The sequence below is a fragment of the Pongo abelii genome, chromosome 4 (assembly GCF_028885655.2).
Source record: "Pongo abelii isolate AG06213 chromosome 4, NHGRI_mPonAbe1-v2.0_pri, whole genome shotgun sequence".
Lineage (NCBI taxonomy): Eukaryota > Metazoa > Chordata > Mammalia > Primates > Hominidae > Pongo > Pongo abelii.
In genome coordinates this window covers 186,893,090-186,962,903 of record NC_071989.2, presented here as the reverse complement: position 1 = coordinate 186,962,903, position 69,814 = coordinate 186,893,090, and the positions used below count along the sequence as shown (strand labels likewise).

The 69,814-nt window shown below is 48.2% G+C and overlaps 3 protein-coding genes and 1 pseudogene across 10 annotated transcripts; 2 read left to right on the top strand and 2 right to left on the bottom strand.

Moving 5' to 3' along the window:
- The first annotated feature begins 7,922 nt into the window (after nt 1-7,922).
- On the top strand, nt 7,923-10,621 carry GMCL2 (germ cell-less 2, spermatogenesis associated). The gene has a single exon (XM_002816296.5). It carries the CDS (start codon nt 8,018-8,020, stop codon nt 9,569-9,571), a length of 1,554 nt encoding a protein of 517 aa, XP_002816342.2. The 5' UTR covers nt 7,923-8,017; the 3' UTR covers nt 9,572-10,621.
- A 15,003-nt stretch (nt 10,622-25,624) lies between these two features.
- LOC129059647 (NAD(P)H-hydrate epimerase-like) lies at nt 25,625-30,643 on the bottom strand (annotated as a pseudogene).
- Nucleotides 30,644-33,263: 2,620 nt separating this feature from the next.
- NHP2 (NHP2 ribonucleoprotein) lies at nt 33,264-48,855 on the top strand. Of its 4 annotated transcripts, none has more exons than XM_054555046.2 (7): nt 33,264-33,403; nt 42,405-42,566; nt 42,665-42,737; nt 43,311-43,634; nt 43,714-43,783; nt 47,328-47,433; nt 48,480-48,855. In XM_054555046.2, exons 4-7 carry the CDS (start codon nt 43,475-43,477, stop codon nt 48,603-48,605), a joined length of 462 nt encoding a protein of 153 aa, XP_054411021.1. In that variant the 5' UTR covers nt 33,264-33,403; nt 42,405-42,566; nt 42,665-42,737; nt 43,311-43,474; the 3' UTR covers nt 48,606-48,855.
- RMND5B (required for meiotic nuclear division 5 homolog B) lies at nt 47,753-67,375 on the bottom strand. 5 transcript variants are annotated; one of them, XR_010140087.1, is made up of 11 exons: nt 66,890-67,360; nt 60,071-60,221; nt 55,572-55,717; nt 55,308-55,448; nt 54,569-54,669; nt 54,188-54,354; nt 52,024-52,189; nt 50,675-50,777; nt 50,427-50,581; nt 48,016-50,341; nt 47,753-47,916 (listed from the first exon to the last, which is right to left on the bottom strand). XR_010140087.1 is itself a non-coding variant. In XM_024247177.3 (11 exons), exons 3-11 carry the CDS (start codon nt 60,207-60,209, stop codon nt 50,278-50,280), a joined length of 1,182 nt encoding a protein of 393 aa, XP_024102945.1. In that variant the 5' UTR covers nt 60,210-60,221; nt 66,568-66,707; nt 66,890-67,375; the 3' UTR covers nt 47,753-50,277. The 5 variants fall into 5 exon arrangements, 4 of the variants coding, with proteins under 4 accessions (XP_024102945.1, XP_024102946.1, XP_054412310.1 ...); XM_024247177.3 differs by adding an exon at nt 66,568-66,707 and having other exon boundaries at nt 47,753-50,341; nt 66,890-67,375; XM_024247178.3 differs by having other exon boundaries at nt 47,753-50,341.
- Nucleotides 67,376-69,814: the final 2,439 nt, after the last annotated feature.

The following is a 69,814-nucleotide window of genomic DNA, read 5'->3' as shown; positions in this document are numbered from 1 at the left end:
GGTCCAGTGGAGGAGATGGGAAGGAGGGGATGAACAGAGACATCGAGGAGGGTGAGTTGGCAGAACGTTGTGTTTGTGTGTGGTGACAACACCCAACTCCATCCATGGAGCAGGATGGGCAATAAGGCTGGAACACTGGACCAGAGCCGCTTGGTGGAGGCCTTGGACTCAGAGGCTTGCTTCTCTCAAAGAGAAACCCTTCCACCCCCTGCTTCCTGGCTGTGCCTCCTGCTGGTGGCACCAATTGTCTTGACCATTTCTTCTAGTATATTTGTCCCTAAAGGCTAGAGAAGGATCAAGAGATGATGCATTTCCAAGATCAAGTCCAAACTCTTTAGTAACAAAGGCTGGCAGGGGGGAAAGTGAGCAGAGCGGCGCTGGGCTTCCAGCCTCCCCGTGCCAGGTCCTTTCACCTCCTCCACCGCACCAGCCTTTGGTCTGATCAGACCCAAGGGAAAGAGACAAGGGGCACTCCGAGGTTTTCACCTTCCTACCCAAGTGCTGAGTCTGAAAGACCACAGAAACATAGACACAGAAAGCCTGCCTTTCTCCTGCCAGCCAAGAAATAGGAAGCCACAGACAGGACCATCCCCTCTGCACCTCCCACCTCCCTTCTCCCTGCACAGCAGAGGGGAAGGCAAAGCTGGCTCCACGGGTGTGAACAGGAAGCGCAAGGAGCCCCCCAGCTCTGGCCGTTCCCAGCACAGGGCCAGACAACTCCCCAGGCAGGGCAGAGGAGGCAGCAGCGGGTGGGGTGTCGAGGACAGAGACTCAGCCTCCAGTCAACACAGGGAAACAGCCAGAGGCCTCTCCTGCTATGAAAAGAAAGGATTCTTGGCTTCTTAGGGCTTCATGCCGTGCATGTCTTAACATACAGTTTTCATATTCTGCCAGTGAACTGCTCAGAGCCCTTCTCCAACAGGGGCCAGGATGTAGGCTTGGAGTGGAAGACAAATGCATGCTGTGTGCTCATCCAGGTGGGTGAGAGACAGAAAGCCCTCAGGGCAGGGTCTCTCTCTTTCATACCACTCGGCCAATTGCTTGGCAACATCTTGCTTTTTAAATTTTATTTATTAATTTTTATAGAGATGTGGTCTCACTGTGTTGATCAGGCTGGTCTCAAACTCCCAGCCTCAAGCAATCCTCCTGCTTTGGCCTCCCAAAGAGCTGGGATTACAGGCATGCGCCACCGTGCCCAGCCAACATCTTGCTTCTTGCCACCTGCCTTGCTGCACAGCCTCTTACAGATACCCTCAAACAGCTCAGTCCCCTACCCGCAAATCCTAACCACTCCCTCAACTCACCGCTGCAGAAGCTTCCTCAGTGTGTGCCTCCCTGAACCCTGCCCCTCCACTTCACCTTAATGAGATCCGGCTGTCCCTCCGTGACCCCACACTTCACTGCTGAATACCAGGCCACGCCGTTCCACTTCCCCCGAGGCAAATCAGGGTCATCTCACTCGGGGTGCTCCACCTTCACTACTAGAGCAGCACTGTATACCAGATACAGATGCCAAAAAGCCACAAGTGCAAACACATGTGTCATTTAAATTTTTCTAATAGCCACGTTAAAAAGTGACTCAACGGTGAGAAGATGCTATGGTTTGGATGTGGTTTGCCCCTACCAAAACTCATGTTGAAATTTAATTGCCAATATAATGGCATTGAGACGTGGGGGGACCTTTCAGGGGTGTTTGGATCATGAGGGATCAGCCTTCATGACAGGATATTAATGCAAGTCCCACAGAAGTGAGTTCTCACTCTAATGGGTCTGGATCAGTTACCTTTAGAGTTGGGCTGTCATCAAGCAAGGTTACCCCTCATGTTTTCCCCCTTTCCGCCATGCACCTGGTCCGCCTTCCATTTCTCTGCCATGTTTTGATGCAGCACAAAGCCCTCACCAGAAGCTGCCAGATGCAGCCATCCAATCTTGAACCTCCCAGCCTGCAGAACCATGAGCTAAATAAACCTCTTTTCTTTAAAAATTATCCAGTCTCAGATATTCAAACAACAGAAAGTGGACTAAGACAAAATTTTTAAAAAGTAAAAAAAAAAAAAAGGGGGGGGTGAAGTTAATTTCAATAATATATTTTACTTATTCTGAGATATCCAAAATATAATAAACAAAAAGTTATTGGGATATTTTCTTTTTGTACTGTCTTCAAAATCTAGTGTGTATTTTACACCTAAGCATATTTTAATTCAGTACAGCCACGTTTCTTTTTCTCTTCCTCCCTCCCTTTCCTCCTTCCTCCCTTCCCTTTCTCCCTTTCTCCCTCCCTCTTTCTTTCTCTCTCTTTCTTTTTTCTTCCTTTCTTATTTCTTATTTTCTTTCCTTCTTTATTTTTCTTCTTTCTTTCTTTCTTTCTTTCTTTCTTTCTTTCTTTCTTTCTTTCTTTCTTTCTTTCTTTCTTTCTTTCTCTTTCTCTTTCTCTCTTTCTTTTCTCTCCTCCTCCTCCTCCTCCTCCTTCTTCTTCTTCTCTCTCTCTCTCTATCTCTCTCTCTTTTTCTTTCTTTCCCTGTCACCCAGGTTTGGGATGCAGTGTTGCAATCATAGTTTGCTGTAACTTGAAACTTCTGGATTCAAGCCATCCTCCCACGTTAACCTCCAAAAGTGCTGAGATTACAGGTGTGAGCCATTGTGACTGTCCCTGGCCACATTTCAAGTACTCAATAGCTGCATGTAGCCAGTGGCTACTATGATGAACAGGGCAGATCTAGACCAGGAGTTGGCAAACTATGGCCCATAGCCCAAATTTTGCTTACTGCTTGATTTTATATGATCCCTGAACAAAGAATGGTTTTTACATTTTTAAATCATTGAAAAAATCAGGCTGAGTGCAGTGGCTCACACCTGTAATCCCAGCACTTTGGGAGGCTGAGGCAGGCACATCACTTGAGGTCAGGAGTTCAAGACCAGCCTGGCCTTGAACATGGTGAAACACCATCTCTACTAAAAATACAAAAAAAATTAGCTGGGTATGGTGGCGCGTGCCTGTAATCCCAGCTACTTGGAAGGCAGAGGTTGCAGTGAGCTGAGATCACAGCCTGGGCGACAGAGCAAGACTCCATCTCAAAAATAAATAAATAAATAAATAATCAAAATAATAATATTTCATGACACATAAAAATTGTATGAAACTCAACTTTCAGCATCCATAAATTAACTTTTACATTCTGTCAATAACAATCCCCCCAAATTATGCAAGCTTGTTTTATTTCTTGTTATGTACTTACCTACTTAATACCCTCGATTTTGCCTGTTAGCCCAAAGCATAAAATATTTATTCTAGCCAGGCATGGTGGCTCATTCCTGTAATCCCAGCACTTTGGGAGGCCAAGGCAGGTGGATCACTTGAGGTCAGGAGTTCGAGACCAACCTGGCCAACATGATGAAACCCCATCTCTACAAAAAATTCAAAAAATTAGCCAGGCATGGTGGCACATGCCTGTAATCTCAGCTACTCAGGAAGCTGAGGCACAAGAATTGCTTGACCCTGGGAGGTAGAGGTTGCAGTGAGCTGAGATAGCATCATTACACTCCAGCCTGGGCAACAAGAGTGAAACTCTGTCTCAAAAATAAAATAAAATAAATTAAAAATAAATAAATAAAATAGAGATCATAAGACTGACAAAACAGACTTTTTTTTTTTTAGACAGAGTTTTGCTCTTGTTGCCCAGGCTGGAGTGCAATGGCATGATCTCGGCTCACTGCAACCTCTGGCTCCTGGGTTCAAGTGATTCTCCTGCCTCAGCCTCCCAAGTAGCTGGGACTATAGGCACCCACCACCACACCCAGCTAATTTTTTGTATTTTTAGTAGAGATGGGGTTTCACTATGTTGGCCAGGCTGGTCTCAAACTCTTGACATCTTGACCTCTTGACCTCAGGTGATCCACCCACCTCAGCCTCCCCAAGTGCTGGGATTACAGGCATGAGACACCATGCCTGGCTCAAAACAGACTTTTTATAGCAGTAAGATGCCAAATTTCTACCTGACTCTGGTACAACATCACATAACAGATAGCAGACCCTGAAGGGCATCAAAATATTTTACCCCAAAATATATTTATCTGACAATATTTTGAAGTGGCCCTGCAAAGCTGTCTCCTATGGGAGAAATTTGCATCTGTAGAGAATTTCCATTAATGTAGCCAGGACTTTCTCAGATTTAGGAGAGATTCAATGAGAGTCTGAGACTTTTGAAGGTCTGAAAAGAGACATTCACTATCTATTCTGAGGGCTGCTACCTGGAGGCTTCATCTACATAACAAGAACCTCAGCTTCCACAACCCCTTTTCTTCCCACTGACTTCAACACTTTTTTTTTTTTTTTTTTTTTTGAGATGGAATCTCGCTCTGTCGCCCAGGCTGGAGTGCAATGCAACCTCTGTCTCCCCAGGTTCAAGCAATTCTCCTGCTTCAGCCTCCAGAGTAGCTGAGACTACAGATGCGTGCTAGCACACCCAGTTAATTTTTGTTCTTTTAGTAGAGACAGGGTTTCACCATATTGGCCAGGCTGGTCTCGAACTCCTGACCTCGTGATCTGCCCTCCTTGGCCTCCCAAACTGCTGGGATTATAGGTGTGAGCCACCATGCCTGGCTTGACTTCAACTCTTTATTTTATCTTATTATTATTATATTTTTTTGGAGATGGAGTTTCACTCTTGTCACCCAGGCTGGAGTGCAATGGTGCGATCTCGGCTCACTGCAACATCCACCTCCCAGGTTCAGGCAATTAACCTGCCTCAGCCTCCAGAGTAGCTGGGACTACAGACGCATGCCACCACTCCCAGCTAATTTTTGTATTTTTAGTAGAGATGGGGTTTCACCATATTGGCCAGGCTGGTATTGAACTCCTGACCTCAAGTGATCCATCTGCCTTGGCCTCCCAAAGTGCTGGGATTACAGGTGTGAGCTACTGCAACTGGCCTGTTTTATTTTATTTTATTTTATTTTATTTTGAGACAGAGTCTCATTCTGTCCCCCGAGTTGGAATGCAGTGTCACAGTCACGGCTCACTGTAGGCTCGACCTCCTGGGCTTAAGTAACCCTCCCACCTTAGCCTCCCAAGTAGCTGGGACTACAGGTGCACATCACCATGCCCAATTAATTTTTTTTTTTTTTGGGACGGAGTCTTGCTCTGTCGCCCAGGCTGGAGTGCAGTGGTGCAATCTCGGCTCACTGCAAGCTCCGCCTCCCAGGTTCACGCCATTCTCCTGCCTCAGCCTCCCAAGTAGCTGGGACTGCAGGCGCCCGCCACTACGCCTGGCTAATTTTTTGTATTTTTAGTAGAGATGCAGTTTCACCGTGTTAGCCAGGATGGTCTCGATCTCCTGACCTCATGATCCACTCGCCTTGGCCTCCCAAAGTGCTGGGATTACAGGCGTGAGCCACCACGCCCGGCCCTGCCCAATTAATTTTAAAAATTTTTTTGTAGACACCGGATCTCACTATGATGCCCAGGCTTGTTGAAAACTCCTGGGATCAAGCCATCCTCTTCAGCTTCTCAAAGTGCTGGGATTACAGATGTCAGTCATTGTACCCAGCCACTTCAACTCTTTAAACAAAGCTTAACTTTTTCAACCAATTGCGAATCCGAAAACCTTTGAATCACCTATGACCTGTAAACCCCCCTGGAGTTGTCCTGCCCTTATAGGCCGAACCAATGTGTACTTTACATGTATTGATTGATGTATTTGCTTGTAACCTCTGTCTCCCTAAAATGTATAAAACCAAACTGTAACCCAACCATCTCAGGCACACTTCCTCAGGACCTCTTGAGACTGTACCCCAGGCCATGGTCACTCATATCAGCTGAGAATAAACTTCTTTTTTTTTTTTTTTTTTTGAGACGGAGCCTCACTCTGTCACCCAGGCTGGAGTGCAGTGGTGCGATCTCGGCTCATTGCAAGCTCTGCCTCCCGGGTTCACGCCAGAGAATAAACTTCTTTAAACATTTTACAGAGCTTTTTTTTTTTTTTTTTTTTTTTTTGGTCAACATAGACCATTCACCTGGCCCCTTAACTCCAACAGTAACTCCAGATTTGCCTTTGGAATCAGGAGGCTGAGCTCCCTGACTTCCCAACTCTGGGATTTAGAACAAGTCACTTTCCCTATTGAAACCTCTGTTTTCTTCATCTGGGAATGAGGCAGGCACTCACATAGGTTTGAGGAAGCCACCAGGGCTGGTCACTCTTCACTTGTGTCCAGCGTCCCATCCACCTCCCTGGCATGACACTGCCTCCCCCTGCAGCACTGGCCCATCTAGGGCTCCCTACACCTACATATCTGGCCCTGATGCCCCTCACCAATCTCTGCCCCCACTGTACCAAAGATGGAGCCCCGCATGGTGACTCCTACATTGCTCTGGCAGCACAGGCCTCCATCTGCCTGGAACAGCCTCCCACCTTCCTCATCAAGTCCTGTTTTCTTGCAGGAAGACACCCACATGCCCCAGCCATCCCATCCCCGAGGACTGGCCAAGCAGTTCCAGCACACCCCTCGGGTGGTCTCAGTGTGTGCCCTTCTCCAGTTCCCCCAGGTCTGGGCCTGGGTCAGCCCTTTACACACACAGGGTTCCCAACAAGTAGCTTCCAGATGGCCTGGTGAGGCTGCAGGCCAAATTTCCAGGACCATGCCCCGCTTCTCCACTCCATCCCCCAAGGACAAAAGCCTCCTCAATTCCGACATCCTAATCCTGCTGCCCCTGTCTCCACAGATCCTCCCCGCAGAGAATCCCTGCCTATCCTGCCCAGGCCCTCTGCTTGCTTCTGCCTTCCCAGACCGGCTGCAGTCATCACTTCACCCAGCCATGGTCCCTTTCACCATATTGGCCAGGCTGGTCTCGAACTCCTGACCTCGTGATCTGCCCACCTCGGCCTCCCAAAGTGCTGGGTATACAGGTGTGAGCAGCCACCGTACCTGTCTTGACTTCAACTCTTTATTTTATTTTATTTTATCTTTTTTTTTTTTTTTGGAGATGGAGTTTCGCTCTTGTCGCCCAGGCTGGAGCGTAATGGTGCGATCTTGGCTCACTGCAACCTCTGCCTCCTGGGTTCAAGCAATTCTCCGTTTCAGCCTCCCGAAAAGCTGGGATTACAGGCGTGCACCACCACATCCAGCTAAATTTTATATTATTAGTAGGGATGGGGTTTCACCATGTTGGCCAGGCTGGTCTCAAACTCCTGACCTCAAGTGATCCACCCACCTTGGCCTCCCAAAGTGCTGGGATTATAGGCGTGAGCCACCAAGCCTGGCCTATTTTATTTTATTATTTTATTTTATTTTTGTGCCTGGTCGCAAATTTACATTGGACTGGTTAGGCTCAAGCGTCTGGTACACACATTTTCCTTTGTCAGGTCCTACAAATAAACCTTTGCTCCTGGGGAAGTGGTCCTTCTAAAACGGACCTTGGTTTTGGCTGCCAGATGAGAATTGCTTCCAGCAATGAAGAATGCTGTCCAAGGAGTTCAAGACCACCCGGAGAAACGCAGTGAAACCTTGTCTCTAAAAGAAATTGTTTTAGGCCGGAGGCAGTGGCTTACGCCTGTAATCCCAGCACTTTGGGAGGCCAAGGTAAGAGGATCACCTGAAGTCAGGAGTTTGAGACCAGCCTGGCCAACATGGGGAAATCCCGCCTCTACTAAAAATACAAAAATTAGCCAGGTGTGGTGGTGGGCGCCTGTAGTCCCAGCTACTCAGGAGGCTGAGGCAGGAGAATCACTTGAACCTGGGAGGCGGAGGTTGCAGTGAGCCGAGATCGCGCCACCGCACTCCAGCCTGGGCGACAGAGCTAGACTCCGTCTCAAAAAAAAAAAAAAAAAAAAAAAAAAATTGTGGGGGAGGGGTGCGGAGGTTGGAGGCGGCAGTGTCCGCCGCAGCGGTTGGGGCTGCGCGTGAGAAGGTGGCGTTGCAGGCACCTGCGCACCTGCGCTCGGGGAAGGCTGGCGGCGGCGGCCGGGCCATGGCCAGAGACCCCCTCCTCTGGGCTCCCTGAAGTCCTGGAGAGCCGTGACCCATGGGATCGTCGAGCAGCCGGGTGCTGCGCCAGCCGAGGCGAGCCCTTGCCCAGCAGGAACAGGGTGCCAGGGCCGGGGGCTCGGCCCGGAGGCCGGACACTGGAGACGATGCGGCGGGTCACAAGCGCAAGCGGAGCAGTGGGGCCTGCCGCTACTGTCACCCGGACTCGGAGAGGAACGAGGATGAGGAGGAGGAGGACAAGCAGCAGCCGCTCCTCAACACCCCTGCAAGGAAAAAATTAAGGAGTACATCCAAATATATTTATCAAACGTTATTTTTGAATGGTGAAAACAGTGACATTAAGATTTGTGCTCTAGGAGAAGAATGGCGATTACACAAAATATATTTATGTCAATCTGGCTACTTTTCTAGTATGTTCAGTGGTTCTTGGAAAGAATCCAGCATGAATATTATTGAACTGGAGATTCCTGACCAGAACATTGATGTAGAAGCACTGCAGGTTGCGTTTGGTTCACTGTATCGAGATGATGTCTTGATAAAACCCAGTCGAGTTGTTGCCATTTTGGCAGCAGCACGTATGCTGCAGCTGGATGGTTTAATACAGCAGTGTGGTGAGACAATGAAGGAAACAATTAATGTGAAAACTGTATGTGGTTATTACACATCAGTAGAGACCTATGGATTAGATTCTGTAAAGAAAAAGTGCCTTGAATGGCTTCTAAACAATTTGATGATTCACCAGAATGTTAAACTTTTTAAAGAGCTCAGTATAAATGTCATGGAACAGCTCATTGGTTCCTCTAACTTATTTGTGATGCAAGTGGAGATGGATGTATACACCACTCTCAAAAAGTGGATGTTCCTTCAACTTGTGCCTTCTTGGAATGGATCTTTAAAACAGCTTTTGACAGAAACAGATGTCTGGTTTTCTAAACGGAGAAAAGATTTTGAAGGTATGGTCTTTCTTGAAACTGAACCAGGAAAACCATTTGTGTCAGTATTCAGACATTTAAGGTTACAATATATTATCAGTGACCTGGCTTCTGCAAGAATTATTGAACAAGATGCTATAGTACCTTCAGAATGGCTGTCTTCTGTGTATAAACAGCAGTGGTTTGCTATGCTGCGGGCAGAACAAGACAGTGAGGTAGGGCCTCAAGAAATCAATAAAGAAGACCTAGAGGGAAATAGCATGAGGTGTGGTAGAAAGCTTGCCAAAGATGGTGAATACCGCTGGTGTTGGACGGGTTTTAACTTCGGCTTTGACCTACTTGTAATTTACACCAATCGATATATCATTTTCAAACGCAATACACTGAATCAGCCATGCAGCGGGTCTGTCAGTTTACAGCCTCGAAGGAGCATAGCATTTAGATTACGCTTGGCTTCTTTTGATAGTAGTGGAAAACTAGTATGTAGTAGAACAACTGACTATCAAATACTTATACTTAAAAAGGATCAGGAACAAGTGGTGATGAACTTGGACAGCAGGTTTCTGACCTTCCCTTTATATATCTGCTGTAACTTCTTGTATATATCACCAGAAAAAGGAATTGAAAATAATCGTCACCCAGAAAATTCAGAAAACTGAAGATCTCATCAGTTGGAAACAGTAGCACTTTGAAAACTTTTAGGCCAGCTTGAATTTAATGGCTCTACTGAGCTCACATCTAAGGTGACTAACAATGACAAAGGCCTTAGGAACTGTATGGACAATACAGAAGACTATTCTTATCCTCATTGCATTTCTATGCATATACAAAAAAAAAAAATTTTTAAGCCAAGAAAATATCTGTCAAACCATTTCTGTCAGTACGATGTCAACTCATGCTTTTAATTTAGCATCAGCAGAAAATTACTATAGGTAAATCTCACAGTTATCTGCAACAAAATATAGATTTAATTTTTAGCTTAAACTTTATTTCTACCTTATGTTAGTGGACCTCAGTTATCCATCTGTAAATTTATTCTTATTTGGCTAAAATAATCTAAAAGAATAATTTGGATGGCCAATTAGAAATGCTCTTTTGAGCTGGTGCATTTAAAGCTTTCCTTTAATATTTTTATCTGCTCATTATGATTCCTCCTTTTAGTCTAATATCTTTCCAGTTCATACTTGTTTTAAATCATTAAATACTTTCTTCCTGGTTTGGAGACTAAGCTGAGAAACTTTTTTTAAACGTAAGCATTGTCATATGCTATTTTTTTAAATTTGGCTTTCCTAGGATTTTAAGAACAATGAAAGTTAGCTTCACACCTTCAAATGATCTTGAATGAATGAAAAATCAGTTTGATTCCAGGGATATTTCTTGTCTTACATGATCTTTTCTTTGACAGTCTGTACACCTTTATTATTAGTTTTTGAGTTATTTATGTACCTGATATTATACTTTTAAACATTCTAATATTCTCTGATCTTTACAATTATTTATGTTCAAATTTTAGTTGGGAGTTTTGTTTCCTACTTAAGCTCAGGACTTGATACCCTCTGAGTTGAGTGCCTTTGAGTGACACATGCTAACAGAAATTTCATAGTAAATGTAAATAAGGTCAGAGGATCTAATATAAAAGCTGATGAAGCATTAATGTAAAAATGGAATTTATTTTTGTCAAAAATAAGATGTATACTTGTCATGATTTATATATGTTGACCTTTTGTGTTTATTGCTGTTTTGAATATAGCCATGTTCATTTTCTTTCCAGTTAGAGTAAGTACTTCTGTGGTTAATGTATATTTTTATTGTGGCTTTTAAAATGGGAATAATTTTTATGTTCTGTGCAAATAATAAATGCACATTTGGAAAAAGATTAAGTAAGCTCTTATATGAAATGGACCAAACCCCCCCTCCTTAATTGAAACCAACATTTTTTTTCTTTCTAGTTAGATTTTTTCCAAATCCTTTTAACTTTTGGAATTTACTAATAATTTTTTTCTTTCTTAATGATATGTCCATAGGTTCATAAATTGCTTTTTCTTTTAAAATTCATCCACTTGGTTTAACTTAAGGAACCTTTTAAATGCCTCACCTTGATCCCCAGAGCTGGAATTTAAATGTTTCTGATACAGTGATTTGGCTGCTATCAAGAGGTTACATTTCAGCTGGGCGTCAGCTGGGTGTGGTGACTCACACATGTAAGCCCAGCACTTTGGGAGGCCGAGGCAGGTGGATCATTTGAGGAGTTTAAGACCAGCTATGAGCAACGTGGTGAAACCCCATCTCTACTAAAAATACAAAATAAAAATAAGCCAGGAGTGGTGGCACACGCCTGTAATCTCAGCTACTCGGGAGGCTGAGGCAGGAGAATCACTTGAACCCGGGAGGCAGAGGTTGCAGTGAGAGGAGATCACACCACTGCACTCCAATCTAGATGACAGAGCGAGACTCCATCTCAAAAAAAAAAAAAAAAAAAAGAGGTTATATTACTCATTTCTATATTTGACTATATTAGGCCTCTTTCATGGGAAGCTGTCGTTTTCTTTCCATCTCATTACCATATAAGAGGTTCCTGACCCTTTATGTATTGAAAAATATAGAAATACCAAACTTAAATTATTTGGATAATTAAATTTTTGCAAATCTTGGAAGGAAAGATAATGTTTGAGTATATTAATGAATAAAGTTAACTGTTTTATTACACTTATATAAGTTAACTGGCCAAATTGGAATGATATGTGGTTTCATCCACTGGTTCTGTCTTGGCCATGTTGCTTATGTCACCCATAGACAGGATAATTCTTTCTTCGATCACAAGTAGGTTAATGTTCTTATTTGAGAAGTTGATCATTGTCAGCCAGTAATTCACATTGGTAGTAAAGATGTGCTTTTGTTTTCTTACCAAATACTTTTATGTGTTTGCATAGTATGTTCTTTTCAATAGAAATATTTTCAATAGGCCGGGTGCGCTGGCTCACACCTGTAATCCCAGCACTTTGGGAGGCCAAGGCAGGCGGATCACAAAGTCAGGAGATCGAGACCATCCTAGCTAACACGGTGAAACCCCATCTCTACTAAAAATACAAAAAAATTAGCCAGGCGTGGTGGCAGGCGCCTGTAGTCCCAGCTACTGGGGAGGCTGAGGCAGGAGAATGGCATGAACCCAGGAGGTGGAGCTTGCCGTGAGCCAAGATCGCGCCACTGCACTCCAGCCTGGGCAACAGAGCAAGACTCCATCTCAAAAAAAATAAATAAATAAAAATAAAAAATAAAAATAAAAAAAATTTTTCAATAAAGTGTTAATAGTGTAAGCTAAGATATTGTATAAACTATGGTTTATGAAAAAAAAATTTTTTTTGTAAAATTACCTGGGCATGGTGGCACATACCTGTAGTCCCAGCTACTCAGGAGGAGAATCACTTGAGCCCAGGAGTTTGAAGCTGTAGCGATCTGTGATTGCACCACTGCACTCCAGCCTGGGTGACAGAGGGAGGCCCTGTCTTTAAAAAACAATTGTTTTTAAAAGAATGCTATTCAAGAAATGAGTTTCCAACAGGCACTCTTGGCCCCAATTAATGTTTCTCCATTTTGCCAAAAAAGTGAAAACTGGCCTGTCATGGGTGGGACCAGTGCTACCCTGAACTAGGCGTTGTGGGTGCAACTGGCTGGGGCTGGTGTCACAGGCAGTAAAGGAATTTACTGAGACAGTCATAGGTAAAGAATGGCAGATTTATTTGAGAAAGTTCAAAGATACATTGCAAAGTTACAACGGGCAGCACAGCAGAGAAGGGGCTGTCTGCAAAGAGGCAGGGCTGGAGGGAAGTTTTATAGGGTCATGCTGGAGGAAGCTACGTGCAGAAGGAAGTTGTACTTCTGGGGCTACATGAGGAGCAAGGTATTTGGGAACAGGATGTTGTGCCAGCAGGCTGTCTGTGATTAGCTGTCTCTTGGAACAGTTGTTCCCCCGCACCTGGGACCCCTTCCTCAGTGTGGCTTACCTATCAGGACTCCACACTAGGGTGGAAGCAGCTTTGGATGCCACAGTCACCAGATTATCTTTCTACATTCTAGCCATTTCTTCTGCTTTTGTCCCCCACATTTTTATTGAGACATAATTAACATACCACAAAATTCACTTAGTGTTCACGATTCAATCGTTTTAGCATATTTGGAGCTGGGCAGTCATCACCTCACAGGTTTAGAGTGCTTGCATCACATAAAAAATAAATCCTTTACCCATTATCAGTCATTCCCCACCTCTACCCTCCCACGAGCCCTAGGCAACCATTCATCTATTTTCTCTCTATAGATTTGCCTATTCTGGAAATTTTATATTAAAAAATGGTTTTTGTTTTTGAGATGGAGTCTTGTGCTATCATCCAAGCTGGAGTGCAGTGGCACCATCTCAGCTCACTGCAACCTCTGGCTCCGGGGTTCAATTGATTCTCCTGCCTTAGCTTCCCAAGTAGCTGGGATTATAGGCGCCTGCCACCATGTCTGGCTAATTTTTGTGTTTTTAGTAGAGACAGGGTTTCACCATGTTGGTCAGGCTGGTCTCAAACGCCTGACCTCAGGTGATCTGCTGCCTCGGCCTCCCAAAGTGCCGGGATTACAGGCATGAGCCACAGCACCCGGCCAAAAAATGTTTTTGAGACAGGATCTCGCTCTGTTGCCCAGGCTGGAGTGTAGTGGCAGAATCACAACTCACTGCAGCCTTGACCTCCCAGGCTCAAGCAATCCTCCCTCCTCAGCCTCTCAAGTAGCTAGGACTACAGATGTATGCCATCATGCCCAGCTATTTTTTTTTTTTTTTTTGTAGAGATGGTGGTGTTGCTGAGGCTGGTCTTGAACTCCTGGGCGCAAGTGATCCTCCCACCTTCACTTCCCAAAGTGCTGGGATAACAGGCATGTGCTACCACGCTCAGCCTAGAAATTTTACATAAATGGAATCATATAATATGTGGCTTTTTGTGTCTAGCTTCTTTCACTTGCCGTAATGTTTTCAAGGTCAGCTACACTGCAGCATGTATTAGTGTCTCTTTCCTCTTAATTACCAAGGAATTTTCTATATACGTATATTTTTTTGCTGGTTCCCCCTCAGAGGATGAATCTTTTTTTTTTTTTTTTTTTTTGAGTTTAAGTGTAGACGTTTAAGCCAGCACAGTGGCTCACACCTATAACCCCAGCACTTTGCACTTTGACAGACTGAGGTGGGTAGATCACCCAAGGTCGCGAGTTCAAGACCAGCCTGACCAACATGGTGAAACCCTGTCTCTACTAAAAATACAAAAAATTAGCTGGGCATGGTGGCAGGCACCTGTAATCCCAGCTACTTGGGAGGCTGAGGCTGGAGAACTGCTTGACCCCGGGAAGTGGAGGTTGCAGTGAGCCGTAATTGCTCCATTGCACTCCAGCCTGGGTGACAGAGTGAGATTCTGTCTCAAAACAAAAAACAAAAAACAAAAAAAAACAAAGAAAGAGCGTGGAGGTTTAATAGGCAAAAGAAAGAGAAAGGAGAATAGTTCTCTCCTGCAGAGAGACAGGGGCCCCCGAGTGGCTCTTCTGGTTAGTGGTGAAATGCACCGGGTTTCATAGACGAGCTTGAGGAGGTGGTGTCTGATTTACACAGGGCCCAAAGATTGGCTGGATCAGGTGTGACATTTAGTGTCCACCCCACTATAATCTTTTATTATGCAAATGAGCTTCCCACCTGGAGAGCACCATGTTGTCTGCTCCTTACTGTACACGTGGTTGATGAAGAAAAGGGAAGATGGAGCCTTCATGTTGAACATGCCTAACCCCCAGGTAGCCTTTTCCTGTTGGCACAGCTGCTGGCATGCCCCCAGAGGATGAACCTTGAAATAGTGCTGGGTCCTGGGTCTTCTGCCTTCTCTGTCTACATTCTGCCCCTAGGTGAGCTCATCTAGTTTCCTGGCATGAAATTCCACCTTTATGAAAATGATTCAAATCTCTTTCTCTAATCTGGCCTTTTCCCCTGAGCTCCACTAATGGTCTTCCTCTCCACTTCCTGATGCATTGTTCTTAAAACCCGAGGAATCTCCAGAGAGGTAAGAGTGTCTTTGGTATGCTAATGAGATGACTGCTGGCTGGGGGACCCCTAGATAGTTTCAGGAGGTGGGCAGGTCACTGGAAAGACCAAGCCACATTTAGAGGACTGGGATTTTCAGCTCCACGCCCCACCCTCTACCCCGCCCCTGCCCTGCCCCCAACCTCCCAGGAATGGAGAGGGGCTGAAGGTTAAGCTGATCACCAATGGCCAGTGATTTAATCAATCATGCCTCCATTAAAACCCCAAAAAACGGGATTCAGGGGGCTCCCAGCTGAAAACGCAGAGGTTCCTGCAGGGTGGCACACTCCTTTCTCCATACCTCGCTGTATGCATCTCTTCTGTCTGGCCTCTGTGATATCCTTTATGGTAAATGGGTAAATGTAAGTGTTTGCCTGAGTTCTGGGAGCTTCTCTAGCAAATTAATAAAACCTGAGGAGGGGTCATGGGCACCCCAATGTATAGCCAGCTGGTCAGAAGTTCCAAAGGTCTGGACTTGCAACTGACATCTGAAGTGGGGGACAGTCTTGTGGGACTGAGCCCTCAGTGTGTGGGATCTGACACTAACGTCAGGTAAATAGTGTTAGAGTTAAACTGAATTAGACGGCACACAGCAGGTGTCTGACAGAGAATTGCTTGCTTGCTGGGTAGAGGGAAAATACACACATCTGGGGTCACAGGTGTGTTGACTGTTGAGTGAGAGACTAGGAAAAACACTTTGGCTTTTCCTATATCTCAACAACAATCCAATAACACTTAAATATAATTTAAAATGATATTCAAATGGACTTATTCCAGAAAGGCAAGGATGGTTTAATATTAGAAACTCAATTAATATAATTCATTACATAAATAGATAAAATGAGAAAAGAAACCAGTCTTATCAATACCTATTAACAAGGCAGTTGATAAATTTCAACTTTTTTTTCCTCTTTGTTTCTTTTTTTTTTTTTTTTTTTGAGACAGAGTCTCACTCTGTCACCCAGGCTGGAATGCCGTGGCATGATCTTGGCTCACTGCAAGCTCCGCCTCCCAGGTTCACACCATTCACCTGCCTCAGCCTCCCAAGTAGCTGGGACTACAGGCGTCTGCCACCACACCTGGCTAATTTTTTTGTATTTTTGGTAGAGACGGGGTTTCACCATGTTAGCCAGAATGGTCTCGATCTCCTGACCTCTTGATCTGCCCGCCTCAGCCTCCCAAAGTGCTGGGATTACAGGCGTGAGCCACCACTCCCGGCCTTTTTTTTTTTTTTTTTTTTTTTTTTTGAGACAAAGTCTCGCTCTGTCACCCAGGCTGGAGTGCAGTGGTGCAATCTCAGCTCGCTGCAACCTCCACCTCCGGGGTTCAGGTGATTCTTGTGCCTCAGCCTCCCAAGTAGCTAGGATTACAGGCGCCTGCCACCATGCCCAGTTAATTTTTGTATTTTAGTAGAGATGGCGTTTCACCATGTTGGCTAGGCTGGTCTCAAACTCCTGACCTCAGGTGATCCACCCACCTCAGCCTCCCAAAGTGCTGGGATTACAGGCGTGAGCCATCGTCTTTTTTCTTTTCTCTTTCTTTCTGTTTTGTTTTGGAGACAGGGTTTCCATATGTTGCCCAGGCTGGATTCGAACTCCTGGGCACAAGCAATCCTCCCATCTTAGCCTCCCTGAGTAGCCAGGACTACAAGCACACATTGCCGTACTTCATTGAAAAAAATTTTAGAGACAGGGTCTCACTCTGTCACACAGGCTGGAGTGCAGTTGTAACTGAGTACCTCTATTTATCTAAGGAATGATTTAATTATTTTTTTCTCTCTTCTTTTCTTGTTCCCCCCATTCCCCATTTCCTACTTAGCCTTTTAGAAATACAAATATAGCCTTCTACCTCCCCGTCACCAGACTCCTCCCAGGGAAAGTTTATCTAACTATGGGCTCCAAGACAGAACAAACCAAGGGTTAACAGTTGATTTGCAAACTGAAGCATGCCGGCTAAGGAACTCTCACCCTATGGCAGGCTGCCTGAGAGACACCAGCTTGCCCACAAAGATGCCAGCAGTCACCAGCACAATGGCCCAGTAGGTAAGGCACCAAGTTAACACAGAGACCCCCCATCTTGCTCACTTTCTCCCTTGCTTTTTAAAAGTGCCTGCTTTTTGCTCCAAAGGCCAAGTGGCACATTTAAAGGCAGGATGCTTGTGGTGCCTTTTCCCCTAAACTAGCTTCATAATACATTACTTTCTATCAGACCTCACTTTTGCTAACTGAACTCTGCACGCAGCAAGCAACTCACCTGCTATTGGGTTACAGTTCTGGCGGCCCGGACTGGGAAGTGCTGCGTGCTCCCGGCAGGCCTGTGCTTGACCTCGTGCTTTCACTACTGGGTGAGGCCTAGGGTCACCTGTGAGCACCAGCTGCTCGTGGCTAGCAGACCCCATGATGGGGATGTTAAGGAACTTCTCAGAAGCGGCCAAAAATGCTTTTGTTTTTGGGAAACCTCCCTTTTGCCTCCTGGCACAATGTTGGCTGCCTTCAATGCTTCCCTGGTTCAAAGAAAGTGAACTTTCTTTGTTCACTTTTTTTGTGGGGTCGGGGGGAAGCCGCCATCATTAGGAGCTGGGTAAGTTGGTCGGAGTGCACCTGACTGGCCTCTGCCTTGTTTTAGGTGTCACTGCTCTACTTAAGATTTGGCTGGGTGGGGCGCGGTGGCTCACACCTGAAATCCCAGCACTTTGGGAGGCTGAGGCGGGTGGATCACCTAAGGCCAGGCAGTTCGAGACCGTTCTGGCCAACATGGCAAAACCCCGCCTCTACTAAAAATACAAAAATTAGCTGGACGTGGTGGTGGGCACCTGTGATTCCAGCTACTTGGGAGGCTGAGGCCAGAGAATCATTTGAACCTGGGAGGCGGAGGTTGCAGTGAGCCAAGATCATGCCACTGCACTCCAGCCTGGGCAACAAGAGCGGAACTCCATCTCAAAAAAAAAAAAAAAAAGATTTGGCTGTTAGTCATAACATTTGAGCATCTGCGTTCGTCTGCATGTGGGGCACCAAGAGAGCTCTACTCGGATGGGACTCAGCAGTCCGTGGAGTCATTTGGGACTGCGGAGGGAAATTCAAGACCCCACCCAGCCCCTCTGATTGGACTCCTTTGGCAGTACGCTGTTTGCAGGTATGAATGTATGACTTTGTGCATGGGCCGCGATCCCTTCTTCAACAAAGAAGAACAGTGTGGATAGGACCCCACATTCTATACTGGCTGGAGCGTTTCCTTTCGGTCACTTTATCTTTTTTCCTTCCCCTCCTTCCTTTCTCTCACCCCACTTGTAAAACCTGGCTCCTATGTGGAAGCCAGCCAGGCTCTATCTTCCTCTATTTTGTTTTCTGCCTGCTTTATGTGAGTGTGTATGTGTGTGTTTATGTGTATGTACAGGTATTTTGTTTCGTGTTGTGGCCACAAGGTGCCAAATTGGCTTAAAGTTAAGAAGTACTCATAAATTAACTAAAGTCTTTAATAAATAAGCTGGCTTTAAAATTATTGGCAAAACAGTATTAGAAATGTCTTAAGAATTGTCAACATACATTTTCGTTTGGATTCATTGATCAAGTGGTTTCAAGTTGATCTCTGCCAGATGTTATTAGGTGTAAAAATTTTGCATAAAGCCGGGCACGGTGGCTCACGCCTGTAATTCCAGCACTTTGGGAGGCTGAGGCGGGTGGATCACAAGGTCAGGAGATCAAGACCATCCTGGCTAACATGGTGAAACCCCATGTCTACTAAAAATACAAAAAATTAGCCGGGCGTGGTGGTGGGCGCCTGTAGTCCCAGCTACTCGGGAGCGTGAGGCAGGAGAATGGCGTGAACCTGGGAGGCAGAGCTTGCAGTGAGCCAAGATCACACCACTACACTCCAGCCTGGGCAACAGAGCGAGACTCCGTCTAAAAAAAAAAAAAGTTTGCATAAGAGTTATAAAACTATAATGCAAAATTTTGATCCAAACAGAATGATCTTTGTGAAATTTTTGATAAATAAGACATTTAATAAAAACAGGCTGGGCTCCTGCCTGTCATCTCAACAGTGGGAGGCCAAGGTGGGAGGCTCACTTGAGCCCAGGAGTTCAAGACCAGCCTGGGCAACATAGTGAGACCCCTTCTCTAAAAAAAAGGAAAATAAAAAGAATAAAACAGGCCGGCCATGGTGGCCCATGCCTGTAATTCCAGCACTTTGGGAGGTCGAGGCAGGTGGATCACCTGAGGTCAGGAGCTTGAGACCAGCCTGGCCAACATGGCGAAACCCCATCTCTACTAAAAATGCAACAATTAGCTGGGTGTGGTGGTGGGCACCTGTAATCCCAGCTACTTGGGAGGCTGAGAGAGGAGAATTGCTTGAATCCAGGAGGCGGAGGTTGCAGTGAGCCAAGATCGTGTCACTGCACTCCAGCCTGGGCGACACAGCCAAACTCCATTTCAAAAATAATAATAATAATAATAATAATAATCGCTTAAATCAAACATATGTTGTCAGAAAATAGAAACTTTAGGCTGGGCGTGGTGGCTCATGTCTGTAATCCCAGTACTTTGGGAGGCCAAGGCGGGTGGATCACTTGTGGTCAGGAGTTGGAGCCCAGCCTGGCCAACAGGGTGAAACCCCATCTCTACTAAAACTACAAAAATTAGCCAGGTGTGATGGCAGGCGCCTGTAATCCTAGTTAGTCGGGAGGCTGAGGCAGGAGAATCACTTGAACCTGGGAGGCAGAGCCTGTAGTGAGCCAAGATCGCACCATTGCACTCCACCCTGGGTGACAGAGACTCCGTCTCAAAAAAAACAATTGTAAGATAGAAACATTAATGCCCTTTAGGTCATGTGTTTAAAGATTCTTGATAAAATAAAATAAAAACATCTTCAAAATTTATACATTTGGGCCAGGCACGGTGGCTCATGCCTGTAATCCCAGCACTTTGGGAGGCCAAGGTGGGCGGATCACCTGAGGTCAGGAGTTCGAGACCAGCCTGGCCAACATAGTGAAACCCTGTCTCTACTAAAAATGCAAAAATTAGCCAGACGTGGTGGCACATGCCTGTAATCCCAGCTACTCAGCTACAGGAGGCTAAGCCAGAAGAATCGCTTGAACCTTCGAGGTGGAGGTTGCAGTGAGCCGAGATCGTGCCACTGCACTCCAGCCTGGGTGACACAGCAAAACTCTGTCTCAAAAAAAAAAAAAAAAAAAAAAAAAGCCAGGCACAGTGGCTCATGCCTGTAATCCCAGCACTTTGGGAGGCCGAGGTGGGGGATCACCTGAGGTCAGGAGTTTCAGACCAGCCTGACCAACATGGAGAAACCCGGTCTCTACTAAAAATACATAATTAGCCAGGTGTGGTGGCACATGCCTGTAATCCCAGCTACTCGGGAGGCTGAGGCAGGAGAATCGCTTGAATCTGGGAGGCCGAGGTTGTGGTGAGCCGAGATCACGCCATTGCACTCCAGCCTGGGCAACAAGAGTGAAACTTTGTCTCAAAAAAATAAAAATAAAAAATAAATGTATACATTTGGTCTAAATTAGGCAGACCAGGTACTATCTGCTAGATACTTTAAGGCCATAAACTGCTTCTATGACTTTTAATATACAATCTGATACATGGTTAACATTGCTTACCTACGAGGATTTTCATCAAAAAGTAAAAGCTGCTGAGAGTTCACATTGTAACACGTACTCGAGACTACCAGAGAAACAGGTTTTACACGCGAGGTCCATAAGGAAGGTAGAGTGTGTTTTTGGTAAAAGATTATAAGATATGAAAATATATTTTTTGTTCAAGGGAATATGATTTTGTCTAATTCAGAAGTTTTTAAGGATTGTCTAATCTAAAAGAGTAATGGGACAAAATTGAAGATTTAGACAAGTCATAAAGAATTTCTGAAGGATTGATCTTGTAAAGAAAATTCTGTGGGTTTGAGGAAGTTGGCTAAGATTTTGAGGAGATTATTTCGTTTTTCTGTAGGTTGACTATTGAAATAAAAGTACATTGGTCAGATATGGTGGCTCATGACTGTAATCCCAGCACTTTGGGAGGCCGAAGTGGGCGGATCACTTGAGGTCAGGGTTCGAAACCAGCCTGGCCAACAGAATGAAACCCTGTCTCTACTAAAAATGGTATGGTGGCGGGTGCCTGTAATCCCAGCTACTTGGGAGGCTGAGGCAGGAAAATCACTTGAACCCAGGAGGCAGAGGTTGCAGTGAACCAAGATGACACCATTGCACTCCAGCCTGGGTGACAGAGTGAGACTCCGTCTAAAAAAAAGAGTATATTGATGCGGGGCCAAAACTGGGCCCCTGTGTCTGAATAACAATGTTTTCTTGAATTGAGCTGCTATTTAACAGAAACTTGTAAAGGGCTATAAAAGATTTATGGAAATGTTACATTATGGTCAAACTAATTAGGATTGGATAGATTTGTCTATAAGGTTTTATTAAGAATCAGATTTACAGGGCTGGGCGTGGTGGCTCACACCTGTAATCCCAGCACTTTGGGAAGCCGAGGCCAGTGGATCATGAGGTCAGGAGATCGAGACCATCTTGGCTAACACAGTGAAACCCCGTCTCTACTAAAAATACAAAAAAAATTAGCCGGGCGTGGTGGCGGGCGCCTGTAGTCCCAGCTACTCAGGAGGCTGCGGCAGGGGCATGGCGTGAACCTGGGAGGCGGAGCTTGCAGTGAGCTGAGATCACGCCGCTGCACTCCAGCCTGGGCGACAGAGTGAGACTCTGTCTCAAAAAAAAAAAAAAAAAAAAAAAAAAAAATCAGGTTTAGCCAGGCGCGGTGGCTCACACCTGTAATCAGAACACTTTGGGAGGCTGAGGCAGGTGGACCACCTGAGGTCAGTAGTTCGAGACCGGCCTGGCCAACATGGTGAAACCCCTTCTCTACTAAAAATATAAAAATTAACCAGGCATGGTGGCAGGCGCCTATAATCCTAGCTACTTGGGAGGCTGAGGCAGGAGAATCACTTGAACCCAGGAGGCAGAGGTTGCAGCGAGCTGAGATGACACCATTGCACTCCAGCCTGGGGGACAAAAGTGAGATTTCATCTCAAAAAAAAAAAAAAAAAAAAGAATCAGGTTTAACATTAATAGTACGCTAATACAAAGGTGAAATTTGGGTTTCTCTTTTGAATAAGATTTTAGTGTAATATTAAAAGATAATAAAAGATTTTTGGCTGTATATGGTGGCTCACGCCTGTAACCCCAGCACTTTAGGGGGCCAAGGTGGGTGGATCACTTGAGGCCAGAAGTTCAAGACCAGCCTGGCCAACATGGCAAAACCTTGTCTCGAGTAAAAATACAAAAATTCGCCGGGTGTAATGGTGCATACTTGTAATCCCAGCTACTTGGGAAGCTGAGGCAGGAGAATCACTTGAACCCAGGAGATGGAAGTTGCAGGGAGCCAAGATTGTGTGACTGCATGCCAGCCTGGGTGACAGAGTGAGATTCTGTCTCAAAAAAAAAAAAAAAAAAAAAAGATAATGAAAGATTTTTGTTTGCCTTTTGAATAAATGACCAAAAAAAGGGGGGAAGAGAAAAGAGACAGATTCAGCTGGCCTCAGGCTGTCTTTACTGGGTCCCATTCAGAACTGAGTATTCCCTCTGTCCGTGATTAAAGATGTTTCCCTTTTACTTATAATGACCTGGGATTCTATTTTGTAATATCAAGTGCTTAAACCTAGGCTGGGTGTAGGGGCTTACGCCTATAATCCCAGCATTTGGGAGGCCGAGGTGGGCAGATCACTTGAGCTCACGAGTTCAAGACCAACATGGGGTTGGCTAGATGTTAGTATTTGTAAGTATACTTAATTTATGGCAGTATAGTTATTTGCATAAGGTCAATACAAATCTGTTTTTTCTCTTTTTTTGTTTTTTGAGATGGAGTCTTGCTCTGTTGCCCCAGCTGGAGTGCAGTGGCGCCATCTTGGCTCACTGCAACCTCTGCCTCCCAGGTTCAAGCAGTTCTCTTGCCTCAGCCTCCCAAGTAGCTGGGATTACAGGTGTGTGCCACCACGCCCGGCTAATTTTTATATTTTTAGTAGAGAAAGGGTTTCACCATATTGGACAGGCTGGTCTCAAACTCCTGACCTCAAGTGATCTGCCCTCAGCCTCCTAAAGTGCTGGGATTACAGGCGTGAGCCACTATGCCTGGTCCAAATCTGTTTTCTTTTGTAACACGACACCACTGGAGACACTTTACCAAGGCTTTGACTGGAATGGCTACTTTCAGGTATAAACAGACTGCTCTAAGGAATGAAAGTTGATTTACAGAGACTATAAAGCCCCTTGGAAAAGCTGGTCTCATACCTTGTCAACATAGTCTCTGTACAGCGTTTCCTGACCCCATGGTAAGTAAAGAGAATCACTTTTTTTTTTTTTTTTTTTTTGAGATAGAGTCTCGCTCTGTCACCAGGCTGGAGTGCAGTGACACAATCTTGGCCCACCACAACCTCTGCCTCCCGGGTTCAAGCAATTCTCCTGCCTCAGCCTCCCAAGTAGCTGGGACTACAGGTTCACACCACCATGCCTGACTAATTTTTGTATTTTTAGTAGATACGGGGTTTCACCATCTTGGCCAGGCTGGTGTCGAACTCCTGACGTCGTGATCCACCCGCCTTGGCTTCCCAAAGTTCTGTGATTACAGGTGTGAGCCACCGTGCCTGGCCAAGAGTGTCACTTTCTGACAGGCCCAGGAACCCCAAGTTATCTTGGGACCTTGAGGAGAGGAATTCACCCAGTTCCTATAGCATTTGCAGGCACAGATAAATTCATGGCTGGACTCAAGGCTTTAAAAAGTCTTAATCTGAGATTCCTTATAAAACAAAGTTCTAGTAAAGCCAATTTTTAAAAAAGCCGACGTGACAAATAATTATTCTTGCTATACTTTATGCAAATACTCAGGCCAAGTATTGTAAGACTAAAACTTCTTTTTCTTTTTCTTTTTTTTTGGAGACAGAGTCTTGCTCTGTCGCCCAGGCTGGAGTGCAGTGACACGATCTCTGCTCACTGCAAGCTCCGCCTCCCAGGTTCACACCATTCTCCTGCCTCAGCCTCCCGAGTAACTGGGACTACAGGTGCCTGCCACCACGCCTGGCTAATTTTTTGTATTTTTAGTAGAGACGGGTTTTCACCGTGTTAGCCAGGATGGTCTCGATCTCCTGACCTCGTGATCCACCCACCTCAGCCTTCCAAAGTGCTGGGATTACAGGCATGAGCCACCACGCCCAGCCCTAAAAGTTATTTTTCAAATAAATTTGTCCTACTATGATTTGTCTTTAGTAAAAATGGGAACTGGAGAGAGAAAAATTATGTTTCAGAAAAAACTATAGTATACCTGTTGTTAGATTCTAGTCTTGTCTACTGTTTTTGAGCTTTTATTATTTTCTGCAATTTGGACTAAATCCTGAATTCTTCCCAGGATACAATACCAAATTAATCCTTTTAAATTTTTCTTCCATTTTTCTGAGTTGGACTCAGTGAAATTACTACTATATTATTCCTTGTAATACAGGTGAGAAAAACGTGTCAGACTGCCACTGCCTTCCTCCTCTGTAATTAAGGAGATTTGAGACTAACATCTGGATAAACTGCCCAACATTAACCTTTGTTTTTCTTCTGTTTCCATGGAAACACCTCCTATTAAAAATCTGTTTGCCTTCATCACATGCAGAGGCCTAGCCCATCTCCAGTGCCACCTTCTGGATGAGACACAGCTATTTAAGTAAGCTGATCCTTTCTCAAAAACAAGACACTTTCATGAAGATTCATAGCTCTTTTTGTAGCCTGTCAAATATATATACCCAACCAACCTGTCATCATATCCAGTTACAGTTGGCAGTGGTGAACCTGCATGATAATTAAGAATTCAGGAAGTGCCTCAGATAGCCATGTGAAACATGCACCAACAAATCAAAGGTGTGTCTGACCCCACACTGTTGCTAGACCAGCGGTTAGCATCCTGGTCCAGGTCAGAACCATCCTGGTGGCAAAGCTGTTTGTAACATTGGCCCTGATTGCAGGGATAGGCATATCCCTCTGTTGTAGGGTCCACTGCTGTTGCACCCTCTGTATAGGAATGCAAGACAGGCATTCTCTCAGAGGCTCTCGAGACCTTGCACCATATTGCTCCAACAAACATCATCTGTAAGCCCAAGTACTCATGAATATTTACAATTCCAAATACATCAGTTCCATTCCGATGCCCAAAGGCTATGCTCCCTTTCAGCAGGAAGTAGCCAGAATGAATATGGTGCCCAGATCCCATAGAAATGGAATGGAATTTGTCAGTGGGGAAATGTAACTGAGTACCCCCATTTTTCTAGGGGGTAGTTTAATTTTTCCTCTCTCTTCTTTTCTCTTTCCCCCAGTTGCCCACTTTCTACTTAGCCTTTTAGAAATGGAAACATAGGCTGGGTGCAGTGACTCACGCCTGTAATCCCAGCACTTTGGGAGGCCAAAGCAGGCAGATCGCTTGAGGTCAGGAGTTCGAGACCAGCCTGGACAATATGGTGAAACCCCGTCTCTACTAAAAATACAAAAAGTAGCCGGGCGTGGTGGCTGGCGCCTGTAATCCTAGCTACTTAGGAGGCTGAGGCAGGAGAATCGCTTGAGCCTGGGAGGCAGAGTTTGCAGTGAGCCAAGATTGCGCCACTGCACTCCAGCCTGGGTGACAGAGGGAGACTCCATCTCAAAAACAAAACAAAACAAAGCAAAACAAAAAAACCCACAAATATAGCCTTCTACCTCCCTTTCACCAGACTCCCTACAGGCAAGTTTATCTAACTGGGCTCCAAGATGGAACTCTCAAGAGTTAACAGTTGATTTGCAAACTGAAGCATTCCTGCTAAGAAACTCTCACCCTAAAGAGGTTGCCTTGAGAGATACCAGCCTGCCCATGAAGATGCCAGCAGTCACCAGCTCTACTACTGGCAGATAAGGACCCCTTACCTTGCTCACTTCCTTCCCTGCCTTTTAAAAGTTCCTGCTTTCTGATCCAAAGGTGAAGTGGCACATTTAAAGGCAGGATGCCTGTGCCTCTTCCCCTAAGCTAGCTTTGGAATAAATCATCTTATTTCTACCAGATCTTGATTTCGTTAATAGGACTCTGCATATGGCAAGCAACTCACCTTCTGTTCAGTTACATAATGGTGTGATCATGGCTTACTGTAGCCTTGAACTGCTAGACTCACGCAATCCTTCCATCTCAGCCTCTCAAGTAGCTAGGATTTCAACACATATTTTCTGTATTAATCCGTTCTCACCCTGTACTATCTGAGACTGGGTAATTTATAAAGACAAGAGATTCAATAGGCTCACAGCTCTGCAGGCTGTACAGTAAGCATGGCTGAGGAGGCCTCAGGAAACTTATAATCATAGCAGAAGGTGAAGGGGAAGCACGCACATCTCTACAGGGAGAACTACAAAACACTGCTGAAAGAAATCATACAGGACACAAACAAATGAAAACATTCCATGCCCATGAATTAGAAGAATCAATACCATTAAAATGGTCACACTGACCAAAGCAATCTACAGATTCAGTGCTCTTCCTATCAAGCTACTAATGTCATTTTCCACGGAACTAGAAAAAAACTATTTAAAAATTCATCTGGAACCAAAAAAGATCCCAAATAGCCAAAGTGATCCTAAGCAAAAAGAATAAAGCTGGAGGCTTCCCATTACCCAGCTTCAAACTATACTATAAGGCTACAGTAACCAAAACAGCATGGTACTGGTACAAAAAAAGACACATAGACCAATGGAACAGGATAGAGAGCCTAGATATAAAGCCACACACCTACAGCCATCTGATCTTTGACAAAGTCAACAAAAACAAGCAATAGGGAAAGGACTCCCTATTCAATAAATGGTGCTGGGATAGCTGGCTAGCCATATGCCAAAGATTGAAACTGGACCAACTTTCTTTCACCATATACAAAAATTAACTCAAGGCTGGGTACGGTGGCTCATGCCTGTAATCCCAACACTTTGGGAGGCTGAGGTGGGCAGATCACTTGAGGTCAGGAGTTCGAGACCAGCCTGGCCAACATGGTGAAACCCTGTCTCTACGAAAAAATACACAAAATTAGCCAGGTGTGGTGATGTGTGCCTGTAATCCCAGCTACTTGGGAGGCTGAGGTAGGAGAATCACTTGAACCTGGGAGGCAGAGGTTGCAGTGAGCTGACATTGTGCCACTACACTCCAGCCTGGGCAACAGAGCAAGACTCTTTCTCTATAATAATAATAATAACAACAACTCAAGATGGGTTAAAGATTTAAATGTAAGACCTGAAACTATAAGAATCCAAGAAGAAAACCTAGGAAACACCATTTTGGACATCAGCCTTGGGAAAGAATTTATGACTAAGTCCTCAAAAGCAATGGCAACAAAAACAAAAATTTGACAAGTGGGGCCTAATTAAACTAAAGGGCTTCTGCACAGCAATAGTAACTATCCACAGAATAAATAGACAACCTACAGAATAGAAGAAAATATTTGCAAACTTTGCACCTGACAAAGGTCTAATATCCAAAATATATAAGGAACTTAAACAATTGAACAAGCAAAAACCAAATAATCCCATTTTAAAATGGGTAAAAGACATGAACAGACATTTCTCAAAAGAAGATGCCAACAAGCAACTAACCAGCATATGAAAAAATGTTCAGCATCACTAATCATTAGAGAAATGTAAATCAAAACCACAATGAGATACTACCTCACACCAGTCAGAAGAGCTATTATTAAAAAGTCAAAAACAGCAGCTGCTGGCAACGCTGTGGAGAAAAAGAGAATGCTAATACACTGCTGCTGGGACTGTCAATTCATCCCACCACTGTGTAAAGTAGTTAGGAGGTTTCTCAAAGAACTTGAAACAGAGCTACAGGCCGGGCGTGGTGGCTCACACCTGTAATCACAGCACTCTGGGAGGCCGAGGCAGGCAGATCACCTGAGGTCGGGATTTCGAGACCAGCCTGGCCAACATGGAGAAGCCCTATCTCTCCTAAAAATACAAAATTAGCTGGGCGTGGTGGTGCGTGCCTGTAATCCCAGCTACTCGGGAGGCTGAGGCAGGAGAATCACTTGAACCTGGGAGGTGGAGGTTGAGGGGAGCTGAGATTGCGCCATTGCACTCCAGCCTGGGCAACAAAAGCAAAACTCTGTCTCCAAAAACAAAAACAAACAAACAAACAAAAACCAGAGCTACCATTTGACCCAGCAATCCCATTAGTAGATATATATTCAAAATAAAACAGATGTTTCTACCAAAAAGACACATGCACATGTATGTTTATCACAGCAATGTTCACAACAGCAAAGACACAGAATCAACCTAGGTGCCCATCAGTGGTGGATTTTGGATAAAGGAAATGAAGTTCAACTTGAGGGGGAGAAAAAGAGAAAAGAAAACAAAGATATAAAACATTTAATAAATAAAAATAATTTTTAAATGTGGCACACATTCACCACAAAATACTGTGCAGCCCAAAAACCCGAAATAACGTCCTTTGCAGCAACATGGACGCAGCTGGAGGCCATCATCCTAGGCCAGTTAACACAGGAATGGAAAACCAAACACTGCATGTTCTCACTTAGAAGTAGGAGCTAGGCCGGGCACTGTGGCTCACGCCTGTAATCCCAGCATTTTGGGAGGCCAAGACAGGTGGATCACCTAAGGTCAGGAGTTCAAGACCAGCCTGGCCAACATGAGAGGAGACGAAGGGGATGAGTAGTGAAAAACTAACTGTTGGGTACTATACTGAGTACCTGGGCGATGGGAACAATTATACCCCAAACCTCAGCATCACGCAATATACCCCAGTAACAAACTGCACATGGCCTCTCTGAATCCAAAATAAAAACTGAAATTATTTTTAAAAAATATTAAAAAGCAAAATGCAGAATGCTGTGCGTAGTCTGCTACTATTTCTGTGAAGAGAGGATGGACATTTACTAAGAAAAAGGTGGGAAAAAAAGGGGAAGGATAGTATTGTGTATTGCGTATACATACAGAATATTTGCAGAATGCAGTGTTGGAAGTGGATCCCATCGGTTGCTTCTTAAAATTTTTTTTTTTTTGAGATGGAGTCTTGCTCTGTCAACCAGGCTGGGGTGCAATGGCGTGATGCTTTTCTTTTTTAATTTACATTTTTTCCTCTCTCTCTCTCTTTCTTTCTTTCTTTTTCTGAGGGGGCGATTCTAAGTCTTTATTGGGAAGAATACCCACCCGCCTTCCCTCACTGCAGACCATAGACACACTTGGTGTCAGGGTAGGGGCAGGTTCAGCTGCTACTTCTTTTCCAGAGCAGGTGGCACAAAACAACCCCCCAGGTAATGGTGGCGACCGGTAACCTGGGTTGCTGATTTTTTGGGTGCTGTGAGGGCGATGAGCAAGTCTGGCTGGATCCCTCCAGAGTTTCCCTTCTCCACATCCCATCCTGAGGGAATGTTGATGCCGGCAATGGGCACAGTGAGTCCCTTCAGGACACTCAGGATGCTGTGGAACGTTCCCGAACATCACCCTCGAAGCTGAAGCCGAAGATGGCATCCACCACCAGCTCATACAGCTCAATCATCACGGGCTCTGAGCGCATTTCCCCAAGGAAAGGGATGTCCGTTTTCTGACCCTGGGTCACCAACGCAATGAAGAGGGGCTTGTTAGGCCTTTTGGGGTAATAGATGGTTGGCTGGTTAGCCAAAGAGTTTGAGGTGTGGAGCACAGACCAGACCATCTCCTCCATTATTCCCCGGGCCACAGATGACCAGGACGGTTGGGGGGCTCCTGGACATGGACGTGGGGGTACACGCCTTGGCGATGGCTGTGGCACAGCTCAGCCCGGCCAGCTCCATAAGTCGGTCCACGCTGAACTGGTACTCGTTAAATAGCTCCTGGTCCACGGCCTGGGCTTCCTCCTGGCTCGGGTACTTCACCGCTATGCTCGCCATGCGCGCTGAGTCCCAGCGGCCACCCGAGTTCAGCCGCTGCGGTCCCCGCTAGGTGGGTCCCGAGCGGCAGGCGCTGGTCTGGCTTTTGATCCGCGCAGGCGCGAGCCGCAACCAGCAGCCTGAGCCCCAGCGGCGCCCGCAGGCCGGACATCCTGCTCGCAGAGCGCGCGCCCGGCCCAGCCCGACGCGACCCCGGCGCATCATTTTTTCTTTCTTTAATTTTGTTGTTGTTGTTGTTGAGACAAAAGTCTTGTTTGTTGCCCAGGCTGCTGATTAGCTTCTGGGCTCAAGTGATCCTCCCACCTCGGCCTTCCAAAACACTGGGATTACAGGCGTGAGCCACGGCCCCCAGCCTCAGCTGTTGCATCTGATTGGAAAAACCTGTAGGCACCACCACCGTCCAAATCAGAGGTCAGCGAACTACCACCCGCGGACCCATGCTTGTGTTTGTTTCTTTGTTTGTTTGTTTTGAGACAGAGTCTCGCACTGTCACCCAGGCTGATGTGCAGTGGCGCGATCGCAGCTCGCTGCAACCTCCGCCTCTCCGGTTCAAGCGATTCTCCTGCCTCAGCCTCCCGCAGGCGCCCGCCACCACGCTCTACTAAAATTTTTTTGTATTTTTAGTAGAGACGGGGCTCCACTATGTTGGCCAGGCTGGTCTCGATCTCCTGACCTCGTGATCCGCCCGCCTCAGCCTCCCAAAGTGCTGGGATTACAGGCGTGAGCCACGGCACCCGGCCCCCATGTTTTTATAAATAAAGTTTTATTGGTACATAGCCACCCTATTTGATTACATATTGTCTCTGGGTGCTTTCCTACTATAACAGCAGGGCTGAATAGTTACAATAGAGACTGTATAGTCCACGGAGCCTAAAATGTTTACTGTCTGGCCCTTAACAGAGAACATCTTCTGACCCCGATCTAAATCAATTGGACTGACAATCAAGCCCTTTGCCTAGCAAGCCCCAAACACCCTCAGCCCAGTTCTCCACGCGCCGCGCCCCCCCCCCCCCCCACCCCCATTCTGGCCTGGCTGCTCTCCTCTCTTTCACGAAGAAAGAGAAAAACAGATGCCTCCTTATCTCACGAGAAAAGGAAGGCCAGCAGCGCCAGGTGTCTGTTGCTGGAGAATGAGCACAGGTCAGAAGGGGGCAGGCGCACTGCTCCCTGCCTTTCCTCCTCTCCATGGCCAACTGGAAGCCAGAGGCTGAACAGGTGCCAAGGAAAGAATGAGGGGGGGCTGCCTGGGTTCTCCTCCCACCTCGGAACCTGATTTGCTCAGGGGTCTGGGCCCGGCCTCCGTCATTCCACTCTGTTGACGGGAGGGTGAATCAATGGGCTCTGAAGACCCTTCACTAGAAGTGGGCTCACTTTCTAGGGCAGGAGCATGGCCTCTCTGCCTCCTGCGAAGCGAGAGGCCAGATGTCAGTCGAGCATGGTCATAAGTACTGACTCCCAGAAGCAAAGCCCGCCCTGACTGACTGCTTGCGATTCCACGCTGCTCCACGAGGTGGCGGTACAGGCGAGGGAGAGGAGGCCACAGCGGGCTCCCGGGCGACGGGGCCACGCACCTGGCTCAGGCAGCACAATGCCACCTGCTTTCCCCGCCCGTCACACCTCAGTGGGAGGTGGAGGCCTTTCTGCCACAACTCACAGATCTCCATTCCCATTTCCACCGTAGGTCTCCCGGTTCCAGCTGCGGCCGCACTTACTGTACATGCACTTGGCTCTCCCAACAGCCTGATGAGGTAGGGACCCTTATTATCCATCCCGAGTCCCCTCGACCTCTTTCCTTTGCCAGCCTGCCCTGCCTCCCCTCTACATTGGTTTTCTTTTCTTTTCCCTCCCTCCCTCCTTCTTTCTTTCCTTTCTTTCTTTTCTTTCTGTTACTTTCTCTCTCTCTCTTCTTCCTTCCTTCCTTTCTCTTCTGTCCTCTCCTCTCTTTTCTTCTCTTCTCTTTTTTCTTTTACTTTCCCAGCCTGCCCTGCCTCACCCTCTACATTGGTCTTCCTTCCTTTCTTTTCTTTTTTCTCTTTTCCCTCCCTTCTTTCCTTCCTTTTTTTAAATTTTCTTTCCCAGCCTGCCCTGCCTCGCCCTCTACATTGGTTTTCTTTTTTCTTTTTCTTTCTCCTTCCTTCCTTTCTCTCTCTTTTTTTTTTTTCTTTGAGAGAGAGCGTCGCTCTGTCACCAGGCTGGAGTGCAGTGGCACAATCTCGGCTCACTGCAACCTCTGCCTCCCAGGTTCAAGTGATTCTCCTGCCTCAGCCTCCCGAGTAGCTGGGATTACAGGCGCCCACTACCACGCCCAGCTAATTTCTGTATTTTTGGTAGAGACAGGGTTTCACCATGTTGGCCAGGCTGGTCTTGAACTTCTGGCCTCAAGTGATCCACCTGCCTCGGCCTCCCAAAGTGCTGGGATTACAAGTGTGAGCCACCACGCCAGGTCCCTATGTTGGTTTTCACTGAAGTGAATGTGTCCAGAAATCTGGTGTATTCGCTCCCTATTGCTGCTATAACAACTGACCACTCAGTGGCTGAGAACAACACCCATGTATTATCTCACGGGTCTGTACGTAAGCAATTCTGGAGGTCAGGGCTTGGGCTGAAGGTTCACATCAAAGTCTCCACCTGCTGTGATCTCATCTGGTGCTTGGAATCCCCTTCCAGGCTCACTCCTCTTGCTGGAAGAGTTCAGTTCCTGGTGACTGTAGGACCTGGGTCCCGCCTCCTGTCATCTGGTCACTCTCAGCTCCTGCAGTTGCTTTTTGGCCTCACACATGGTCCCCCCATCCTCACAGCCAGGAGCAGCATTCAGATCCTGCTTGCTCCTGGGATCTCCATCATTGCCCGTCTGCCGCCAGTCAGAGAAAGCTCTCTGCTTTGAGGTCTCAAGGGATTACACTGGGCTAACCCGGATAATCCCGGATTGTCTCCCTGTCTGAGTCAACTGTGCCAAATAAGAAGACATGCAGGAGTGACAGCTCCTCATACTCACAGGTTCTGGGCAGGGCATCTCTGGGGGGCTATCTTAGAAATCCTGTCTGCCTGACGCACCCTCTTGTTCCACTGCCACACCCCATATCTCAAAGTCCTGTCGTGTCCTGTACATCGCTCTCACCAACTCCCTGAGCTCAGCCTCACGGCCACCATCCTGGGCCAGGCCACACTCGCAGCTCCCTCGCTGCTCTCATTCTTCTCCCTCTTCCCCAGGCATCCTGTCCACCCTCTGGTTCCCCTGCTGTAGCCTAGATGCTCTTCCAAAAACACAAAGCTAACCATGCTACTCCCCAATTTAAAATCCTGCAGTGGTACCCCAGGAGCTTCAGGGGACGAACAAAGGTCCGTAAAAGTCGTTTGTTCAAATGATTTCTGAGGACGGACTCTCCACCAGGCACCTCCTGTAGCTTCCTGCCTTGTAGGACGGGGAGATTCAACCACGAAGAAGGCTGCAGTAAGCACTAAGGGTGGCTGTTCCAGCCGGCCCTGCCCCCGTTCCCTCCTCACCCCTAGGTCTTCCCAGTACCCTCCTCCTCTACCCTGTCACGACCAACAAATCCTGTAGGGAGCACTTTTCCCAGATCCCTTCCTAGATTCCAGTTCGATATCGCTCCCATGGCTGGTACTTTCCCGTGCGGAACCCTTGGGAGACCAGGACTCTCTGTCTAGCTCACCAAGGCTCCCCCGATGCCCAGCGCAGTGTTGGGCACATAAAGACGCTCAGTAAGTTGTTCTGAATGAATGGAAAGTCCAATATGCACGGTGCAGACCCAAACCTCGTGAGATTGCCTTTACTCCCAATACTTGTCTGCCTTGTGCCAGTGATTTTTCAGTGAACCTTTAGGGGCCAATGGTCCTGGCCCCCACATCTCCATGGCACAGTCTGGAAGGAAGCTGGGTGCCGTGGCTCATACCTGTAGCCCAGCACTTTGGGAGGCCGAGGTGGCAGAACACTTGAGGCAGGTTTTGTGCACAAGTGGACATACACACGCCCCCAACAATGCCTGCCAGCCTTTAGCAAAACAGCAAAGAAAATGAGAGGGAAAGGCCCCAACAGAGGAAACATTTTCCTGACTTTTGAGACTATGGAAAGTGAATAGAAGAAGGTAATAGATGAAACAGCTGTCGAGGGCCACAGCCCAGGAAAGGCTGCAAGGGGACTGCAGGGGAGACCAAGCCACCAGGCACCCCAGGACCTGGAAGCGGGAAGTGAGAAACCCCAGGACCAGGAAGCGGGAAGTGACAGTCAGCACTAAAACAGCTGCTGCACTTGGCATCCACCACCACCTCCTGTTCCTCTAGAAACCCCCAGACAAAAAATTCATCTCTGGGTCCGGGGGTGGTGGCTCATGCCTATAATCCAAGCGCTTTGGGAGGCCAAGGCAGGAGGATTGCTTGAGGTCAGGAGTTTGAGGCCAGCGTGGGCAACATGGTGAGACTGTCTCTACAAAAAATATAAAAACATGGCAAGACTTTGTCTCTACAAAAAATATAAAAATTAGCCGGGCGTGGTGGTGCATGCCTGTGGTCCCAGCTACTCAGGAGGCTGAAATGGGAGGATCGCTTGAGCCTGGGAGGCAGAGTTTGCAGTGAGCTGTACTTGCGCCATTGTACTCCAGCCTGGGCGACAGTGCAAGACTCCATCTCAAAAACGACAAAAACAAAAACAAAACCAAATCTGTCTGGGAAAAGCTCAGGCTTTGGTTGGTGGCCCAGAGTAAAGCCTGTCTCCAACTGCAAATGGGGATCTGTGGCTGATAATAGATTCAATAGCCACCCCCTGCCCCTGGCCAGAGCCTACAGGGGCGCACCCTCATGTCAACAATAGACTTTGGGTGGTAATGATGTGACAATGTAAGTTGATCAATTGTAACAAATGTACCCTCTGGTGGAAGATGACAATGGGAGAAGAGGTGCATGCATGGGGCAGGGGGCAGATGGGAAATCTCTCTACCTCCCTCTCAATGTTGCTATGAGCCTAAGACTCCTCTGTTGAGGCTAAAGCAACTCCATCTTGGATGCTAATCTACTATGTTGGCTTCTGATTAACTCCTGGTCCAGGAAGGCCTCTAAGATTTCCAGTTTATCTATTGTTCCTTGTATATGAGACTGTACTTACCATCAATCCCACCATTAAGTCAAACAGCCTTGATGTTATCATATTTCGCTTGTCCACACGTTCCTTCTGAATAACCTGTTCCCTTGGTACAGAAGCTGTGGATCTGGGGATACTGCTGTGGGGATCTATGATTTTGTCTCCCCACCACTGGAGACACAGACGTGGCTTCTGTTCATAAGTCCCTTTGAAATGTTTCTTTCCAAGAAACTGGATTTGTCAGATAACAACGTGTTAAAAATATAAAGATATTGGAACGTTTATACACTGTTGGTAGGAATGGGGCAGCCACTTTGGAAAACAGCCTGGCCTTTCCCCAAAAAGTTAAACATAGAGTTACCATTTGACCCAGCCATTTTCATTCTGGGTATCTACCCAAGAGAACGGCAAAATATACCCACACAAACACGTGTCCATGAATGTTCATATCAGCATTATTCATAATAGTCAAAAGGTGGAAACAACCCAATCCATGAACTGATGAATGGATAAAATGTGGCATATCTATACAATGAAATATTATTTAATAATAAAGCACTAGGTTGGGCATGGTGGTTCACACCTGTAATCCCAGCACTTTGGGAGATAGAGGTGGGCAGATCATGATGTCAGGAGTTCGAGACCAGCCTGGCCAACATGGTGAAACCCCGTCTCTACTAAACATGCAAAAATTAGCCAGGCGTGGTGGCATGTGCCTGTAATCTCAGCTACTAGAGAGGCTGAGGCAGGAGAATTGCTGGAACCCAGGAGGCAGAGGTTGCAGTGAGCTGAGATCATGCCATTGCACTCCAGCCTGGCCAACAGAGCGAGACTCCATCTCAAAATAATAATAATAATAATAAAGCACTAATAAATGCTGTAACATGGACAAACCTTGAAAATGTTATTCTAAGTAAAAGAAGCTAGTCACAAAAACTGCATATTACATGATTCCATTTCTGTGAAATGTCCAGAACACAGAAATGGATAGAGACAGAACATAGATTAGTGGTAGCTTAGAGTTCAGGAAAGATAAGGAGGTCAGAGGGTGATAGCTAAATGGTACAGCATTTCTTTCTTCTTTTCTTTCTTTTTTTTTTTTTTTTTTTGAGGTGGGGGTCTCACTCTGTCACCCTGGCTGGAGTTCAGTGGCACAATCACAGCTCTCCACAGCCTTGATCTCCCAGACTCAGGTGGTCCTCCTGCAGGTTGGTCTCGATCTCCTGGGCTCAGGAGACTCTCTCCTGGTGGGGCGCGGTGGCTCACGCCTGTAATCCCAGCACTTTGGGAGGCCGAGGCGGGCGGATCACGAGGTCAGGAGATCGAGACCATCCTGGCTAACACAGTGAAACCCTGTCTCTACTAAAAATACAAAAAATTAGCCGGGCGTGGTGGCGGGCGCCTGTAGTCCCAGCTACTCGAGAGGCTGAGGCAGGAGAATGGCGTGAACCTGGGAGGCGGAGTTGCAGTGAGTTGAGATCGCGCCACTGCACTCCAGCCTGGGCGACAGAGCGAGACTCTGTCTCTAAATAAATAAATAAATAAATAAATAAATAAATAAATAAAGTCCTCTCCAATTTTTTAAAAGATGGACCTTAGTCCATCTAGATCTAACTTTCTCACTTTATGGTGAAGCACTGATGCCCTGAGTTGCCTAAAGTCATTTGTCATTTAGAGCCCTGGACTAGTGTCCATTAATCTTTATGTTATCAGTCACTGTACACTGCTCAAAGTAAGCTCAGCTGGGCACAGGAGCTCACGCCTGTAATCCTAGCACTTTGGGAGTTCGAGGTGGGCAGATCACATGAGGTCAGGAGTTTGAGACCAGCCTGGCCAACATGGTGAACCTCTGTCTCTACTAAAATACAAAAATTAGCCAGGTGTGGTGGTGCATGCCTGTAATCCCAGCTACTCGGGAGGCTGAGGCATGAGACTCACTTGAACCCGGGAGGCAGAGGTTGCAGTGAGCCGAGATTGCGCCACTGCACTCCAGCTGGGGCAACAGAGCGAGACTCCATCTCAAAAAAAAAAAAGAAAAAAGAATAAAAAAGTAAGCTCAAATAGTAGCCATTCCAACAAAATCAATAAAGTAATAAACTCACGCAAAACAACTTGGGTTCAGAACAGATTTCTGAGTCTGGCTTTAGAAATACACAGTGTGTTGGCTGGGCGCGGTGGCTCACACCTGTAATCCCAGCACTTTGGGAGGCCCAGGCAGGCAGATCACAAGGTCAGGAAATCGAGACCATCCTGGCTAACACAGTGAAACCCCGTCTCTACTCAAAATACAAAAAATTAGCTGGGCTTGGCTGGGCGCAGTGGCTCACGCCTGTAATCCCTGCACTTTGGGAGGCCGAGGCGGGTGGATCATGAGGTCATGAGTTCAAGACCAGCCTGGCCAAGATGGTGAAACCCCGTCTCTACCAAAACTACAAAAATTAGCTGGGTGCGGTGGCAGGCGTCTGTGATCCCAGTTACTTGGGAGGCTGAGGCAGGAGAATCGCTTGAACCTGGGTGGTGGAGGTTGCGGTGAGCCAAGATCGTGCCACTGCACTCCAGCCTGGGCAACAGAGTGAGACTCTGTCTCAAAAAAAAAAAAACAAAAAACAAAAAACAAACAAAAATTAGCTGGGCGTAGTGGCAGGCACCTGTAGTCCCAGCTACTCGAGAGGCTGAGGCAGGAGAATGGCGTGATTCCAGGAGGCAGAGTTTGCAGTGAGCCAAGATCGGGCCACTATACTCCAGCCTGGGTGACAGAGCAAGACTCCGTCTCAAAAAAATAAATAAATAAATAAATAAGAAATACACAGTGTGTTAACAACAAAAAAAGAAAACAGGCCAGGTGCAGTGGCTTACATCTGTAATTCCAACACTTTGGGAAGCCAAGGCGAGTGGATCACTTGATGTCAGGAGTTCAAGGCCAGCCTGACCAACATGATAAAACCCTATCTCTCCTAAAAATACAAAAATTAGCTGGGCATGGTGGCGGGTGCCTGTAATCCCAGCTATTTGGGAGGCAGATGTTGCAGTGAGCTGAGATCATGCCACAGCCTGGGTGACAAAGGGAGACTCTGTCTTAAAAAAAAAAGGGGGGGTCGGGCACAGTGGCTCATGTCTGTAATCCCAGCACTTTGGGAGGCTGAGGTGGGTGGATCACGAGGTCAGGAGATCAAGACCATCCTGGCTAACATGGTGAAACCCTGGTGAAACCCCGTCTCTACTAAAAATACAAAAAATTAGCCGGGCATGGTGGTGGGCGCCTGTAGTCCCAGCTACTAGGGAGGCTGAGGCAGGAGAATGGCATGAACCTGGGAGGCGGAGCTTGCAGTGAGCCGAGATCGCGCCACTGCACTCCAGCCTGGGCCAAAGTGCGAGACTCCATCTCAAAAAAAAAAAAAAAAAGAAAGAAAACAGTGTGGTTTTCTGAAGTCATATTTGTTCTCAGCACTTCATTGTCTTATGGCTCAAAATGCAGACACGTGTAACCTGGGCCAAGGTGAGGTTCCTACAGTTTCACTATTTACATATCCTTTTGAGCTAAAGTCAAATGTCAAATCACAGGTATGGGTAAAGCCTGGGCTTGGAGACAAGTGGACCTGGGTTCAAATCCAGCTTTGAGTGAGCTACACCAAACTATTCACCTTTATGTGTTTCAGTAAATTGTGAATATAAAAGTATATATTCCTGGTAAAAGGAAGGTAAAGTCTTTACCTTTACCATAGAGGTATTTTTTGGTGAGCACCGAATGAGATATTGTATATAATATGCTCGCCACATAAATGTTAACTTTCTTTTTCCTTCCATGTAAGAGCTGAAGGGACTTCACAACCAAGGCTCTGAGTGAGGTCAGTCAAGCGAGCCCATTTGTTTGAATTTGTTTGAACTGGGTTTCTCAGGAATGAAATTCTCCATCACTCTGCTGGACAGAGTTCACCGTGCCCCATGCACAGAACTGGTGGTACTTCTCCCCTTGGTGAACCTGGCACGTTTTCATCTGTCCTAAAAGGCAGAAACACCACTCAGAAACAAGAACAGAAAGCCACCCTGCAGAGTCCTGCCAGCTGTGTGCTCAGAGGAGGTCACAAGAGCTGCTCTCACAGACCCCACATGACACTCAAGAAAGGATTCCCAGGAAGGGGCAGAACCGCTGTTACAAGACAGAAGAGGAGGAAGAAGAGTGGGGAGAGCATGGGGGTGGGGAATAGTACAGCAAAGTTGTCAGCAGGAAGGCAAAAGCTGACAGTAACCTAAAGCTCAGGAAGGAGCTATCTTTTCTCAAGAAATAGCAAAACAAAAACCTTTAAAGGTTCAATTTTTTTTTACATTGTATATACACACCTCATTTGCTTTCGAATTGTTTTCTATTGTTTATATAGCATGTTGATTGATGACTGATATATTTTTCTATTTGTGAAGAGTTTTGGGAAGCTCTAAAGTTAGGATGGATTACATCATAATTTCTCTTATCAAAATACTAAATTTTAGGTCTGGTGCAGTGGCTCACACCTGTAATCCCAGCACTTTGGGAGGGTGAGGCTGGCAGATCACTTGAGGTCAGAGTTCAAGACCAGCCTGGCCAATATGGTGAAACTCCGTCTCTACTAATAAAATAAAATAAAAATATTAAATTTTAAGCTAGGTGTTGTGGGAAGTCAGGGACCCCGAACAGAGGGACCTGCTGAAGCAGTGACAGAAGAACATAAATTGTGGAGATTTCATGGACATTTATTAGTTCCCTAAATTAATACTTTTATAATTTCTTACGCCTGTCTTTACTGCAGTCTCTGAACATAAACTGTGAAGATTTCGTGGACATTTATCACTTCCCCAATCAATACTCTTATAATTTCCTATGCGTGTCTTTACTTTAATCTCTTAATCCCATCATCTTCGTAAGCTGAGGATGTATGTTGCCTCAGGACCCTGTGATGATTGCGTTAACTGCACAAATTATTCGTAAAGCATGTGTGTTTGAACAATATGAAATCTGGGCACCTTGAAAAAAGAACAGGATAACAGCGATATTCAGGCAACAAGGGAGATAACCATTAGGTCTGACTGCCCGGGAGCCGGGCAGGACAGAGCCATATTTCTCTTATTGCCAAAAACGGGTAAGAGAAATATCGCTGAATTATTTCCCCAGTAAGGAATATTAATAATTAACAGCCCCGGGAAAAGAATGCATTCCCAGGGGGAGGCCTCTAAAATGGCAGCTCTGGGAGTGTCTGCCTTATGCAGTTATAGATAGGGATGAAACACGCCCTGGTCTCCTGCAGCACCCCCAGGCTTGCTAGGATTAGGAAATTCCAGCCTGGCGAATTCTAGTCAGACTGGTTTTCTGCTCTTGAACCCTGTTAAGATGTTTATCAAAGACAATGCATGCACAGTGGGCCATGAAACTTCATCATCAATTCCAGTTTTGCCCTGGCCTTGTGACCTTGCCCTGCCCATTTGCCTTGTGATATTTTATTGCCTTTGAAGCACGTGATCCCTGTGACCCACACCCTATTCGTACACTCCCTCCCCTTTGAAAATCGCTCAGAAAAACTTGCTCGTTTTGTGGCTCGGGGGGCATCACGGAACCAGCCGACATGTGATGTTTCCCCTGGACACCCAGCTTTAAAATTTCTCTCTTTTGTACTCTTTCCCTTTATTTCTCAGACCGGCTGACACTTAGGGAAAATAGAAAAGAACCTACGTTGAAGTATTGGGGACTGGTTCCCCCAATAGCTAGGTGCAGGTGCACCTGTAGTCCCAGCTACTTAGGAAGCTGAGGCAGAGATTGCTTGAGACCAGGAGTTCAAGGCAAGCCTGAGCAACAAATATACTGAGATCCCATCTCTAAAATAAGCAAATAAATAAACAAGATAAAATACTATTTTTTTTTTTTTTTTTTTTTTGAGACGGGGTTTTGCTCTTGTTGCTCAGGCTGGAGTGCAATGGTGCAATCTCAGCTCACTGCAACCTCCACCCCCTGGGTTCAAGCAATTCTCCTGCCTCAGCCTCCCGAGTAGCTGGGATTAGAGGTGCCCACCAACACTCCCGGCTAATTTTTTGTATTTTTAGTAGAGATAGGGTTTCACCATGTTGGCCAGGCTGGTCTCAAGCTCCCGACCTCAGGTGATCTACCGGCCTTGGCCTCCCGAAGTGCTGGGATTACAGGCATGAGCCACCACACCTGGGCAAAATACTGAATTTTTAAAAATATTTTTTGTTTTGTTTTGTTTTTGAGATGGAGCCTCTCTCTGTCACCCAGGCTGGAGGGCAGTGGTGTGATCTTGGCTCACTGCAACCTCCACCTTCCGGGTTCAAGTGATTCTCCTGCTTCAGCCTTCCGAGTAGGTGGGACTACAGGCCCATGCCACCATGCTGGGCTAATTTTTGTATTTTTAGTAAAGAGGGGTTTCACCATGTTGGCCAGGCTGTTTTCAAACTCCTGACATCAAGTGATCTGCTCTCCTTGGCCTCCCGAAGTGCTGGGATTACAGGCGTGAGCCACCATGCCCAGCCATAGAAAGCTATTTGTTTTGTTTTGAGACAGTCTCGCTCTGTCGCCCAGGCTGGAGTGCAGTGATGCAATCTCAGCTCACTGCAAGCTCTGCCTTCTGGGTTCACGCCATTCTCCTGCCTCAGCCTCCCAAGTAGCTGGGACTACAGGCGCCCACCACCATGCCCGGCTAATTTTTTGTATTTTTAGTAGAGACGGGGGTTTCACCATGTTAGCCAGGATGGTCTTGATCTCCTGACCTCATGATCTGCCCGCCTCGGCCTCCCAAAGTGCTGGGATTACAGGCGTAAGGCACCGTGCCCGGCCTATTTGTTTTTATTTAATGCAAAACAAATAAAATTGATTGCACTTTAGTTCCAGAGTTACAAGGTTTTTGTTGTTGTTGTTTTGTTTTGTTTTAGAGACAAGATTTTCCTGGGTGGCCCAGACTGGAGTGCAGTGGCTATTCACAGGTGCAGTCATGGATCACTGAAGCCTCTAACTTCTGGGCTCAAGTGATCCCCCTCTCAGCCTCCTGGGTAGCTGGAACCACAGGCACGAGTCACCACACCGGGGAAAGGCCAATTTTTAAGTTGGTTTAACTGACCTGTGCTCCCACCCACAACCACCAGAACACTTCTAAGTTTCTACTTACTGGCCTGTTCCAGCAACACAAAAATGGCAGGCCTGCCACATCAGGATCAAAGGTAATTAGTATTACAAATTAGTAATTTGCAGCCATTATCTAATTAATATCCATCCAGAGTTCCAAAATATAGTGGAAGAGGCTAATCAGAGATACCAAGATCCACTGGATCTCGGCCTGCCACCGCCTCCCACATCCTGGCAGCTCTGTCCCTTTACCTTCTACAGACCCATCCAAAGGGCAGCTCCTCATAGCTCTCACCCTGCACGGCAGGGAGCTCAGTCCCCAAAGCCTTCCCTTCGCTGTTCCCGGCTTCGCTGGAGCCGTCCTTCCCTCAGCCCCGGCTGGCTTCTCGGCTAGGCCCTCTGCATGTGTAGCGTCAGGCAATGGTAAGAACTGCGGGAAAATAGCGGGTGAGGGGATGCTGGTTTGGAGAGAGAGGGGACTGCAATTTTAGATAAAATCACCAGGGAAACCTCTCCCATAGGAAACACTGAAACGGAACCCTGCGGGATGAGAGTGAGCCACACGCTATCTGGGGAAAAGCGGTGCAGACGCAGGTCAGTGGGGTCATTCCTTGCTCTATATCTTTCACACCTGCGCAGCGGGGTCCAGGGGTCAGAAAACAAAGAAAAATTATGCAAGAAAGGAGGCAGCCTTAGGCCGGGCGCGGTGGCTCACGCCTGTAATCCCAGCACTTTGGGAGGCCGAGGCGGGCGGATCGCCTGAGGTCAGGAGTTCAAGACCAGCCTGACCAACATGGAGAAACCCTGTCTCTACTAAAAATACAAAATTAGCCGGGCGTGGTGGCGCATGCCTGCAATCCCAGCTACTCGGGAGGCTGAAGTAGAAGAATCGCTTGAACCCGGGAGGCGGAGGTTGCAGTGAGTCGAGATTGCGCCACTGTACTCCAGCCTGGGTAATAAGAGCGAAACTCCGTCTCAAAAAAAAGAAAAGAAAGGAGGCAGCCTTTCCAGCACCCAGGGCCCCGCCCCCTCCGGCCCCGATTCCCAGGGCTCCGCCCCTTGCCTCACATTCCCTCCGCTCCGCCCTAATCCGTTCCACCCAGTCCCTTGGTCCGGGGATGGCCCCGCCTTTAGGACCATGACTCCGCCCCTCTCCGCTCTCCGTAGTTACGGAGCTGAGCGTCAACGATTGGGCTGAGTCGGAGACTTCCTTTCCTGATTGGCCGTGTTGTACCGCGGCTTCTCGCACGGCTGATGACCTGGAAGTGATGCCTAAAGCAGTGGACCGCGTGCGCTCGCCTCCCTGGGACTAGGTTTCAGCGGCTGCTGCGATGACCAAAATAAAGGCAGATCCCGACGGGCCCGAGGCTCAGGCGGAGGCGTGCTCCGGGGAGCGCACCTACCAGGAGCTGCTGGTCAACCAGAACCCCATCGCGCAGCCCCTGGCTTCTCGCCGCCTCACGCGGAAGCTCTACAAATGCATCAAGAAAGGTGAGGCGGACCCCGGCGTGGCCGGGATGGGGGCGCGGGTGGCTGAGCGAGGCCCCGACCGACTCTTCTGTCGTTGCAGCGGTGAAGCAGAAGCAGATTCGGCGCGGGGTGAAAGAGGTTCAGAAATTTGTCAACAAAGGAGAAAAAGGGTAAGAACCTTCCTTCCTCCGAATTTTGCATTTCTAAACGTTAACAGAGAAATCTCTACTTAGTAGGTGCGCAGTAAAAAGGCTGACTCTGACCTAGCCCCATATACAGAAGCCAATCAAGCAGTCGGTAAAGTCCCTTTGGTACAATACCGGTACAACAATACCGGTACATCACGTATACCAGCTCAAAGTGAATTCCAAAGTGAAGCGAATTGTGTAAGCTAAGTCCCTTAGGGTAGACCCACCTTCATTAATTCAGGAACCCTCCTCCCCGGGCTCCGCTCCTTGCCTCAGATTACCTCCGGCTCCCGCCCTAATCCTCTCAGCCCTGAATCTCAGTCCTAGGGATGAGCCCTCTCCAGCTCTGTATTTAAGGAACTGAGCGTTAACGTTTTTGTTTGTTTTTGAGATGGGTCTAGCTCTCACCCAGGTTGGAGTGCAGTGGTGCGATCACTGCAGCCTCGTCCCCCTGGGCTCAAGCGATCCTCCCACCTCAGCCTCCCGAGTAGCTGAGACCACAGGCTTGCGCCACTACGCCTGGCTAAGTGTTGTTATTGTTGTTTTGCCGAGACAGAGGAGTCTCGCCATGTTGCCCGGGCTGGTCTTGAACTCCCGGGCTCAAGGAATCCTCCTGCCTCGGCCTCCCGAAGCGTTGGGATTACAGGCATGAGCCACCGCGCCTGGCAGCCTTAACAATTGAATGTATTCTTTTTCAGGCACTGTGCTATAGGGGAAACAGTGACATTCATTGATCACATAATGACACACACACAAATAATTACACGTTGTGATAGCCATGAAGGAAAATAACAGAGTGCAATGATAATTACTTCATCACCCCACTTTTCTTAATGGCATTTATCAAAGTTTGAACCTTGTTTACACTTTTCTTCCCTTTATCACCCTCTCAGGCCAGATGGTAAGCTCCTTCAGAACAGGGCCTCCTTGCTTTATCCCCATAAGTGAAACTGTAGGTGTTCAAGAGATCAATAGTGTTGGGCAGACTTGATGCTCAACGGCGTCTAACCTAGCTGGGGAGGGCACATCAGGGGAAGTTTTCCTCAGCAGTCACATTTGAGCTGAGCTCTTAAGACACAGGGATTAATTTGGGGGGGTGGGAGGATCCTGGAGTGGGCCTCGGGGCAGGAGAGGGTCTGGTGGGCAGAGGTGCTACCTTCTTAGGGGGTCTGGTGGGCAGAGGTGCTACCTTCTTAGGGGGTCTGGGGGGCAGAGGTGCTACCTTCTTAGGGGGTCTGGGGGGCAGAGGTGCTACCTTCTTAGGGGGTCTGGGGGGCAGAGGTGCTACCTTCTTAGGGGGTCTGGGGGGCAGAGATGCTACCTTAGGGGGTCTGGTGGGCAGAGGTGCTACCTTCTTAGGGGGTCTGGTGGGCAGAGGTCCTACCTTCTTAGGGGGTCTGGTGGGCAGAGGTGCTACCTTCTTAGGGGGTCTGGTGGGCAGAGGTGCTACCTTCTTAGGGGGTCTGGTGGGCAGAGGTGCTACCTTCTTAGGGGGTCTGGTGGGCAGAGGTGCTACCTTCTTAGGGGGTCCGGTGGGCAGAGGTGCTACCTTCTTAGGGGGTCCGGTGGGCAGAGGTGCTACCTTCTTAGGGGGTCTGGGGGGCAGAGGTGCTACCTTCTTAGGGGGTCTGGGGGGCAGAGGTGCTACCTTCTTAGGGGGTCTGGGGGGGGCAGAGGTGCTACCTTCTTAGGGGGTCTGGGGGGGCAGAGGTGCTACCTTCTTAGGGGGTCTGAGGGGGCAGAGGTGCTACCTTAGGGGGTCTGAGGGGGCAGAGGTGCTACCTTCTTAGGGGGTCTGGGGGGGCAGAGGTGCTACCTTCTTAGGGGGTCTGGGGGGGCAGAGGTGCTACCTTCTTAGGGGGTGTGGGGGGGGCAGAGGTGCTACCTTCTTAGGGGGTGTGGGGGGGCAGAGGTGCTACCTTCTTAGGGGGTGTGGGGGGCAGAGGTGCTACCTTCTTAGGGGGTGTGGGGGGCAGAGGTGCTACCTTCTTAGGGGGTGTGGGGGGCAGAGGTGCTACCTTCTTAGGGGGTGTGGGGGGCAGAGGTGCTACCTTCTTGGGGGTCTGGTGGGCAGAGGTGCTACCTTCTTAGGGGGTCTGGGGGGCAGAGGTGCTACCTTCTTAGGGGGTCTGGTGGGCAGAGGTGCTACCTTCTTAGGGGGTCTGGGGGGCAGAGGTGCTACCTTCTTAGGGGGTCGGGGGGCAGAGGTGCTACCTTCTTAGGGGGTCTTGTAGACCACAGGAAATTTAGTTTTTACACTCAGTGCTTTGCAGGCTATTGGGGGTTAAAGCCAGGAAGTGACATAATTTTTATTATTTTCTACACCCCAAGATTTTTCTGACAATTGAAGAAAGGATTAGAGAGGTACGAGTAGGTTTGGGAAAGTTCAGGTAGTAGACTACTGCAGTCCTGGAGAGGTGATGGTGGAGACAGAATTAAAGGGGACAGATTTGAAAGGACTTTTAGATGTGGAGAATGGGGAGGCATTGACGACTTGTAGGTTCTGACACGCCCAGCTGGAGGGACAGAGGGCCCAATCTGAGATATGAACAGTGGAGGGGGACCAGATTTGTGTAGAAAGATCACAAGTTTGGTTTTGGGTAAGTTTTTGAGGTGCTGTAGAGACACATGACTTCCACCCCTCCCCACACCAGGAGAACCGTCAAATAGGCAGATAGCTATAGGGGTGTGGAGCATGGAAGAGAAAGGGCCAGGCTGGAGATAGTAGATCTGGGAGTTTTCAGCACATAGATGGCACCTGACCCCATGGCAGTGGCTCCGGACAGCCAGGAAGAAGGTACTGAGAGGAGGGGTCAGCCGAGGACAAGGCTGTGAGGAACACTCACAGTTAAAGGCGCTTAACAGAAGGGGAGCCAGCAGAGAGCCCAGAGGAGCAGTAGGAGTGTGGAGGAGTTCTTTCAGCCGAGGGCTCTGTCCTCGTGTGTCTGCCTGTTATCCAGCATGGGAGAGCAGACTTTTCCTTCTGTGTCTTCAGGCTCCTGAGGCCCTTGCCCCCCAGCCTTGACACCTGGTCAGCTAGGAACCCTGGCTGAGGAGTCTCTGGCAAGCTTTCATTGCCTCACTGTCACTCTTGGGACACAGCCCATGCTTCTTAGCCTGGTACTCAAGGCCTTCGGGCTGTCCCCTGCCAGTCTCTCTGGCTGTGTCTGGTGCCGTTCTGATTCTCGCACCACATGCTCTCCCCCGCCCCAGCCCCTCCATGGGCTGCGTGACACACAGTCATCCATCAGCATACTGTTCAAGTGTCACCTCCTGGTTGAACCCTTTTTTGACTCTCCAAAGAGAGCTGAGCTCATACACCTTGGCACCCATCCTGTACTTCACCTGTCCGAGCACTACATCACTTTGGTGGCACCTGTATGTTGCCAAGAGGTAGAGATCACCCCCAAAGAGTGTGCTCACCAAACACAATTTTGTCTCTATCCCTAAGACCCAGCCCAGGGTGGCATTTACAACTGAAAGAAGGAAGGAGCAAGCCAGAAATGACAGTGTTTTCTCATTTCAGCATCATGGTTTTGGCAGGAGACACCCTGCCCATTGAGGTATACTGCCATCTCCCAGTCATGTGTGAGGACCGAAATCTGCCCTATGTCTATATCCCCTCTAAGACGGTAAGGAGCACATGGCCCCCTGACCTTGCTCAGCACTGGGGTGTCTGGGATAGTCTACCATAGCAGGAGAGTGTGGGAAAGAGCCGGGAGTGCTGGAGCTAAGACAGGCCTGGATGGATTCTCGGCTCCACATCTTCTTAGTTTTGGGACTACAGATACGTTACTTCTTGCATTTCAGTTCCCATCTTGTAAGATGGGAATGCCAGCCCAGGGGCTGTGGCTCACACCTGTAATCCTAGTGCTTTGGGAGGCCAAGACAGGAGGATTAGTTGAGGACAGGAGTTCAGGAATAACCTGCGCAACAAAGTGAGACTCCATCTCTACAAAAAAATTTTTTTAATTAGCTGGGTGTGGTGGCACATGCCTGTAGTCCCAGCCACTTGGGAGGCTAAAGCAGGAGATCACTTGAGCCCAGGAGTTCGAGGCTGCAGTGAGCCATGATCATACACCACCACACTCCAGACTGCATGACCGAGTGAGGCCCTGTCTCAAAAAAAAAAAAGGCTAGGGGTGGATCATGGGTACCTACAGTATCACTTCTTGGGATAAAGCAGGGAGAGGCCCTGTTCTGAAGGAACTTACCGTTTGGCCTGATGGTAAGAACCGAATAGTCAGTTATCTGTGGACTATGAGAATAGAGAGATAAATGTATGTGCAAGCTTTGTAAGCTAAGATGCTTCACCCATGTTAGTCTGGTTAGGTGGGTTTAGACTCAGAGGGACCTGTAGCTGTCCTTATCTTATGTAGCAGGGGCCAGATCTGAGGCACAGGAAGTGGGGGTGGCAGGGACCGGGACAGCCCCTGCTGGGCTGGAGCCCTTTCATAGTTGCCATGCGGGAATGTAGGCCCTGTGTGGCTGGACCATGCCTTCAAAGTCTGATTGAGTTTAAATGATGGCAACCAATTCAAGATGCTTTTAAATAGAACATGGACCGAATAGAACATGGTTGTAGGCCAGATTAGGCTGGTGGGTCATCAGTTGGTGACTTCCTGGCATACAGGTTGTACAGCCTTTTTTCCAAACAGCACTTCTTTCCCCTCTATAGGACCTGGGTGCAGCCGCAGGCTCCAAGCGCCCCACCTGTGTGATAATGGTCAAGCCCCACGAGGAGTACCAGGAGGCTTACGACGAGTGCCTGGAGGAGGTGCAGTCCCTGCCCCTACCCCTATGAGGGGCTCTGGTAGCACCTGGGCACCTGCCGCTGGAAGCTACTGGGTTGGCGGCAGGAAGACTGGCTGTCCTCCTGCCCACCCACAGTGACAGCATCTTTCCTGTTCCCCAAGGCACGCCTTCTTCCCAGGCAGCTCTAACAGCCCTTTCATGAAAGTAATGCCAGTCTTCTGTCCATCAGTGCCATTTCCTGTAGAACTAAAGGCTGTTCCAAGAATGTGGGGTGGGGAAAGTAAATGCTAAGACTAAAATGTGGTGAGTCTGTGGGTGTTTTCTTAAGCAGTAGCTGCTGGTTGGGCCAAGGAGTTGGTGTGCGGGAAGAGTGAAGCAGTCTTCCTCACCAGAGAGCCCGAAGGACTCAGAGGGTTCTGTGCTAATGCTCAGCTGCCCAGGGCCGGGTGCTTTGGCTCAAGCTGAGAACTGATCTTGCTGTTATCCCAGCATTTTCAACTCCCTCTTCCAGGGTAGACTGAGGCTGTGAGGTAAGGTAGGGGGCCCAGACCCACTTCACGGAAGCCTAAAGCCCCCACATCAGGAACACCCCCATTCCTAACTTACCCCAGGAGCCTTAAATACCACTGTGAAGCTTATGGAAGCAATTTACCCACCCACACAGCAAATTTTAAATAGGAATATGAAGCTAAAATGCATCCCCCCGAGCTCTCTCTTGCTTAACATAATGGCCCTAGTAACCCAATCCCTTCAAATATTTTAGACTTGGGGCCCCTTCGTGCTGTCAGAGGCCCTGCACGGGACTCAGTATACATAACAGCCAAGTTCAGGCACCCTGGAATAAACTGGAAATAGCTTGGGCTTGAGGGTCAGATCTGGTTAAAACCCCAAGCTCTCTCCTTTCTAAGCTGTGAGCCCTGTTGTGCAAGTTACTTCATTTTCCTGAATCCCATTACACGGATTTCTCCTATGGAGGTAGTAAGATCTGGTATGGGTATATGTAAAAGCACCTTGCCCGGGGTCTGCCATCTAAGCTCCCCGCAGTCAAGTTGGGTTCTTCCTGCCTGGACACTGGATACCTGCTGGCCGTGTTTTTGTCTGCAGCAGCCCCCAGGCCGTGCCAGCCCCTGTGTGTGGTAGACACGTGGTCATAATTTGTCAGGGAGGCTAAAGGTTGGCCAGGAGAAGTGAGAAGGGCAGCAAATACATTTGTTCAAAGTTATAAAACAATGTCATTCCGTTCTAACTGGGACTATTTACAGTGGGAGATGGTACGTACTGTTGAGGCTGTAGTGGGAGGAAGAGGTGGGCCACCACTGGACACCCTTGGGCCGAGGGGCAAGGGTGGACATAGCATTGGCATGGCAGCAAGAGACTTGGCTGAGGGCAGGGGTGGAAGGATGTCTACTGCTGAAGACCAAATCCCTTGCCACTCTGTCGGTTGCTACTAAGTCAAAGGCAAACAGAACAGGAAGAGACAGCAGGAGCACAGAGGCCAGTATCTCCCTTTCCTTATGCCATGGAGCCAGCTGACAGGTGTGGGCTGGTCCATCTCCCTCCTCAGCCTCTGCCAAAGGGCTGCTCCAGCCCTCCCCTCAGCGGAACTCCTCAGCCAGGCGCTCTGAAACCAACCACAGTCCACTGAAGCTGACCACCCTACTGAGACAGACCAAGGCTCACAGGTGAAAACCCCTTTCAACAAAATTCCTTCCAGGTAGGAATCAGAATATGATGCGTTTCCCATCTGCTGGGTTCTGCTCCATGGGACAGTAGGGACACTTCAGCCTGCAAAGGGAGGAGAACCGAGAACGTCTCAGGGGTGGCCAGTAGGAGAGCCAAGCCAAGGTGGAGTAGAGCACGGGGAACTTACTTTCCTCCATTAATGAGCTTATTGAGTGCATCTCGGGAGATAACATGGCCGCAGATGAGCTTGATGGGAGGGTTGGAATCTGACGTCTGCTGGCGGAGGATGGGGCAAGCGAACACGGAGTGGTACCAGCACTTCATGCCTAGTTCAATCTCAATCTGGGAAGGGCAGCAAAGGGGGTGAGTTCCACTTCCTGTCATGGCTGTCCTCTCCAGTGCCTCTTGCCCACGATTCCCCGGGCCAGGCCTCACCGGTAACTCGTCCTTGTGACTCCAGACCCCAGTGCACTGCCTCTGCTCAATCACAGCCTTGATGTTCATCAACACGGGCAGCGCCACACAGCCAGAGGCAAAGCTGCAGACAAGGAACAGGGGCTAGAGTGGCTCAGATCACAGCAGACAGGCAAAAAGGGCCAGCGTGCCATACTTCAGCATGGACCTTGAGACAGGGCTCTAAAATGGTGCACAGTCAAATCGGTCCTCAGAGATCCCTCACATTCTTCATAAGGTGCCACATATGTACTTATGTATGTCTGACTCTAGAGACTCATTCTAATGCACCCCAAAATTTGAGAACCTACAGGGGAGACTTCCTATAGCTCTAGGGGCAGATATCTGCTCATCCTAATGACTGAAAAGTCCTTGGTGTGACTAGGGGACAGTGAGCAGTTCCAAAGGGCCCCAGCCTGCCTGTAGGATGTACCCTGCTGTGTAGTCATAACACATCTTTATAATGGTGGCTATCAACTAGGCTGCCTAACAAATGGAGGTTGGGGTTCCGTTCTCGTGACAATTGCATGGGGAAGGGAGCCTACTGGCTGGAAGCTCAGATGCTGAATACCCCACAGTGCACAAAGTAGCCCTGCACAACAGAATCATCCTCAGGTGCTGATGTTGTTCTTGCTGGGAAATAACATTCTATAAACTGAGTCCATGGTAACAGATGAGCGTAGAATCAGTCCACTATATGGAGGTGCTGTACTCAGACACCATAAACAGTCTAAATACACAGTGACAACTGTCCACTGTGGTGGAGTGTGTGGCTCTGGGGTCAGGTTCAAGTGCCTATTCCCTGTGAGGCCTTGGGCAAGTGAGTGCACATCTTGACCCTCCATTTCCTCATCTGTAGAAGGAGGATAACAGTGGCTCTCCCTCCCAGGGTTGCTGTGAGCTCTGAGGGAGGTGTCAGCAGCAGTGCTGAATACATATTACTCAACCACTCACATCTCCCCTGAAGGCAAGTGGTGTTTAAGACATGAGGTCATGAGGAAGGCGGGCTGCAGAGGGGCATGGGTTAGCTGGGAAGGTCTTGCAATGATTCAGGGTGAGATGCAAGAGAGGCAGGGACCTCATTCAGGAGACCTTACAAAACGGGAACCTTGACCACGCCACTGACCTCATGGTGACCTCGGGCCATAACTCTTCCTAGTCTCAGTTTAACTGTAAAAACAGGTAATTCCTCTCCTGAAGAATGACTAAGAAAGCCAGTTTCGGTCTCTGAAAGCACCGAGCACTGTTCCTGGCACATGGCAGGGCCTTGGCAAATGATGATTCCCTCTCTACCCTCCCACCTGTGCTGCCCTCACAGGGCTGGGTTGTACCTGACGCTAAGCGGGGACTCCACAGAAAGCCCCAGCAGGGAACAGGCGTCCCGGGTAAAGGTCTCACAGATCTCCGCCCAGTGGCTGTTGTCCAGCAGGTGGCAGTAGGGTGACTTCTCCAAGCCTAGCCGCAGGTACACCAGGCTGCCCATCATCACCTGGATCTCTACAAGGCAACCAGGGGGTGCAGCTCAGTGGGTGCAGGGCTCTGGGTCCACCCCCAAGCGGGCGGCAGGACTGTGCTGCACAGTATGCTGAGCCCAGCAGCTCCCAAGCCCCTGAGCAGACTGAGCAGGGATGAAAATGCCCTCAGGCAAATTTGACTGTAAAATCCATTGGGGAGGTGGAGGTCCAGGCTGCTTCTGCAGGACAAGAACAGGCATTACTAACACAGAATCAGGAATGGGGACAGTTCTTTTCCAGTTCTCTTTCCTCCCCAACTGCATCAACGATCAAATAAGTCCTCAGGTTGGCACTGGTGTCTCCACACTAATCTCCATTTAGAGCAACCCCAGGTTAAGAGCTTTCAGGAGGCAGCAGTATCTAGCTAAAACTTCAATCATGGTTTGGGGCCGGGCGTGGTGGCTCATGCCTATAATCCCAGCACTTTGGGAGGCCAAGGTGGGTAGATCACATGAGGCCAGGAGTTTGAGACCAGCCTGGCCAACATGGTGAAACCCCATCTCTACTAAAAAATATAAAAAGTTAGCCAGGCGTGGTGTCAGGCACTTGTTTTTTTGGTGTGGTTTTTTTTTTTTTTTTGAGACAGAGTCTCGCTCTGTCGCCAGGCTGGAGTGCTGGAGGGCAGTGGCGCAATCTCGGCTCACTGCAACCTCTGCCTCCTGAGTTCAAGTGATTCTCCTACCTCAGCCTCTCGGGTAGCTGGGACTACAGGTGTCCGCCACCACGCCCGGCTAATTTTTCATATTTTTAGTAGAGATGGGGTTTCACCATGTTGGCCAGGATGGTCTTGATCTCTTGACCTCATGATCCACCTGCCTCGGCCTCCTAAAGTGCTGGGATTACAGGCGTGAGCCATCACGCCCGGCCAGTGTCAGGCATTTGTAATCCCAGCTACTCGGGAGGCTGAGGCAGGAGAATCGCTTGAACCTGGGAGGTGGAGGTTGCAGTGAGCCGGGATCACACCACTTACTGCACTCCAGCCTGGGCAACAGAGTGAGACTTTGTCTCAAAAATAAATAAATAACTAATAAATCATGGCTTGGTTTTCATATTTATTTTGAGATAAAATTTAAAATAATAAATATGAGGTGGAACTGAAAAAACAAGTTAGTACAGGTTACTACTTGTAAGCATAGGTGAGACTCAGATTCCAGGTTTGGAAATTCTAGCATGAAAGGAAGAGTGCTCAATTGAGTCTTTTTTATTTTATTTTTTGTAGAGATGGGAGCAGGGGCAGGGGTTCGCCATGTTGCCAAGGCTGGTCTCCAGCTCAAGTGATCTGCCCCTTGCTTTGGCCTCCCAAAGTGCTGCAATTACAGGCATGAGCCATTGCACCCAGACAAGTCTTTTTTTTTTTTTTTGAGACGGAGTCTCGCTCTGTCGCCCAGGCTGGAGTGCAGCGGCGCGATCAAGCTCCGCCTCCCGGGTTCATGCCATTCTCCTGCTTCAGCCTAGTAGCTGGGATTACAGGCGCCCGCCACAATGCCCAGCTAATTTTTTTTGTATTTTTAGTAGAGATGGGGTTTCACCATGTTAGCCAAGATGGTCTCGATCTCCTGACCTTATGATCTGCCCACCTCGGCCTCCCAAAGTACTGGGATTACAGGCGTGAGCCACGGCGCCTGGCCTTTTTTTTTCTTAAAGGACTTTTCCATAGGCCAACCAGGTCAGGGAGGCACATGAGGCAGAACAGGCGGGACGGGCATGGCATGCTCTGAGTGTGGTGTGGCGCATAGCAGGCACGAGGACCCTGGGTGGTCTGCGCTGAAGCTATAAACTAAAGGTATGGCAGATGTGAGAGAGGAGGAGCCTAGAGTTCATTCTGGACACAATGAGGGGTCAGAGAAGTTTCTAGTTGGGGAGAGGCATCTGCGTAACAGACAGCCCCACATGGGTGCAGGGACTGGCAGCCTGATGTAACCCACCACATCCAGACATGTGTCAGGCCAGGCAGCACAACCCCAGCCGCCTGGGCACTCACCCCGCTGGTGCAGCCGAGCAAAGGGCTGGAAGTGCCGAGCATAGCTGAGGGCCTCCAGCTGCTTCTCGGGGCCTCCTGCCAGGAGGCGGATGAAGTGCAGTCGGTGCAGCTTGAACTCCAGGGAGCTGTTGAGTTCCAGCAGGCGCTGCCTGTGGGAGACGGCCCATCTGGGAAGAAAGGGGCCAGTTTAGTGTAGAGCTGGTGGGGGCTAGGACCTGAGAGCCAGGACCTGAGAGGAGGGCCCCAAAAGCCTGTGTGAGGCTCTTGAGACAGGGCTGGAGGCAAGTCAAGTACATCTGGGTGAACTGAAGACCACAGTCAAGCCCTGTGCCCTGAGAGGTCGGAGCAGAGTGCTGCTGGCCCACCCAAGGGCCTCCTTACTCCAACGCAGGACCCAGGTCTTGTTCGTGCAGGGCTTCCAGGATTCGATTCAACTCTAGGAAAGGCTGCTTGAAATCCAAGTCCACATTCAGCGTTGATTCCTACAAGGAGAGAGAGAAGAGATCCCACCACTGGAAGATGGTGTTTCCAAAGTTCTCTGCTATGCACATAATAAAAGCTCACCCGCCAAAGACAGGCCAGAGAGAGCTGGGCTTTGCTTGAGGAGCTTGGTCTCCTGCCAGCCACTTGGGCCTCTCTTGTTCCCATCTCAGTCCTGGGGAGGCTGAGTATGACATGCTGACCTCCAGAGTGCAGACTGCAAACCCCACCCCACAACCGTAGCAATGGAGACAGTCCCCAGGCTACGCACTGAGTTGCATGGCGAGAACATTACTCCTCTTCAGTCCTCCTAGTACAGTAGAGAAAATCTTTACTTTTACCACCAGTGTGTCTTTAACACCTAACAAGTACTACTTTGTCATTTCACTCATCTCCCTTTTCATTTAAGGGATATGAGGCCTCAGCTCAGAACCCTGGCTGGCAACCAACTCTAACTAGAAATGAGTAACTTCTCTTTTCATCATATACGTTTTTAAAGCTACCTTCTACTTCTGGCAGAGGTGCTGATTTCCTTTAGGAAATAAATGGATTTGAAGAATGGCAGGGACTTCATATAGTGAAAACTAGCAGGTGAAAGGCAGAGCAGGCAGGTTGTCATGCCCGCCCGGCCCAGCTGTACCTGGCACAGCTCCTCGGCCACGCTGAGCATGCCCTGCTGGTACAGGTGTTCCACGATGGCCATCTGCAGGATCTGCTGCTGCTGTTCCCGCGCATCCCACACCGCATCTGACACAACACCACAGATCTCAGAGTCGAAGTTCTGACGGAGGAGGAGAGACAGGGCCTGGTGATGCGGGCACTCTTGCTGGCTGTCCTTCGAGTCCTTGTACATCCCAGCTTCAGGGTACTCCCACCCCAGGCCTGGAGCTGGCCACATGCTCACCCTGTCAATGGCTTTGCCCACTCGGGATACACTGCTGTGAATGTCCTTATGGTCCGAAGCCAGTTTCTGCACCGTATCTTTGATCTTCCGGCAGCACTGTGACATCACCAGAGAGAGGGTGGCTGACAGAGGGGTCCCCTGGAGGGCTGCAGAGAAAGTGGAATAAGGACACAGAGGAGGAAGACTGGGGCACCTGCCTTGGCAGCAGACCTTAGCTCTGCTTCCTCTATTCTAAATGCCAGCCCCGTAGCCCAGGAGGCAGCCCTGAATGCCAGGGTGAAAGAACTAGCTTCTCTTCCAGGTCCTGCCACTTTTTAACTGTCTGACTTGGAACTGGTCAAATGGGAAAAGCCAGTTCACCTCTGGGAGCCTTCATTCCCTCATCTGTGAAATTACAGGTTGCTGTGAAATGAAGATGATTTGGCACTTACTAAGGGTCAAGTGTTTATTTTAACTCATGGACTACAGCATGCATAGGATTCTGTTTGGTAACTGCCAGGTTAAACATAGAGTTACCGTATGATCCAGCAGTTCCACTCCTAAGGATATACCAAAAGAAATAAAAACACGTCCACACAAAAACTTGTAAGTGAATATTTATAGCAGCAATATTTATAATAGCCAAAAGGTGGAAACAACCCAAATGTCCATCAACTAGTGGAAAAATATGGCACATCCATACAGTGGACTATTATTCAGCCATAGAAAGGAATGAAGTGCTGATACAGGCTACAACATAGATGAGCCTTGAAAACATTCTATTAATCAAAGAAGCCAGACACAAAAGGCTACATGTGGTATGATTCCTTTTATATGAACTGTCCAAAATAGGCAAATCTAGAGAGACAGAAAAGAGATGAGTGGTTGCCAGAGGCTAGGGAGAGGGAGGAATGGAGAGCTAGTCAATGGGTGAGGTTTCTTTTGGGGGTGATGAAAATGTTCTGAAATTAGATAGTGGTGAAGATTGTACAACTCTGTAAATATGCTGAAAACCACTGAGTTGTACTTTATTTTTTTAATTTTCATCTATGTATGTATGTATTTATTTATTTTGAGACCGAGTTATGAGACTGGCTAATACCTGTATTTTTGGCAGACAGGGTTACCATGTTACCCAGACTGGTCTCAAACTCCTGGACTCAAGCGATCTACCTGCCTCAGCTTCCCAAAGTGCTGGGATTACAGACATGAGCCACCATGCCCATCCAGAGTTGTACTTTATTTATTTATTTTGATACAGAGTCTTGCTCTGTCGCCCAGGCTACAGTGCAGTGGCTTAATCTTGGCTCACTGCAACCTCTACCTCCTGGGTTCAAGCGATTCTCCTGCCTCAGCCTCTCGAGTAGCTGGGATTACAGGTACATGACACCATGCCCAGCTAATTTTTGTATTTTTAGTAGAGACGAGGTTTCACCATGTCGGCCAGGCTGGTCTCGAACTCCTGACCTCAGGTGATCCACCTGCCTCAGCCTCCCAAAGTGCTGGGATTACAGGCATGAGCCACTGCACCTGGCCAGAGTACTTTAAAAGAGTGAGTTTAATGGTAAGTGAATTATAGCTCAATTTTTAAAAAAGACATAGGAACCAGGGACTCCCTCTGGTCAGACCTAAGACAATTTGAACATTACATTAAATAACTGTAATGGATTATAACCTATTGAATAAAATAAGAATATGAGTGTGAACTGATAATAATGAAAGGAGAAGGGAAAGCTTCTTTACAGTTGGATGCCAACTAATAAATGTATAAAGAATGACAAAGCAGGAAAAATCACCATGTTGCAGACAGCTTAGTAATAATTCACACAACAATCATTAATGGATACTAAACTAGTAGGCTGAAATTTGGTAAAGAATAGGACATTTATATGGTATCAAAGTATCTCCCCACAAACCACTTTTTTTTTTGAGACAGTCTCGCTTTGTCACCCATGCTGTAATGCAGTGGCGTGATCTTGGCTTGCTGCAACCTCCACCTCCTGGGTTCAAGCGATTCTCATGCCTCAGCCTCCCAAGTAGCTGGGACTACAGGCATGTGCCACCATGCCCGGCTAATTTTTGTATTTTTAGTAGAGATGTGGTTTTGCCATGTTGACCAGCCTGGTCTCGACCTCCTGGGCTCGAGTGATCCACCTGCCTCAGCCTCCCAAAGTGCTAGGATTACAGCCCACAAACTACTTAGTGATTACAAAGAAAAATTAGGAAGTTTACGGTGGAAAAACTTTGCAGCTACCATCTTAACTAAGTGATCAAAGTGAAGATCAGGCCAGGTGCAGCAGATCATAATCCCAGCACTTTGGGAGGCTGACACGGGAGGATCACTTGAACCCAGGAGTTCGACACCACCCTGGACAGCACAGGGAGACCCTGTCTCTACAATAAAAAAAAAAAAAAAAAAATTAGCTGGGCCTGGTAGTGTACTGCTGTGGTCCCAGCTACTCCTGAGGCTGAGGTGGTAGGATCACTTGAGCCCAGGAGATCAAGCCTGCAGTGAGCCAAGATCATGCCACTGCACTCCAGCCTGGGCAACAAAGTGAGACCCTGTCTCCAAAATAAAAGTGAACAACAGCAATAATGCAATAAACCAACATCTTGTGTCTTCCAGTGTGATGCACTGAGAAACAAATCACTTCTGAAGTACTGCCAAAAATGCAAAACCTAAGTAATGAGAAAACATCAGAAAACTCCAAATTGAGAGACGTTCTGCAAAATAATTGGCCTTAATGCTTCAAAAATACCAATGTCATGAAAGATAAAGGAAGACAGAAGAAATGTCTCAGATTAAACAAACTAAAGATTACACAGGAGAAACTAAATGCAGTGTGTGATCTTGGATTGGTTCTTGGACTGGATATTAAAATGCTTTATGAAAATTCCTGGAACAGCCGGGCATGGTGGCTCACACCTGTAATCCCAGCACTTGGGGAGGCTGAGGCAGGTGGATCACCTGAGATCAGGAGTTCGAGACCAGCCTGGCCAACATGGCAAAACCCCGTCTCTACTAAAAATACAAAAAAAAAAATAAAATTAGCCAGGCATGGTGGTATGGGCCTGTAAACCCAGCAACTTGGGAGGCTGAAGCAGGAGAATCTGTTGAACCTGGGAGGCGGAGGTTGCAGTGAGCTGAGATTGCGCCATTGCACTCCAGCCTGGGCAATGAGAGCAAAACTCTGTAACAAAAAAAAAAAAAAATTCCTGGGACAAAAGCAAAATTGAAATGTGGACTACGCTGGCTGGGTGTGGTGGCTCACACCTGTAATCCTAGCACCCTGGGAGACCGAGGCAGGCAGATCACTTGAGGTCAGGAGTTCGAGACCAGCCTAGCCAACATGTCAAAACCCCATTTGTACTAAAAAATACAAAAATTAGCTGCAGGTGGTGGTGTGCGCCTTTAATCCCAGCTACTCGGGAAGCTGAGGCACGAGAATCGCTTGAACCCGGGAGGTGGAGGCTGCAGTTGAGCCAAGATCACGTCACTGCGCTCCAGCCTGAGCAACAGTGAGACTCCATCTCAAAAAAAAAAAAAAAAAAAAAAGAAATGTGAACTATAGTTATTAGGTAATATTATATCAATGTTTCATTTCTTGGATTTATTTATTTATTTAATTTTTTGAGACGAGTCTTGCTCTGTTGCCCAGGTTGGAGTGCAGTGGCATGACCTCGGCTCACTGCAGCCCACCACCATGCCCAGCTAGTTTTTGTATTTTTAGTAGAGATGGGGTTTTGCCATGTTGGCCAGGCTGGTTTTAAACTCCTGATCTCAGGTGATCTGTCCGCCTCGGGCTCCCGAAGTGCTGGGATTACAGGCGTGAGCCACTGCGCCTGGCAATTTCTGGGTTTTAATAACTACACTGTTTTTATGTTAGAGAATGCCCTTGATTTTAGGAAATACACACGAAGGCTTGGGGCTATGTTATCTACAACTTACTTTTAAATGGTTAAAAAGTAATGATCTCGGCAAATATGGCAACATATGAGCAGTTGGTGAATCCAAGTAAAGGGTATATATCAGTTCTTTATACTATTCTTGGAACTGGTCTGTAAATTTGAAATTATCTTTAAAATCTTAAAAGCTAAAAATAGGCCAGGCATGGTGGCTCATGCATATAATTCCAGCACTTTGGGAGGCTGAGGCAGGAGGATCACTTGAGCCCCTAGGAGTTCAAGACCAGCCTAGGCAAAAAAGACACTGTTTCCACACACAAAAAAAAAAAAAAAAAAAAAAAAAAAAAAAAAAAATTATGAGACGAAAAAAAGTTAAAAATAGAAAAGTAAGTTGAAAACACAATGTAAATGGGAATCATCTCAGGTAAATTAATAATTTGTTGGGCTTTTTGAAGTAGCTCAGAGACTGTCATTACCCGGTTTCAAGGAGGCCTAGAGATGCAGGTACCAACATCCTCATCATCGTCCTTCCGGAACCCTGTCACTCAGTAGCTTCGGGTCTCCCATGTCCTCAGGGAGGCTGTCGCAGGGCACTTGCAAGGGTGGCCACCCACCTGCGCTGGCCAGCTCAGCCCGCAGCTGGCCCACGTAGTGCAGCAGCTCCTCCAGGCTCTGCTCACAGTGCTGCCCATAGGTCAGGAACTTCTGCAGGACCTTGTCCAGCTCTCTCTCCACGCACGCACACTGCTCCATGGCGGCCTCAGCCTGGGGAGGGTCAGCTGGGTCAGGCCCCATCTGGGCCACGGTGGCATAGCAGGCAGGGTGCCCAGACCACCTCTCTTCAGATCCCTCTCACCATTCCCACATCATGTATCAATGTTCCCAGCTTACCAAGGTTTTGGTAAGCATATAACATCCCATCTCCTCACTCCACTGGGATGCCCAGTGGAGGTGCAGGCTGGTGTGAGGATGAGGTTTTTCTTAATCATGGTGAGAAAATTATTATTCCATTTTCAACTCTTTTCATGCCTTAATCTTTGCTCATCTCCCTTTTAAATCAGAATAGAGAGCAGGTCTCACAGAGCCCTTAGCTGGCAATACTATCTAACTAGAAATCCATATACTGTATAATGTCATATTACATGTATGTATTTTCTTTTTTGAGAGACAGGCTCTTGTTCTGTTGCCCTGGCTAGAGTGCAGGTGCACAATCTCAGCTCATGGCAACCCTGATCCCCCAGGCCCAAGGGATTCTCCCACTTTAGCCTCCTGACTAGCTGGGACCACAGGAGTATGCTTCCACACCTGTCTAATTTAAAAATTTTTTTCGTAGAGACAGGGTCTCCCTGTGTTACCCCAGCTGGTCTCAAACTCCTGGGGCTCAAACCATCTTTCCACCTTGGCCTCTCAAAGTGCTGGGATTATAGGCATAAGCCACTATGCCCGGCCCATGTATTTTCATAGAGTTATTATGGCCACATTCTTACAGTCAGAGGAACTGCTTTTCTACATACTATAGTAACATAAGCCATAAAGGCTGTCCTTGAGTGGCTGATATTTGGAAACACAGCTTGGGGAATAACTGCCAACCATGCCGGCCTGACAGGCTTGCCCACCACCCCTGCCTCACCCTCACCCGCTGCGCACCTGAGGACAGGCACAGAACCCTTGCTCTCTCATAACTCCGTGCCCTGGTACATGCTGCTTCCTCACCTGGCCTGCTCTCCATCACCCTTACCTCCTCGACTACTTGAGAGGCTGGCCCATCACTTCTGAGTTAGCTCAGACGTCAGCGTCTTCAGCAGCTGTCTCTAGCCTGTGCCCACCTAGCTCCCTCTACTCTCACTTTGCACCCTTCTCTTTCAGTTTTGGTCACTGGGCCTGCCTCCCCAACCAGACCAGAACCTCTCTTGCTGCAACACAACCTTCCCTCCGCATTATACCATTGAAAGAAAGTTGACTTTTCTTGTCCTATCTCCTCTCCCTACCACTGGGGCTTCCTTCTGTGTCCTTTCTACCCTGGGCCACTGCTCCTTTCCATTTCAGAGCAGCCTTTGACACTGAACATGTGGGCAAACCTCAGAATGTCTGTGACAGAGCTGATCTAGCCCAATGCCCATTCTCAAGAAGGGTACGGAGGAGCATCAAAGAGAAAGAGAATCTTATGTCCAAGATGACCACCAAGACCCTCCCAGTTTCACAGGCTCTCTTCACTCATTCCCACCAGCACGAGTCCCGGCCTCAGCACCTTGGCCCATCTGTAGCCACTGTCTCCCAACCTGACAGGCAACAAGTGACAGTGAAAAGGCACCCAGGGCCTTGGGGGCTGTGTTTCTTCCCTTTTTCCTTACAGCTAATGCTATTACACTGGAATCTATAGTCACAGAGTCCAGAAGCTATGCCGCCCCACCCCCCACCATCCCCTCTGAACAAACACCCTGCAACTGAATGTGACCCATTATGGCAAAATATAACAGGGTCTCCTATCTGAAATGATGTAATTATTATTATTGCTATTATTAACAGCTGACATTCCAAAGAGGAGCCTGTTATGTGCCAGGCACTGTTCTAATGACTTTGCATACATTAATTCATTTACCTAATGCTCACCAAAACACTATGAGGTAGGTACAATGATTAGACCCACTTTGCAGATGAGAAAATGAGACACAAAGATTAAATCAGTTGCCCAAGGTCAGGCATCTGGGAAGTGGAGGAGCTGGGAACTGAACTGAAGCCAGACAGTCTGGCTCTGGCCTCAGAGTCCTCCTCTATGTACTTCATATCACAGGCACTCCCAGGACCAGCTTCACAGGCCACTGTTTCACCAGGAAAGGAAAGAGCAAATATCTGTGTTGGAATGAGTGTACAGCAACCATTAATGATGACGAGAAACAGAAAATTAACCACAGAGCTCATGAGAATGATCAACCGGGGAAGATGGCAGGACACTAGAATGCTGGCCAAGAGTGTCTGGGAACTAGAATCACAATTTATCAAAAATAAACATGGCTCAAAAAAGCCAGGACCTCACGAAGGTCAAACAATCTGGCCCTGTCAGACACCAAGGGCTACCAGGCTTATCAAAGGCAAGCTCAAATCAGCATCTTGAAATTGTATTTACTACACTTGATCTTAGCGAAAAGGCTGAGAAGCGATAAAATTGTATTTACAAAGCTGAGGAAGGAGATAGGTACAGGACTGCATTGTAGCAAGGAGTAGGAAACAATCTAGGGACCTCATCACTAGAGGAATCAAGTAAGTAAAATGTGGGGGCTGCATCTATGGAAACCTGTGGAGCATTTAGAAACTGCATCCCAGATATACCCAGAGCAACATCGATAAGATCCACACATGGCACTGAGGTGGAAAAAAATGAGGTCTAGGCAGAATCCATTTATGTAAATTAAAAACATAGGCATATAGGCTGGGAGCAATGGCTCACACCTGTAATCTCAGCATTTTGGGAGGTCAAGGCAGGCAGACTGCTGAGCTCAGGAGTTTGAGACTAGCTTGGGCAACATGGCAAATTTACCTGGGCATGGTGGCACATGCCTGTGGTCCCAGCTACTCAGAAGGCTGAGGTGGGACAGAGGATTGTTTGAGCCGGGGAGGTCAAGGCTGCAGTCAGCCATGATTATGCCACTGCATTCCAGCCTGAGCAACAGAGTGAGACCCTGTCTCAAAAAAACAAAAAACAAAAAGAAGATATACACCAAACACATCAGAATGGTTTCCTGTTGTGAGGAGAGGGGAAGAATAGGGACAAAAGGGAATATAAATACAAAGGAGAAAAAGGCCCTGCATGGACCAGTTAAATGTATCATGAACTGAGGAGTGTGATTAACTCAGTAATTTTTTTTTTTTTTTTTTTTTTGTAGACGGTCTCACTCTGCTGCCCAGGCTGGAGTACAGTGGTGCTATCTTGGCTCACTGGCAACCTCCACCTCCCGGGTTCAAGCAATTCTCATGCCTTGGTCTCCCAAGTAGCTGGGATTACAGGTGCGCCACCACACCTGGCTCTTTTTTTTTTTTTTTTTCATATTTGTATTTTTAGTAAAGACGGGGTTTCGCCATTTTGGCCAGGCTGGTCTCGAACTCCTAGCCTCAAGTGATCCACCTGCCTTGGCCGCCCAAAGCACTGGGATTACAGGTGTGAGCCAAATCACCTGGTCAAATTTTTAAAAATAAAATAAGTGAACTGAGAAAACAGAACTGTTTGTGGGTATTCTATCCAAAAAATGCAGGAGGTTAATTCAGTCTGTCCAGAGCAAGCCACTCTGCCTGAATCATAGTCAGTCATCTTCACCAGGCGCAAGGAATTGTGTTTGTCTTTGACAAACTTCATGATTAATAGAAGTACTGATGATTGAAATTTCATGTCCACTGGTCCTAAGCCTTCCTCCCCAAGGTCTCACATATACAGAAATTATCCACCAGGATGACCCTCTGAAACACACATCAGATCGTTACCTTTTGCCCAACACTACCATGGTTGACATATAAACCTTTGCAATTATATATTTGCTTCCTTTGCACAAGTTGTTCCCATTTTTAGAGTGCCCTCTGCACTTCTTTGTATAGAGTACATAAGCTGTAGTTAAATTATCACCTCTCCTTGAGCCCTCAGTGAAATCTCCCTGCCTCCTTTTCTGCTTTATAACCTGGCAAGAGTGGCCATACCACACCCATCGAGTCCTCAACTACTGCAGCACAGTAACAGCCTGTCCACGTCAGCCTCCTCCATTGGTCTGTGAGCTGCTCGATGGCTGGAATGTAGACTTGTCCTTTCTCCCCCTCAATGCCCAGACTAGGGCCTGGTCCATGGTAGATGCTCAGTAAACATTTGTTGATTGGGGCCGGGCGCGGTGGCTCACGCCTGTAATCCCAACACTTTGGGAGGCCAAGGCGAGTGGATCATGAGGTCAGGAGATCAAGACCATCCTGGCTAACATGGTGAAACCCCATCTCTACTAAAAAAATACAAAAAATTAGCCAGGTGTGGTGGCGGGCACCTGTAGTCCCAGCTACTCGGGAGGCTGGGGCAGGAGAATGGTGTGAACCTGGGAGGCGGAGCTTGCAGTGAGCCAAGATCGTGCCACTGCACTCCAGCCTGGGAGACAGTGTGAGACTCCGTCTCCAAAAAAAAAAAAAAAATTGTTGATTGGCCGGGCGCAGTGGCTCATGCCTGTAATCCCAGCACTTTGGGAGGCTGAGGCGGGTGGCTCACCTGAGATCAAGAGTTTGAGACCCACCTGACCAACATGGTGAAACCTCGTCTCTACTAAAAATACAAAAATTACCCAGGCATGGTGGCGGGCACCTGTAATCCCAGCTACTCAGGAGGCTGAGGCAGGACAATCGCTTGAACCTAGGAGGTGGAGGCTGCAGTGAGCAAAGACCATGCCATTGCACTCCATCCTGGGCAACAAGAGCAAAAACTCCATCTCAAAAAAAAAACCACATCCATTTCCTAAGTTTGTGCTAGAGAGCCTGAGCTCAAACGTGTAGGAGTGGGTAGAAAAGAGACATGAGTGAAATATTAAAATCTCCACAAAGGCATGTATGGAGGTTTATCCTGGAGTATTTAGCATCCTGAAACAAGGGGCTCCTGTGTAGGGAGAAAGGAAGTTTGAGCAAATCATAAAGGTCCCTTTTGCCTGACAAAGATTAGACAACCTCCATTGACCCAATTCTTAACGCTTTTTTTTTTTTTTTTTGTGAGGCAGGGTCTCTTCAGTTAATAGGGTTGCTTAAAAATTAAAAAAAAAAAAAAAAGAGAGAGAGGGTCTCAATCTGTTTCCCAGGCCAGAGTGCTGTGGTACAATCAGGGCTCACTGCAGCCTCGACCTCCTGGGCTCAAGTGATCCTCCCACCTCAGCCCCCCACCCCAAGAAGCTGGGACTACAGGTGCACCATGTAGTCCCCCCATGAACACTCCTGAGTTCATGACACATTTAAGTGGTCCATGCGGGGCCTTTTCTCCTTTGTATTTATTTATGTATTCCCTTTTGTCCCTATTCTTCCCCTCTCTCCCCACCACACCTGGCTAATTTTTTTGTTGTTTGTTTTTGAGACATTCTCACTCTGTCACCCAGGCTGCAGTACAGTGGCACGATCTTGGCTCATTGCAACTTTTGCTTCCCAGTTTCAAGCGATTCTCCTGCCTCAGCCTCCCAGGTAGCTGGAATTACAGGCACCTGCCACCACGCCCAGCTAAATTTTTTATTTTTAGTAGAGATGGGGTTTCACCATGTTGGCCAGGCTGGTCTTGAACTCCTGGCCTCAAGTGATCCTCCCGCCTTGGCCTCCCAAAGTGCTGGGGTTACAAGCGTGAGCCACTGCGCCCAGCCTTATTTTTTGGAGAGACAGGGTTTCACCATGTTGGCCAGGTTGGTCTTGAAGTGCTGAGCTCAAGCCATCTGCCAGCCTCAGCCTCCCAAAGTGCTGGAATTACGGGCGTGAACCACCGTGCCCAGCCAATTCTTATGCTTTTGCAGCCGCGACCTCCAACCACTCTCTACCCTACATGTCACTCCTCTGCTTAAAACCAAAAGATTTCCACTGTACTTAGAAAAAACTCCACATTCCTTTCTATGACCTACAGACTCTATGTGAGCAAACCCCAACTCTCCGACCTCATCTCCTACCACACTTTCCCTTTCTTACCATACTCCAGTCACACTAGCTTTCTTTCTGTTCCTTGACTATACTCTCAGTTGATTTCTGCCCCAGGGCCTTCGCACTGCTTGGACCACTCTCTTCCCGTATCTTCCTATGCCTGCCTCCTAATTTGGGTTTCAACGCAAATGTCACGTCCTCAGAGATGCTCTGCTAGACCACAGTATCCAACGCTGACCCCTCTGCCCCATCCTCACACCAGTTACCCTGTCATATCGCCCTCCTCCATTTTTTTTTACTACACAGTCCTACTTGAAGTTTCTAATCTTTTCTCATTAACCAAAACTGGAAGGAGGAAAAAGCCCATCATTTTCCCTGGACAGCAGCGCCTACTGGGAGTTTCACCCGCATTAACATGCAAACGACAGGCAAACTCCTAGTCATCCTTTCAAAGACCCTGCTCCAAAGCCCTGCCGAGCCCGGTGCGCACCTGCTCACTTCCGACCCAGCGCGGTCGCACGAAGACTGGACGTTTGAGTCCGAGCAACTCCCCCCGGCTGAGGCGGCTCTTCGGGGGCTGGGCCGGGACCTATGAGTCTGGGACTCCAGCTCCCGGCCCCGGGCCGACAACTGCGAAGAGAACAAGCCCAAGGGCAGATTGTTCGGGGCTTAGTCGTGGGTAGCAGGGGTTCTGGAGAAGGCTGGGGCCCGGGAGGCCGGCCGAGCTTTCCCCGCCGCGCGCCTCAGCTCCGCCGGCCGCTGTGCCCGCCCTCAGCCCGCACCTGCCGGCTCCCAAGCCCTCACGCTCTCACCTCGCCCAGCAGCCCCGGCCCCGGCTTCCGGCGCCACTGTCATCGGAACCGGAAGCCGCGGCGGGCGATCGGAGGCCCGGGCCCGCCCATTGGAGGTTTTGCGGAGGGGTTGCCGTCCCACGAGCCCGCGGCTTTGCGCCTGACGTCCGAGCCTCCCCGCCGCGCGTGCCGAGTGGAGTCGCCCGCGGGAACCGGGCGGCGGCCAGAAAAGCCGCGTCTGTAGTCCGCTGGGGAGTCGCGCCTGGTCGCCTCCAGGTTCCGAGTCCCTCCGGCCGGGCCCCGGGCCTCCCAGTCGGCGGAAGCCGCTGGCCGCGACCGCTCCTCGCCGGTGGGCGGGTTCCCCAACCGGCAGAAGAGGCGTCGGCCTCGCACTCAACCCAGCGCCCGGCTCCCGGGTCAGAAGCCCCAAGCCCCAAGTGGTTACGCCTACAGCGCTGCCCGCCCTGCTCAGTGAGGGCGGCGCGGGGGCCGTGAGGGGCAGTGGCTGGGCTAGGTGCGCACCGGGCTCGGCGGGGCTTTGGAGCAGGGTCTTAGAAAGGATGACTAGGAGTTTGCCTGTCGTTTGCATGTTAATGCGGGTGAAACTCCCAGTAGGCGCTGCTGTCCAGGGAAAATGATGAGCTTTTTCCTCCCTCCAGTTTTGGTTAATGAGAAAAAAAGATTAGAAACTTCAAGTAGGACTGTGAACAGGCTTAGGGATCCTGGACAGAGCCTAGAAATCTCAGGAGAACTGAGAGCTCTTGAAATATCAAGTGATGCTTAAAAAAAAGAAAACTCCAGGCCGGGCGCGGCGGCTCACGCCTGTAATCCCAGCACTTTGGGAGGCCGAGGCCGGCGGATCAGGAGGTCAGGAGATCGAGACCATCCTGACTAACACGGTGAAACCCCATCTCTACTAAAAATACAAAAAATTAGCCGGGCGTGGTGGCGGGTGCCTGTAGTCCCAGCTACTCGGGAGGCTGAGGCAGGAGAATGGCGTGAACCCGGGAGGCGGAGCTCAGAGTGAGCCGAGACGGCGCCACTGCACTCCAGCCTGGGAGACAGAGCGACACTCCGTCTCAAAAAAAAAAAAAAAAAAAGAAAAGGAAAGATAGAAAACTCCGGACCCGGCGGCTCACGCCTGTAATCCCAGCACTTTGGGAGGCTGAGACGGGCGGAACATAAGGTCAGGAGTTCGAGACCAGCCTGTCCAATATGGTGAAACCCCGTCTGTACTGAAAATACAAAAATTAGCCGGGAATGGTGGCGGGCACCTGTAGTCCAATGGTCCCAGCTACTCGGGAGACTGAGGCAGGAGAATCGTTTGAACCCGAGAGGCGGAGGTTGCAGTGAGCCGAGATTGCGCCATTGCACTCCAGCCTAGGCGACAGAGCGAGACTCCGTCTCAAAAAAAAAAAAAAAAAAAGAAAAGAAAACTCCTTTCCTGTCCCAGCCTTGCTGGTCCCCTTAGCTCGAACTTAATCTGCCCACTGGGTATTCAACAGAATTCAATTCTGCGGAGGAGGGGGTCCAGCGCTACCCTGCCGCCCTGTGTTGGTCGCTGTCCTGGGGAACGGGTGAAGGGGAGAAGATGGAAGCTGCCCATCTGCCCTAAGGAGGAAGGGTGAGGGTTAGGAAGGAGGAGAGAACAGGCACTGACCCCAAACTCAGGTCCAGACTGAATTTTCTTTTTCTTTTTTCTTTTTTTGAGATGAAGTCTTGCTCTGTTGCCCCGGCTGGAGTGCAGTGGTGTGATCTCGGCTCACTGCAACCTCCACCTCCAAGCTTTGAGCGATTGTCCTGCCTCAGCTCCATGAGTAACTGAGATTACAGGCATGCTCCACCATGCCCAGCTAATTTTTGTATTTTTAGTAGAGATGGGATTTTGCCATGTTGGCCAGGCTGGTCCCAAACTCCTGACCTCAGGTGATCTGCCCACCACAGCCTCCCAAATTGCTGGGATTACAGGCATGAACCACCGCACCCGACCCCAGATTGAATTTTCTATCCCAGACCCCCTGCTCTGGAGGGAAAGAGTAGAGAAGTCCCCACTCCTCCTCAGGCCTCAGCTGGGACTAGGAACAGCCCTGGAGAAAAAGCCAGGTGTCTGTGTTGCCAACTTCTGCTCCCTTTTTGGTTGGGCCTCATTCCAGACCATCCGCCCCTTGAATCCTCCATGCCTCCCCCTCCTCCCCTTTGCACTTTTTTTTTTTTTTTTTTTTTCAGAATAGAGAGGTGGTTTCCCTATGTTGCCCAAGCTGGTTGAGAACTCTTGACCTCAAGAGATCCTCTCCCTCTCAGCCTTTGGAAGTATTGGGATTACAGGAGTGAGCCACCATGCCTTGCCCTGTTTTCTTTCTTTCTTTTTTTTTTTTGAGACAGAGTCTCGCTCTGTCGCCAGGCTGGAGTGCTGGAGGGCAGTGGCGCAATCTCGGCTCACTGCAACCTCTGCCTCCCGGGTTCAAGTGATTCTCCTACCTCAGCCTCCCGGGTAGCTGGGACTACAGGTGCTCGCCACCACGCCCGGCTAATTTTTCATATTTTTAGTAGAGATGGGGTTTCACCATGCTGGCCAGGCTGGTCTTGAACTCCTGACCTCGTGATCCGCCCACTTCGGCCTCCCAAAGTGCCGGGACTACAGGCGTGAGCCACTGCGCCTGGCCGACCTGTTATCTTTATAGCACTTGAAATTATCTTGCGTGTTTATTTGTTCATTCTGTCTTCTGGCCCCCACTCCCATCACCCTCTTTGGGGCCAGGCATGGTGGCTCATGCCTGTAATCCCAGCACTTTAGCAGGCTGAGGAGGGAGGAATGCTTGTGCCTAGGAGTTCTAGACCAGTCTGGACAACATAGGAAGACCCTGTCTCTACAAATAATACAAGAATTAGCCGGGTATAGTGGTGCACATCTGTAGTCCCAGCTACTTGGGAGGCTGAGACGGGAGG

Excerpts from the sequence above, each read along its gene's own strand:
- GMCL2 (XM_002816296.5), top strand. The coding sequence starts at position 8,018 with ATGGGATCGTCGAGCAGCCGGGTGCTGCGCCAGCCGAGGCGAGCCCTT.
- NHP2 (XM_054555046.2), top strand. The coding sequence starts at position 43,475 with ATGACCAAAATAAAGGCAGATCCCGACGGGCCCGAGGCTCAGGCGGAG. Across the intron at positions 43,635-43,713 it reads CTACAAATGCATCAAGAAAG|CGGTGAAGCAGAAGCAGATT; the intron begins GTGAGGCGGACC and ends CTGTCGTTGCAG. Across the intron at positions 43,784-47,327 it reads GTCAACAAAGGAGAAAAAGG|CATCATGGTTTTGGCAGGAG; the intron begins GTAAGAACCTTC and ends TTCTCATTTCAG.
- RMND5B (XM_054556335.2), bottom strand. The coding sequence starts at position 63,283 with ATGATACATTTAACTGGTCCATGCAGGGCCTTTTTCTCCTTTGTATTT. Across the intron at positions 54,670-55,307 it reads TGGCCGAGGAGCTGTGCCAG|GAATCAACGCTGAATGTGGA; the intron begins GTACAGCTGGGC and ends CTCTCCTTGTAG. Across the intron at positions 50,778-52,023 it reads GAGTCCCCGCTTAGCGTCAG|CTTTGCCTCTGGCTGTGTGG; the intron begins GTACAACCCAGC and ends CCTTGTCTGCAG.